General features: G+C 38.2%; 1 pseudogene; it reads right to left on the reverse strand.

Annotated features, from left to right (window-relative positions):
• Positions 1-28,795: 28,795 nt before the first annotated feature.
• LOC128563297 (glyceraldehyde-3-phosphate dehydrogenase-like) lies at positions 28,796-50,080 on the reverse strand (annotated as a pseudogene).
• Between the last annotated feature and the right edge of the window lie 22,009 nt (positions 50,081-72,089).

Raw genomic sequence — 72,089 nt, forward strand, 5'->3', positions numbered from 1 at the left:
TTTAATTATAATTTCCCATTGCTGCCCATTTCAATAATTAGAAATTCATTTTTGTTAGTGTTTCTATTGCTATTATTTGGTTTTCCACCCAATTTTATCCCATAAAATTTTCTGTTTGCTTCATCTTTTGGTTTGATTTATAGCATTTTTGTCTTTCCTCTCTACTTGGTGGAGTTTTCCACCCAATTTTATCCCGTAAAGTGTTCTGTTTGCTTGATCTTTTGGTTTGATTTATAGCATTTTTGTCTTTCCTCTCTACTTGGTGGAGGTGGGGTACTGTGTCTGATCAGGTTAGCAAAGAGCTGCTGACCTCAAGGGAACCACCCAACTGGGCACACCCAAAAGGTGGTTTTTTTTATGGTTGTATCAAAGTATCCTACTGTACACCTATATTGCTCTGTCTCCCTCTTTCTGTGCCTCTCTTCTTTTTGTCAATATTCGTTTTACCCACCCCCTCTCCTTTCTCTATTTTTCTTTTTTTTCCTTATCACTCGGTCCTCCTTTCTTTCATTCCTTTTTTGCTCTTCAACCTTCTCACCCTTCTGGTCCTGTAACCCTTAGTCCACAGGCATGACAACTTAAAGAGCAAGAGGAAGTGAAAGGAAAATTAGGGCAAGGAAACAGATAAAAGAAATCACCCATGAGGAAGAATCAGCAGAAAACTCCAGGCAACAAGAAGAACCAGTCCCAAACAACCCCGCCAAGGGACCATGAGGTAGCTACTGCAGAGGATTCCACCTATAAAGAAATGTTAGGAATGACAGAAAGGGAATTTAGAATACACATGTTGAAAACAATGAAAGAAATGGTGGAAACAATGAGGGAAACTGCTAATAAAGTGGAAAATAACCAAAAGGAAATTCAAAAACAGAATCAAATAAGAGATGAACGATATGAAGAATATAAAAAGGATATAGCAGAGCTGAAGGAACTGAAACAGTCAATTAGGAAACTTAAAGATGCAATGGAAAGTATCAGCAACAGGTTAGACCATGCAGAAGAAAGAATTTCAGAGTTAGAAAACAAAGTTTTTGAGATAACTCAGATAGTAAAAGAGGCAGAAAAGAAGAGAGAAAAAGCAGAACGTTCACTGTCAGAATTATGGGACTTTATGAAGCATTCCAACATACGAGTTATAGGAATTCCAGAAGGGGAAGAAGAATGCCCCAGAGGAATGGAAACCATACTAGAGAATATAATAAAAGAAAATTTCCCAAATATCACCAAAGATTCTGACACACTGCTTTCAGAGGGCTATCGGACCCCAGGTCGCCTCAACTCTAACCGAGCTTCTCCAAGACACATTGTGATGAACCTGTCCAAAGTCAAGACAAAAGAAAACATTCTGCAAGCTGCCAGGAGTAAGCACCAGTTGACCTACAGGGGCAAATCCATCAGAGTGACCGCAGACTTCTCTAATGAAACTTTCCAAGCAAGAAGACAATGGTCATCTACCTTTAATCTACTTAAACAGAACAATTTTCAGCCCAGAATTCTGTATCCTGCTAAGCTAAGCTTCAAAATTGAGGGAGAAATCAAATCATTTATGGATATACAAACATTGAGGAAATTCGCCACAACAAGACCAGCTCTACAGGAAATACTTCAACCTGTTCTGCACACTGACCACCACAATGGATCAGCAGCAAAGTAAGAACTCAGAAATTAAAGGACAGAACCTACCCTCCACACTGATGCAAAAGATAAAACAAAGCAATGGACTCTCACAAAATAAAACGAATAGAATACTACCACACTTATCAATTATCTCAATAAATGTTAATGGCTTGAACTCCCCACTGAAGAGACATAGATTGGTTGACTGGATTAAAAAACACAAGCCATCCTTTTGCTGTCTGCAAGAAACACACCTGGCTTCAAAAGACAAATTAAAGCTCCGAGTCAAGGGTTGGAAGACAATTTTTCAGGCAAATGGAATTCAGAAGAAAAGAGGAGTTGCAATCTTATTTTCAGATACGTGTGGACTTAAAGCAACTAAAGTCAAAAAAGACAAAGATGGTCACTTTATATTAGTCAAGGGAAAAACACAACAAGAAGACATTTCAATTCTAAATATTCATGCACCCAATTTAAAAGCTCCCAGATTCTTGAAACAGACCTTACTCAGTCTGAGCAATATGATATCTGATAATACCATAATAACAGGGGACCTTAACACTCCTCTTACAAGCTGGACAGATCCTCTAAACAGAAATTAAACAAGGATATAAGAGATTTAAATGAGACCCTAGAACAACTGTGCTTGATAGACGCATATAGAACACTCCATCCCAAAGATAAAGAATATACATTCTTCTCATCACTCCATGGAACATTCTCCAAAATTGATCATATCCTGGGACACAAAACAAATATCAACAGAATCAAAAGAATTGAAATTTTACCTTGTATCTTCTCAGACCATAAGGCACTAAAGGTGGAACTCAACTCTAACAAAAATGCTCAACCCCACCCAAAGGCATGGAAATTAAACAATCTTCTGTTGAATAACAGATGGGTGCAGGAAGAAATAAAACAGGAAATCATTAACTTCCTTGAGCATAACAACAATGAAGACACAAGCTACCAAAACCTGTGGGATACTGCAAAAGCAGTTTTGAGAGGAAAATTCATCGCTTTAGATGCCTACATTTGAAAAACAGAAAGAGAGCACATCAACAATCTCACAAGAGATCTTATGGAATTGGAAAAAGAAGAACAATCTAAGCCTAAACTCAGTAGAAGAAAAGAAATCTCCAAAATCAAATCAGAGATCAATGAAATTGAAAACAAAAGAATCATTCAGAAAATTAATGAAACAAGGAGTTGGTTTTTTGAAAAAATAAATAAAATAGATAACCCATTGGCCAGACTAACGAGGAATAGAAAAATAAAATCTCTAGTAACCTCAATCAGAAATGATAAAGGGGAAATAACAACTGATCCCACAGAGATACAAGAGATCATCTCTGAATACTACCAGAAACTCTATGCCCAGAAATTTGACAATGTGAAGGAAATGGATCAATATTTGGAATCACACCCTCTCCCTAGACTCAGCCAGGAAGAAATAGAGCTCCTGAACAGACCAATTTCAAGCACTGAGATCAAAGAAACAATAAAAAATCTTCCAACCAAAAAATGCCCTGGTCCAGATGGCTTCACTCCAGAATTCTATCAAACCTTCAAGGAAGAGCTTATTTCTGTACCGCAGAAATTATTCCAAAAAACTGAGGAAGAAGGAATCTTCCCCAACACATTCTATGAAGCAAACATCACCCTGATACCAAAACCAGGAAAAGACCCAAACAAAAAGGAGAATTTCAGATCAATCTCACTCATGAATATAGATGCAAAAATTCTCAACAAAATCCTAGCCAATAGATTACAGCTTATCATCAAAAAAGTCATTCATCATGATCAAGTAGGCTTCATCCCAGGGATGCAAGGCTGGTTTAACATATGCAAGTCTATAAGCGTTATCCACCATATTAACAGAGGCAAAAATAAAGATCACATGATCCTCTCAATAGATGCAGAAAAAGCATTTGATAAAATCCAGCATCCTTTTCTAACTAGAACACTGAAGAGTATAGGCATAGGTGGCACATTTCTAAAACTGATTGAAGCTATCTATGACAAACCCACAGCCAATATTTTACTGAATGGAGTAAAACTGAAAGCTTTTCCTCTTAGAACTGGAACCAGACAAGGTTGTCCTCTGTCACCTTTACTATTCAACATAGTGCTGGAAGTTCTAGGCAATACAATCAGGCAAGACAAGGAAATAAAGGGAATCCAAATGGGAGCAGAGGAGGTCAAACTCTCCCTCTTTGCCGATGACATGATCTTATACTTAGAGAATCCCAAAGACTCAACCACAAGACTCCTAGAAGTCATCAAAAAATACAGTAATGTTTCAGGATATAAAATCAATGTCCACAAGTCAGCAGCCTTTGTATACACCAATAACAGTCAAGAGGAGAAGCTAATTAAGGACACAACTCCCTTCACCATAGTTTCAAAGAAAATGAAATACCTAGGAATATACCTAACAAAGGAGGTGAAGGACCTCTATAAAGAAAACTATGAAATCCTCAGAAAGGAAATAGCAGAGGATATTAACAAATGGAAGAACATACCATGCTCATGGATGGGAAGAATGAACATTATTAAAATGTCTATACTTCCCAAAGCAATCTACCTATTCAATGCCATTCCTATCAAAATACCAACATCATACTTTCAAGATTTGGAAAAAATGATTCTGCGTTTTGTATGGAACTGGAAAAAAACCCGTATAGCTAAGGCAGTTCTCTGTGACAAAAATAAAGCTGGGGGCATCAGCATACCAGATTTTAGTCTGTACTACAAAGCCATAGTGCTCAAGACAGCATGGTACTGGCACAAAAACAGAGACATAGACACTTGGAATCGAATTGAAAACCAAGAAATGAAACTGACATTTTACAACCACCTAATCTTTGATAAACCAAACAAGAACATACCTTGGGGGAAAGACTCCGTATTCAATAAATGGTGTTGGGAGAACTGGATGACTACACGTAAAATACTGAAACTGGACCCAAACCTTTCCCCACTCACAAAAATTGATTCAAGATGGATAAAGGACTTAAATTTAAGGCATGAAACAATAAAAATCCTCCAAGAAAGTATAGGAAAAACACTAGAAGATATTGGCCTGGGGAAAGACTTCATGAAGAAGACTGCCATGGCAATTGCAACAACAACAAAAATAAACAAATGGGACTTCATTAAACTGAAAAGCTTCTGTACAGCTAAGGAGACAATAACCAAAGCAAAGAGACAACCTACACAATGGGAAAGGATATTTGCATATTTTCAATCAGACAAAAGCTTGATAACTAGGATCTATAGAGAACTCAAATTAATCCACATGAAAAAAGCCAACAATCCCTTATATCAATGGGCAAGAGACATGAATGGAACTTTCTCTAAAGACCACAGATGAATGGCTAACAAACACATGAAAAAATGTTCATCATCTCTATATATTAGAGAAATGCAAATCAAAACAACCCTGAGATATCATCTAACCCCAGTGAGAATGGCCCACATCACAAAATCTCAAAACTGCAGATGCTGGCGTGGATGTGGAGAGAAGGGAACACTTTTACACTGTTGGTGGGACTGCAAACTAGTACAACCTTTCTGGAAGGAAGTATGGAGAAACCTCAAAGCACTCAAGCTAGACCTCCCATTTGATCCTGCAATCCCATTACTGGGCATCTACCCAGAAGGAAAGAAATCCTTTTATCATAAGGACACTTGTACTAGACTGTTTATTGCAGCTCAATTTACAATCACCAAAATATGGAAACAGCCTAAATGCCCACCAACCCAGGAATGGATTAACAAGCTGTGGTATATGTATACCATGGAATACTATTCAGCCATTAAAAAAATGGAGACTTTACATCCTTCGTATTAACCTGGATGGAAGTGGAAGACATTATTCTTAGTAAAACATCACAAGAATGGAGAAGCATGAATCCTATGTACTCAATTTTGATATGAGGACAATTAATGACAATCATGGTTATGGGGGGGGAACAGAAAGAGGGAAGGAGGGAGGGGGGTGTGGCCTTGGTGTGTGTCACACTTTATGGGGGCAAGACATGATTGCAAGAGGGACTTTACCTAACAATTGCAATCAGTGTAACGTGGCTTATTGTACCCTCAATGTATCCCCAACAATAAAAAATATATATATATAGTTTTTGTCCTGTTTTTAAATTGTGGAAAATTATTTATACTTATACAATGTTATGCACTGGTTTTTTTCCCCTGTATTATCATAATAGTAATCCATCATGCGGAATATAGCAGTAGTTCAATTGTTTTCTTTGCTGTATAAATATACCAGAGCTTATTATCCATTCCATTTTGCATGATTTTGGTATTATTCTCTTCTATCAGAGTTTAAGCAGGGGATAAGTAGGACAAAAATGATGATTTAGGAAGAGTAATCAAGTGTCACTATGTTGGATAAATTAGGAAGAATGAACAGGCAACAAACATTTTTATTGTGCCAGCCACAGTACAAGGCACTCTCATCAGAGTCCACAGCAGCTGGAGAAACAGTATCTTTGGGCCCTATTAGGAGTTTAGACTTGAGTTTACTTTTCTCAACAATACAGCACAGAGGTGAAGATTTGAGGTGTGTAGTCACATTCTAGGACTGGTTCTATCATTTTTTTTTATTTTAGATTAATATGAGGGTACAAACAATTCAGTTATGATGTTTGCATTTGTTAGATAGAGGTCTTCTTGTAGCTGTGTCCCCTACCTAAGAAGTGTGACATATACCCTTACTTTGTGCCCATTAAGTGGGAGCACACCAATCCTCCTCTTCCTCTTCCTCCCCACAACTTGAATTAAAACAAGCTTTTCTTCTATGTAGGTGTTTATTAGATCATCTACTGGCTTCATACTAGTATTGAATACATTGGATACTTGCTTTTCCGTTCTTATGATACTTCACTAACAAGAAGGTATTCCTCCTCCATCCAGGTTAATACAAAATATGTAAAGTCTCCATCTTTTTATGGCTGCATAGTATTCCATGGTATAGCTATATCACACCTTTCTAATCTATTCCTGGGTTGATGGGAATTTAGGTCATCACTTTCTTTTGGTGCTTAATGTCTCACTATTGATTGAGGCTTATGGCACTGACCTCCTGCAATTGTGACAATTAGATGAGACCCATGAGATAGCGTTTTCTGCAGTTAGCTAACTATCCACAAATAGTTAGCTGTTTTTGTGAGGAACTGACATTTAGAAAAGTTGAGCATTTTTATTTGATTTCTACTGTAGCTCCTTTATCCCATTCCCCTGCTCAATGAAGATCACTGGAATGCCTACTCTTTAAACATCTAGAGAACTGAACGTTGTGCAGAAAAGCACCGAAGCACAGAATAAAGCTGCTAGATACAGTTCTTACAAAAGACCATGTAATGTCAAATTCTGTACCTACATCATTATGACTCCCTATCAATAAGAATGTTCACGATTCCCAGCTGTCTTATTCTGTTCAGGCTGCTATAAAAAAATCCTGTAAACTAGGTAATTTATAAAAAACAGAAATTTATTTTTAGTTCTGGAGGTTGGGAAGTCCAAGATCAAGGTGCTGGAAGAATTCTTGTCTGGTGAGGACTCACTTTCTGGTTCACACATGGTGCCTTCTTGCCGTGCCCTCACATTATGAAAGGGGCTTCCTCACTTTCTGGGGTCTTTTTTAGAAGGGCACTAATCCCATTCACAAGGCCAGACCCCTTATGACTTAATCATATCCCAAAGATGCCACCTTTTAATATTATCATACCAGGGTTTAGGTTTCAATATAGGCATAACTCTTTATGAGCTCTTTACTTCATTGCAATCATCGCACTTTCACAAACTGTAATTTTGTGGCAACCCTGTGCCAAGCAAATCTACCAGTGCCACTTTCCAACAACATGTGCTCGCTGTGTGTCTCTGTGTCACATGTTGGTAATTCTTAATACATTTCAATTTTTTATTATTACCCTGTTAGAGTGATCTGTTATCAGTGATCTTTGATGTTACCATTGTAACAGTTTTAGGGCTCCACGAATTGTACCCTTAATGGATACAGTTAACTTAATGGATAAATGACACGTGTGTTCTGACTGCTCCACCTTGTCACTCCCCTATTCTCTCTCCCTCTCATTGGGCCTCCTTATTCTCTGGGACACCACAATATTAGGCTAATTATAAAACCTACAATGGCCTTTAAATATTCAAGTGAAAGAAACACCTGCATGTCTCTCTGCACAGGCAAAATATGATCTGTGGAAGACTAAGATGACTTTTAGCATTTTTAACAATGAAGTATTTCTAATTAAGGTATTTAGACATAATTTCATTGCACACATAGTAGTCCATGGTATAATCAAACACAACTTTTATATGCACTGGGAAGTCAAAAAGTTTGTGTGACCATTTTATTGTGATGTTTGCTTTATTTCAGTAGTCTGGAACTGAACCTGAAATACCCCCAAGGTATGCATGCATATTAATTTTGGGGGGAGGGAATAAATATTCAGATGGTAGTACCTCATTATGTATTTTTCAAACTAATCAGCATATGACACAGGATTTATACCTTCCCATGTCTTTTAAAACCCAGAGCAAGCAGGTGTTTGGCTAAAGGCATGAATTATTTTTTTTGTCACTTTCTTCTCCAAGATGGCAACATGGCAACAAATTACCATCCAGTAAGATCAGTGAAAACTCTTTGAATCATAAATCAATGCTCCACATGTGTTTTGCCATCATTGGACTCTGCCCAAATAGATAAATTAGTCCCAAGGCCACAAAGATGACAGCCAGTTAGAAAAAAACACAGGAATTGCCATTGCAAAATATAAATACATTTTGTTGGTTATCAATAGAAAAATTTTTGACAGGTATAGAACCTGGCCCACTTCTAATCTAGTCAACAAATTTTTCTTCTTAGTATGACTGTATTTACTTATGGTAAAGATATTCAATTATCTTCTAAATAATAATGGAACAGAATTCTCTGGAAATAGCTCTGATGCTCAATATTGCCTATAAACTTAGCTATGAACCTGGTGAATCTCTTTGAGGGAAACACCTGTGGAGTTCTAAGCCAGACTGAAATTGATGCCAACTTTGTTATGACAACCTCCACCTGCTGCAAGATAATTATTCATAATCCAGAGCTCTTGATACATTTTCTGTAACTCAGTTACAGTCACAGTTTCTGTAACTCAGTTACAATTTTCAGTCTTGAGAAAATTTAGCATTCTAGTCTTTACCCTTTCAAATCTAAATAAGGTAATACATCTAACTAGTTTACCTGGTTTACATTGAGAGAATGAGACTTTCAGAAAATATGGTCTATCATCCACAACAAGAAATGAATGTGGGAGTCCTAGGTCAATCTTTCCCAGGTGCAATATCAAAGGAAGGGAGAATGAAAAAATAAAGTAAATTCTTTAAATTGGGACTGATTTCTAAATCATAGCAGATGGTAAACTAAGGAGAAGCAATGACTCACCATATCTATTTAGAGAAAGCCAGTGAACAGACTGTTACCCATCCTCTTACACATATAAGTTTTGTTTGTGAACTGTCCTGAGAAATCTCTCAAAGTCATTAAAATGTCCCATTGTAAATATGGCTTAGTCCTGTTGGGGCTCAGAAACCAATATCCCAATAGATGGCTTTTGACATGCTGAGCTAATGAAGCCCAGGCCTCTCTGACCTTCCCCCAACCATCTCTCCCAAAGCACAGGATGAAGTTGTTCTCTGAAGTTTCCATCTCTGCCTAAAGCTTGGACTTACCAAAGGAGAAGACAGTTACCTCTGCATCCATCCCTAAGTTTTCTTTAACTGAACCCATATCACAGGAGGGAAGACTAAAGTCTGTCAATAAACCTAGACAGACTTTTGACACAAACAATTGTCCGCTCTGTGGGCCAACAGACTTTGCCCCAGATCACTGTGTGTTCTTAATGCCCATTGAATTCTCTCTAGTAATAACTGTTCCTCACAGAGTTCATCTTCACTCCTTTTGCATAATGTACTTTGCTAGGATCTAAGCCCCCATGCTTTCTGTCGCTTCAAAATGGCATATCAATTAGGGTTTGGGTCATCATGCTGAGGGCTCCCATGAGCACGTGTTAAGTAAACTTGTGTGCCTTTCTCCATTCAATCTGCCTTTTGGGAAGTGATTTGTCAGCAAACTTTCAAAGGGACAAAGTCAAAAAGTGCAGGAAATCACTGTTGACCAGTCTTTGTACACCTACCAAAGTAGAGCCTAGAAAGGAAGAAATTCCCACAGGAATCATGTTTCAGCTGTACCTGTTTGCTCATGGTGTCAGTTGCCTACAGTGCCTTCATTCAGCCCACATCAGTCAACACACAAGCTCACCTCTCAGTTTCAATCACAACTCTATGCACACCAAGTATTTAATGAGATATGTAATGTTATGCTGCAGATCATATACTTCCTCTTAGACCTCTCCGTACTCCGTGTCTTATGCTAATGCATATATTTCACATCCCAGTTAACCCTGTCCAATGCCCAATCTCTCTTCTCAATCCTCATGCATTTGTAATAAAGAACAGCTCCTCTGTCTCAAGCTACTTCAAACCTGTATGCCACAACACACCAATACATTTAGCATTCTGTAATAGTTAGAACACCCACACTTTTTTGAAATATTCTAGATTACCAGGGTTTTCTTTTTTAATATTTCACTTGAATATATTGAAATGTACAATGGATTTCTTTTTGTTTGTTTTTCAGATTAATGGGCTGGTGCAAATGCTTAGCTTCCATAGTTTGCATTTGTAAGATTAAAGTCTGATTAGTAGACGTGTCCTATACCTAGATAGCATGCCGTATACCTGTGCAACATACCCTTTAGGTGGGAATTTACCCAACCCCTTTCCCCCTCTGGACTCTCCTCTGATGAAATTTCCTTGAGTTTTTCTCCCATATGAGCATGTAGCTGTTAATCTACTAGTTCCAACGTGATACTGGGTACATGTGGTGTTTACTTTTCCATTATTGTGATGCTTCACTTAGAATGGCATCAAATTCCATCCAGGTTGTTGCAAATGATACATAATCTCCATCTTTTTATGGCTGAATAATATTCCCTGCCATACATATACCAAAATTTATTAGTCTGTTCATGTGTTGTAGGGCAATTGCGTTTTTTGGACATCTTTGTGATTGTGAATTGTGCTGCTATAATCATTCAAGTGCAAGTATCTTTATAATAGAAAACCTTTTTTCCCTTTGTAAATACCTAGTAATGGGATTACAGGATCAAATGGTAAGTATACTTTTTGTTCCTTTAGGAGTCTCCACACTGCTTTCCACAGAGCTTGCACAAGTTTGCAGTCCTTGCAACAGTCTAAAAGTGTTCCTTTCCCTCTGCATTTATGCAAGCATCTGTTGCTTTGGAACTTTATGATGTGAGCCATTCTCTCTAGGATTAGTTGATATCTCAATGTAGTTTTTTTTAATTGACTTTGTTTATTTTTTTTTATTGTTAAATCATAGCTGTGTAATTTGTGCAATCAAAGGGTACAATGTGCTGATTTCATATAGAATCTGAAATATTGATTTGCATTTCTCTGATGATTAGTGATGATGAGTATTTTTTCATGTGTTTGCTTGCCATTAGTCTATCTGCATAGGAAAAGTTCTGGTTCCTACCCCTTCCCAAATTTTTAAGGGATTGTTTGACTTTTTCTTGTTGATTTGCTCGAGTTCTTTGTAGATTCTGGTTATCAGCCCTTTGTCATATGGGTAGCATACAAATATCTTTTCCTATTCTGTAGTTTGTTTTTTGCTTTGTTGATTGTGTCCTTAACTGTGCAGAAGCTCTTTAACTTGATCATGTCTCATTTATTTATTTTTGTGGTTGCTATGATTGCCAGTGGGGTATTCTTCATAAATTCTTTGCATAGGCCAATAAGGTTAAGACTTTCTTCTTGGGTTGTTGTAGTTTCCATCCAGGTTGTTGGAAAAGATACATAATCTCCATAGCTTAGATTTAAATATTTTATCCCATATGAGTTAATTTTTGTAGATTGTGGAGGTTTGTGTCTAGTTTCAGTCTTCTACATGTGACTAACCAGTCCTCCCAGAACCATTTATTAAATACAGACTCTATTCTAAACCATGCTTTTGTTTGGTTTATCAAAGATCAGATGGTAATATGTGGCTGGGTTCATCTCTAGGTTCTCTATTCTATTCCATAGATTTATATTTCTGTTTTTGTGCCATTATCATGCTGTTTTGATCACTGTAGCATAACCTGAAGACTGGTAATGTAATGCCTCCAGATTTGTTTTTATTGCTTAGAATTGCATTGGCTATTTGGATTTTTTCCTGGTTCCAAGTGAAATGAAGTACTATTTTTTCAAGTTCTTCAAAGTGTGACATTGATGTTTTGATGAGGATTGCATTAAATCTAGAGATAACTGTGAATAGTATGGGCATTTTAATAATGTTATTTTTCCCAGCCATTAGCATGGTATATTCTTCCATTTGTTAACATCTTCTGTTATTTCTTTCCTCAGGGTTTCATAGTTTTCTCCATGGAAATTGTTCATGTTCCTTGTTAAGTATTTCATTTTCTTGGAAGCTACTGTGAAGGGTATTGTGTCTTTAATTTGGCACTCAGCTTAACTGTCATGGGTGTATATGAAGGCTACTGATTTGTGGACATTGATTTTATATCCTAAGACTTTACTGTATTTCTTGATCACTTATTGGAGCCTTGTGGTTGAGTCCCTGGGGTCTACTTTCCCTTTAATTCCCTTCATATTTTCCATCCATAATTTGAAATCCATTTCTGTCATTTCAACAATTTCTTTAATGTTGGAATTATCTGTAATAGCTCCATTGTGATCCCTTGAAGGAACTGATCTGTTTTGGTTCTTCATGTTGCCAGGATTCTTTTGCTATTTTCTCTTCTTATGTGATTTCTTCTTCTTCTTCTTTTTTTCTTTCCTTCCTTTCTTATCTCTTTTTCCTCCTTCCCCTTTTTTCTTGAACTCTAGGCTATAGGTTTAAGATTGCCTATGTACGAAAATCATCTTGGAGAAGGCTCAGTAAAATTGCTTCCTCAGCCATCAGGTCTGTAGACGGAAGCTGTTTCTTCATGGTGGACACAGGCCCCAAACCATCCCAAAGCTTTGGCTGCACCTTCTCAGGTCGGTCCTGAGGTCCTGCCACCCACTGCATGATACTTAGCTTGGCTCCTTCTGGTGAGCTAGGTAGGTACTTTGATGCCTTCCACTCACTATATGATGCTCAGCTTCATCTGCAGAGAATTGGGAGGTAGAAGTGGCCAGGCAGAACACGGCAGAACATGGAGGACTCAGCATTGGTGTGGGGGGAAGGGCCCCACGATGCCTGCACATTAACTCCTCTTAGCCTCCAGGTGAGAAAAAATACTAGGGCCTATTTTAACATAATAAATAATGAATCTTAAAATAAGTGGGCATGTTTCTGCAGCAGCTTTGTTGGAACTTTAGGCAGCTACGGAAGCTGAACTGCTGAACTCCCAAAAGCTGAATAATGTGTCAGCACGGAGACTATGAGCAAAGTGTCACTTTCCCAGCTCCCTAAGTCCTCCAACGTAATTTCCTTCCTTGTCTCCAAATTGTCTTCCAGCTGCATTTCTATTTCATGAATATTACTTGCTGATGATTTGAAGCAGTTTGAAGCCACAGTCTGTGATCAATGAAATGTACGGCTTTGCTTTCGAGTTCAGCAAGTCTTGCCATCACAGCAGACAACTGTTTTTTTAAAATTCTGTCTGTCCAGATAAGGATTTCAACAATTCTTTCCTCCTTTAACCTTCTTTGTTTTCTCTTCCAGCTGTTCAAGCAATGCCATCGTACTATATCTGGCCTCAGCTGTCTCTGAGTCACTGTATTTCTTTGTCCTCTCTGTGAGGTGATAAGTATTCTTCTCTCTCTCAGCTTTGAGGACTCAATTTTTTAAAATTAAATCTATAGTACTTCCAGACAACACTCTGGAGTGGGCTCAAAATCCAAAAGAGGGATCAAAGGATGATGGTCATGAGGTACCCAACCTTGTGCCAAGTGCAGAGTGCCAAAAAAAGAGGACATATATCAGGGCAGGCAGAGAATGAATACAGTGGGTGTGATCTTTCCACTGACTCCACCATCCCTCCGTAGTCCGGCAGCCCCTCCTCACTTCCATAGTCACCTCCCTTGGTCCAGCAAGCACCTGAAGGCCAGCAAGCATGAAGTGTCTCTCATGCTTAGGCCCAGTCACAGACATACACGCCGCTTCTGGGAGTTTTTTACAATGGATTTCTTCATTACATTTAGCAAGATTCTTAGCCATACTGGAAAAATCTGTTTCAAAAGGCCAGTTCACATTTTTAACCCTCCTGGGTAGAAGCTAAAGATTTCACATATGTATTTCCAATGACAAAATCTTTAAAACCTATCATCAATTTCTATTTATACATCATGGTAGAGAGGAAGGTGAGATAAAATTAAAACAAAGTTATATTCTTTCAGGTATCAGAACCTAGCTAGAAAAGAATACAAGAACAGGATGAGGCAAATGGTCTGGGGACTAATCTGATTAAAACAAACATAACTTGGTTTATATAAAGCTTGTGCGTAAGAAAGAGCTACTTTACATGCACAAAATAGAGTATAAGAAAATCTTTACCCAGATAGCTCCCAGAGTATATATTTTCTGCTCATTTTCAGACAATAGAAAAGGTACTAAATTCTTCAGAGCTATCATAACCACAAACAAAGTTACACAAAAGGATGAAAGCTCATGTATTGCGTATAGTCACCACGTTTCTGTAATCTACCATGTTAAGCTAGAACTCTCCCAGTTTTTCTGTGACTTAATAATTTTATAGAATACCTGTCAATTTGGGCTTTGTCTAATGTTTCCACCTCATCTAATTTAGGTTATGGATTTCCAGCAGAAGTATCATGATACATCCCTGTCCTATTACAGGCAATGTTATCTTTGAGGTTAACTAAGGTGGCATCTGCCATGTTTTTCCAGTTTTGTTATTCTTCCCAATCAATTTGTGGGTAGATACTTTGCAACTATGTAATATCTTATTCCTCATCAGATTTTCAACCATTAATTTTGGCAGTCATTGACAATTTTTTAACCAATTAAATTATCACTATGATAATTAATAATGGTAAATATTATTATGATGGTTATTATGAAGGCAACTCATGAATTCTTACTTTATCCTCTGTTGGATTTGTTATCCTATACTGCATGGCTAATTATTCCAAAATTTAGTGGCACAAAACAGTAATAATCATTTATTGTCCCTTACCCACTTGTGGGTCTTGAATCCAAAATCTGGGGGCTCTAGCTCGGGTCTCTGAGAATAAGGTGTCAGCCAGTCTTCTGAAACAGGAGGGTCCACATCCAAGGTAGCTACTCACATAGTGGAGAAGTTGGTGCTGCCTGTTCTATGGTGGGCTCTCCATGATGCTATTTGAGTGCCCTCACAGCATGGACTCTGCTCTCTCCATGGCACCCCCAATAAGCCATCAAGAGATTCATTGCAATGCCTTTATGGCCTAATCTTGCAGGTCACTCCCTGCTGCCTCCACTGCATTCTATTGGTAATGCAGTCCTGATCCAATATGGGAGCACCACACAAGGATGTGAATCCGAGGAGGGGAGGCTCATTGTAGGCCATCTCAGAGGCTGACTGCAAATGGATTATTATTTTTTACTATCATTATTTATTCTGACTCACTTTTTCCCAGATCTGGCTAGTGGGTGATCCTAAATACTTCAGACACTTTCCCATTATTCTTTGAGAACTTCCTTAATTTCAGGTACAACAAGATACTCCAGGCTCATCTTATACTTTCTTTGCTCCAGCCTTTAAATCAACCATGTCTCTAAGGATTTCTTTTAGTAAAGAGTGGATTCGAGGAAACAATATCTAGGCTTTACATGTGCTCATTTCTGCCAAAGTATCATTGCTTCTATGCTCTCTCAGTAGAAAGAGCTAGTGAAGAAGATGTATATATAAACATATATATCTATCTCTATACCTCTAACCATGAGTTTATGTTGATACCCCCAGTCAATCTAACACCGCAAGAAAAACTGGGTTTCATTTTCATCAATGTACTTATTCATTAGCTTAATCCCAGAAATTACTAAAAGCAAGTTCAAAATTGTTAACACACACCACTAGGGGATTAATATTTGTGTATAGCTTTCTTTATTTAATTTGAGGATATATAGACAAAATACTGGGTTGGGAATTACTTGGCTTTTTTTTCCCCTTCAGTGTGACTACATTAGTCATCTAAAATACAATTACATTTATTTGTGCCTGTTTATGTTATATCTTAGTTTCTCCCCTAACTTTGATGCTTTCATTTAATTTTTTATTGTGTAAAAAAATATTAACATAGTGTCAAAGGTAAGAACTATATAAAGAGTCCATTATCCCTATATCACTTCTAATTCATCCTGCCTCCCCTGGAGGAAACCACATTACTTTTTTGTTGTTGTTTGTTCATTACTTTTTCTTTATTCTTCCCATGTTTTTTTATTTTTTATTTATTTATTTTTATTAAATCATAGCTGTGTACATTAATGCGATCATGGGGCACCATGCACTGGTTTTATAGACTGTTTGACACATTTTCATCACCTTAACATAGCCTTCCTGGCATTTTCTTAGTTAGTGTGTTAAGACATTTATGTTCTACATTTACTAAGTTTCACATGTACACTTGTAAGATGCACTGCAGGTATAACCCCACCAATCACCCTCCCTCCATCCATCCTCCCCCCACACTCCCCTCCCTCTCCCCCTTCCCCCTATTCTTAGGTTATAACTGGGTTATAGCTTTCATATGAAAGCCATAAATTAGTTTCATAGTAGGGCTGAGTACATTGGATACTTTTTCTTCCATTCTTGAGATACTTTACTAAGAAGAATATGTTCCAGCTCCATCCATGTAAACATGAAAGAGGTAAAGTCTCCATCTTTCTTTAAGGCTGCATAGTATTCCATGGTGTACATATACCACAATTTATTAATCCATTAGTGGATTGATGGGCACTTGGGCTTTTTCCATAACTTACCAATTATGAATTGGGCTGCAATAAACATTCTGGTACAAATATCTTTGTTACAATGTGATTTTTGGTCTTCTGGGTATATACCTAGTAGAGGAATTACAGGATTGAATGGCAGATGTATTTTTAGATCTCTAAGTGTTCTCCAAACATCTTTCCAAAAGGAATGTATTAATTTGCATTCCCACCAGCAGTGTAGAAGTGTTCCCTTTTCTCCACATCCACACCAACATCCCTGGTCTTGGGATTTTGTGATATGGGCTAATCTTACTGGAGTTAGATGATATCTCAAAGTAGTTTTGATTTGCATTTCTCTGATGATTGAGGATGATGAGCATTTTTTTCATATGTCTGTAGGCCGTGCGCCTGTCTTCTTCAGAGAAGTTTCTCTTCAAATCCCTTGCCCAGCCTGTGATGGGATCCCTTGTTCTTTTGTTGCTAATGCGTTAGAGTTCTCTGTGGATTCTGGTTATTAAACCTTTGTCGGAGACATAACCTGCAAATATCTTCTCCCATTCTGAGGGCTATTTGCTTGCTTTACTTACTGTGTTCTTGGCTGTGCAGAAGCTTTTCAGTTTTTTTTTTTTTTTATTAAATCATAAGCTGTGTACATTAGTATGATCATGGGGCACCATCAGGTCCCAGTAGTGTATTGTTGAAGCTGCTTCAATTGCCCAGGGGGGTCCTTCTCATACAATACTCACCCAGACCGATTTCTTCAAGGGATTTCCCTGCACTCTGTTCTAGTATTTTTGTAGTTTCATGTCTTAAGTTTAAATCTTTAATCCAGTGAGAGTCTATCTTAGTTAATGGTGAAAAGTGTGGGTCCAGTTTCAGTCTTCTGCAGGTTGCCAGCCAGTTTACCCAGCACCATTTGTTAAATAGGGAATCTTTTCCCCACTGAATGTGTTTAATTGGCTTGTCAAAGATCAAATAATGGTAAGTAGCTGGGTTAATCTCTTGGTTCTCTATTCTGTTCCATACATCTACCTCTCTGTTTTTGTGCCAGTACCATGCTGTTTTGATCACTATCGATTTATAGTATAGTCTGAGGTCTGGTAGCATGATTCCTTCTGCTTTGTTTTTATTTCTGAGTAATGTCTTGGCTATTTGAGGTTTTTTCTGACTCCATATAAAATGAAGTATTATTTTTTCAAGATCTTTAAAGTATGACAGTGGAGCTTTAATAGGGATTGCATTAAAATTGTATAATGCTTTGTGTAGTGTGGACATTTTAACAATGTTGATCCTCCTAGCCATGAGCATGATGTGTTTTTTCATTTGTTAAAATTTTCAGCTATTTCTTTTCTTAGAGTTTCATAGTTCTCTTTATAGAAATCTTTCACATCCTTTGTTAGATAAACTCCCAAATATTTCATCTTCAGATGGCTTCACGACAGAATTCAACCAAACCTTTAAAGAGGAACTAGTACCTATATTACTCAACCTGTTCCAAAATACAGAAAAAGAAGGAAGGCTACCCAACACATTCTATGAAGCAAACATCACCCTGATCCCCAAACCAGGAAAAGACCCAACAAGAAATGAAAATTATAGACCAATATCACTAATGAATATAGGTGCAAAAATATTCAACAAGATCCTAACAAACAGAATCCAGCAACACATCAAGCAAATTATACATCATGACCAAGTTAGTTTTATACCAGGGTCTCAAGGCTGGTTCAATATATGTAAAACTATAAGTATAATTCAGCACATAAACAAATTAAAAAACAAAGACCATATGATTCTCTCAACCGATGCAGAAAAAGCTTTTGATAATACCCAGCATCCCTTCATGATCAGAACACTTCAAAAAATTGGTATAGAAGGGACATTTCTTAAACTGATAGAGGCCATCTATAGTAAACCCACAGCCAATATCATATTGAATGGAGTTAAATTGAAATCGTTTCCACTCAAATCAGGAGCCAGACAAGGCTGCTCATTGTCTCCACTGCTCTGTAACATTGTAATGGAAGTTTTAGCCATCGCAATTAGGGAAGAAAAGGCGATCAAGGGTATCCATATAGGGTCAGAAGAGATCAAACTGTCGCTCTTCACAGATGATATGATTGTATATCTGGAAAACACCAGGGATTCTATTACAAAACTCTTAGAAGTGATCAAGGAATACAGAAGCGTCTCAGGTTACAAAATCAACATTCATAAATCTGTAGCCTTTATATATACCAACAATAGTCAAGCTGAAAAAACAGTTAAGGACTCTATTCCATTCACAGTAGTGCCAAAGAAGATGAAATATTTGGGAGTTTATCTTCCCATGTTTCTCTTTGCAAAAATAAGTATATCTACAATTTTTTTTCTCCTTTTATTTCACAAAAGTTGATATCTGCACAATCCTGAGATTGACTATCTTCCTAAATTTTGCACCCTACCTTGTTTTATCATCATCCCAACCCTGACAAAAAATAATTAGCCAAGAAAGACAAACTGACTGATGCCTGTTTGGAGATGGATATACCAGCTCTCCAGAATCAGCCAGGAGTGGATGCTACAGTATTTTAACCACTTTAGGAAGGGCTTGAAAAACACTAGAGCAGGGAGATCTCCTACCAAGAATGTGTACTTCATCTGAATTTCCACTTTGCCTAGAGGAAAAAATGGCCAGAAGAGAAGATCTAGAACAATTCATACACAAATACTAACAGTTTTTCCATATGGTCAGAATTAGAAAGCATAAGATTGGAGAATGACGGATAAGGAAAGCTTTGTGCAATGTGGAAGAATCTGTTGAATTGAGAAGAGTGTACATGGATACTCAGATTTCATATGAATAATCACAAAAAGACACTGGCTTTCAGAGGGTTCAATAAATAATCAAGTCCTGATAGTGGCAGGGATAGAGAATGTGCATAGGCTCAACCACACAGGTTCCCTCATTCAAGCTGATCTGAATGCTCCCCTTGTTGACTGTCCAGCTGGCCAAGAGAAGAGACTAATACTAAATCTCTAATGTGATACCTGCTACATGGAGGCGGGCTGGTTACAATGGACTCTTCTACCCTACAGGAAACAATAACGTGTTTTCACTGGAATAGGTATTTACTTGGAGATAGGTTTGTCATTTTGCCTATTATACTTCTAGCACTATCAAATATGGTACAGTATTTACCATCCCATTTTTCTCATACAGCATTGCTTATAACAAAGCAGCTTATTTTACAGAAGATAAAAGTAGCAGTGACCACTACAGTCAGAGAATTCATTGCTTTTTCCACTTACTTGATAGAATTGCCTTATTAAAAACTCATCTATGGAGCTAATTCTTTGCCAAGTGTATGTGTCATCCAACGTGATTTGGTTTATGCAAAAAATAATTGCCGTCATTTGATTCTGTTTCTCCCATAATCCAAATATATGAGTCCAGGAATAAAAGCATGAGAATTGAAAGAGCTTGTCTAGTTAGTATACTTAGTAAATTATTCACAAAATGTTTGCTTCCCATTTTCATGTCTTTTACTATTATATATTCTCACAGGACCCAACAATTGTTTCCCAATTGGAAATAGGAACTGCCACTTGGTCATTTGGGTCTCAGTCTGCTGTGGAATGAACATATGAAGAAGGAAGTCACTGTGCTGGCTAATAATAGTGATCCCAATGAGCAAGAGGAAATTTGTTGCTGCAACATGTTGGGGAAGAAAGGGAGGAGTAATTCTGAAGTTCAAAGGATTTTCTGAAGTACTTCCTGAGATTTGCATGTCAATTAGTAAAATTAATAGAAAATGATAACAATTCAATAAGGTAGACTCACTGAATACTTAGATCCTTCAGAAATTAAAGTCCAGGATATTTAGGTAAAAAATCCCAACACCTAAATTGCTGAGTGAGTGTAAGAAGGACACAGTTATGACTATCTACTGCAGCCTTTTGAACATGTTACAGAAACAATTATAGCAGCCATGTACATTTTCTTCCTTGCTTATCATGATAGCCAGGTGCAAAGATGACCCTCAATGATTTAAGCCTTTTGGTATTACAATCTTTGGGTAATATTTTACCATATGAAGCCAGGATTGATCTATGTGACCAGTAGAATATGGCAGAAACGGTCATTTGCCAATTATAAGGCTAGATACTAAAAAGACACCACACAGCCTTTGTCTTTACATCTTCATGGTGCCTCTGCATGCCCCCCCCCCACACCCTCATTTAACTTGCTCTGGCAGAAGTTACCAGATCATAAACAGTCCCAAGGAGAAGTCTACGTTGCAAGGAACTAAACAACATGTGTGCAAGCTCAGAAATGAATCCTCCAGCCCCAGTCAAGCCTTCAGATGACTGCAGCACTGGCCAACACCTTAACTATAATATCATGAAGGGCCTGAGCCTGAATCACTCAAGTAAGGTAAGTCTTGATTCTTTAATTCTCAGAAACTGGTGAGAGATAATAAGTGTTTGCTGTTTTAAGCTCCTACTGCTTGGGGATAACTCTATTGTTACATGGAAATAGATAAATAATGCACTTGTTATCTTCACATTTAAAAATATTAGCTAATCCCTTCTTTCCATTACAGCGTTATATTAGGGGTGCTGCGATGCTTTACTTTATGATTTGGACTCTGGGGTACAGAACAATCAGGTGAGATAGTGGCTACATTAAAAGGAAATTACCACAGTCTAAAGATGGGTAAAGCAATTGATGATCTTCACGATATGTGATATAACTTGATATAACTTGCTTTTAGGAGAGAGCAAGACTACCTTCATTTGTACGAAGTATAATTGCATCACATTAGGTGAAAGCATAAAGAGGTTATTATTGGTGCCTGGAAGCTTAAATGTGGTTGAAAGGGAGAGTTGAATACTGAATAGTCAAATGGGTAGGCTGTGCTGGTTGGTTTTTTTTTTCTGTTGGGTCTCAGCCCACACACATTTCTCTTCTTTGCTCTGTATTGCTGGGTTTGGGAATTGAAAACTACATTTCCCAGATGCCCTTGCCAGATGGCTTCCTATCTGTTCTGCCAATGGGAGACATTGGAAGGATTTTAGCAGGTAGAACCCTAATGGTGCTGGTTCTGACAGTGGTGATAGTTGCTGGCAGTGCAAGAAGAGGGAGGTGAACCACTGTGGTGCTTCCAGCAGTCCAGGACTCCAGCTACTGCCTTGGTAACCCCTCTCTAATTCCAAACCTGGCAACAAGAACAGCTTTTCAGTACATTCCCAGTACCGGCAGCATCGGAGCAACCCCCAGCGCAGTAAGCAGGGGCAACACACAGGTTCCAGGCAGGGACCTTCACCCTCCTAAGCACTTCATAAATCATTCACGTATTATATCACATCTATTTTAAATACTTAAATTGCTTCATGTTTTCTGATAGGAATAAGACTAATATATACATTCATACTTGATGGAGATGCATTCTGGGTAACAGCAAGCTTAAATAATCCTGAAAAATGACCTTTTTATCTCTAAGTATTTCAGAAATGCACAAAACTATTGCATTTTATTTGCAAACATTCTATAGATAACTATGCATGTGACCAAAGTTTGTTAACATTTGGAAACTAGTAGAGTGCTGACAGATATTTCTAGCAAGAACCAATGCAAAATAATCCATAATCCAGACACTGGTAATATGAAACATCCTTAACTCAGTACTTAAATATTTAGCTACACAGGAAAATTTGCCAATGTTGTAATGCATTTATCCTCAGTGTAAGTGCTTGCTGATTTAACTGAAAACTGGTATCCTCAGGGCAAGTTATGTATTAACACTAGTGTTTTGCGGCCCTTTTCAAATCTTGTGTTCATTCCTTTTTTCCCTTCATTTCTATGGTTCTTAACATGCTTCCAATGGAGTACCTTGGGAATGAAAGTATCAATGTAAAGACACTTACTAAATGATAATTGATCCATATTAATTGCCCATCTACCTGATCTGGCCCCTGCCTACCTCCCCAACTGCATTCTTACCATGTTCTGTGGTGCTGCAGCCACACTAGCTGCTTTGCTAGTCTTTAGTCACTCCAAATCTGTTCCCATCTCAGGAACATTCATTCCCTCTGCCTGGAATGCTCTTCCTCCATATGTTCTTCTGCCCCACTCCCCAGCACATCATTATAGCCTTTGCTCAAACAGCTTTTTCCGCTACCTCCATCCCAGTAGTCCAGACTACAGACTCACCTGTCCCCTTTCCATTGGGCCTGCTTTACTTTTCCTCCTGGCACTTGTGTCTCCCTGAAATCCTATTCTGAATATAAAAGTTTATTTTTTACCATCCTTCACTGAGTATAAATTCCATAGGTCCAAGAAACTCATCTTTGTTCACTGCCTTATATCTTGTGCTTAGAACAGTGGGTCCTTGGCACTTACTGAGCCACAGTAAACATTTATTAAATCAAAGTGTTAGTTCATACATTTTCACTATCATACTTATTCCATATTTTTACCTGTGACAATTATGAGATGAAACATGCATTATCAGCATTATTCTTTAAGCAATATGGAGTGTGAAGGTTCTTTTTTATATAATTTGACTGGGCCATGAGATGCCCAGATACTTGATCAAACATTATCCTGGGTGCTTTTCTGAGAGTCTCTTTGGATGACTTTAATGTTTATATCAATAAACTGATAAAGCATCTTGTCCTCCTTAATGTGGGAGGAACTCATCCAATCAGTTGAAGGCCTTAATAGAACAAGAATCTGATATTCTTCTGAATAAATGGAAATTCCTTCTGCCTGACTGCCTTTGACCTGGGAAGTTGGCTTTTTTCCACCTTCAGACTTGAACTGAAATATTGGCCCTTCCTTCATCTCAGTCCTTCAGACTGAAACTTACAATATGGGCTGTCCCGCTTCTTGGGACTTTGGCCATAGACTAGAACACAAAGTTATTTTTCCTAGGTCTCCAGGTTGCTGACTTATCTTGGGACTTTTCAGCTTCTGGAATTGTGTGCGTCAATTCCTTATAATAAATTGGTCTCTCTCTCTCATGTGTATACACACGCACACACAAACACACACATACACACACATCCTCTATCGATTCTGTTTCTCTGGAGCCCCCTGACACATGTTATTTAATTTTTTTGCAGATAACACATAGATAAAGTGTTGACTATGTCAACAGACTACTCATAGGTAAGTGCCATTGGTCAGAATTTCCCTCAGGAGATTATTTATGGATGGTGTGGCTCTAGTTACCACTATTATTAGACACACACCTTAAGGAGCCCGTGAATCTTGCCTCATTACTTTCATTCAAATGTGTATACAAAGGCCAACATGCTCAAGTGAAACTGAATGGCATTTCACTACTAAACACATTATAGCTCAGCACAAAGCCTGTGCTGGGGATATCCTAAATGATACACACTGTGTATCACCCCATCTTTGGACTATTTTCTAAAAATGAGTTAATTTTACTTTGTTGAGTTAGTTTAAACAAAGAATATATTTGTCTCTTAATTTTGAGTTTTTAAAATCCAGTTCTCTTTTTCCCCACTTGTAGATTTCCAGACATTCTATGCATTTTAAATTTTAAACCATTTTTGATAATGTTTATTTTAATGAAGTTCTAGTTATAGAATACTAAGAAACTGACACTTGAAATATCTGGATCAATTTTTTTTCTTTTTTTTTTTTAATTAAATCATAGCTGTATACATTAATGCAATCATGAGGGACTTGAAGAGAAACTTCTCTGAAGAAGACAGGCGCATGGCCTACAGACATATGAAAAAATGCTCATCATCTTTAATCATCAGAGAAATGCAAATCAAAACTACTTTGAGATATCATCTAACTCCAGTGAGATTAGCCCATGTCACAAAATCCCAAGACCAGAGATGTTGGCGTGGATGTGGAGAAAAGGGAACACTTCTACACTGCTGGTGGGAATGCAAATTAATACATTCCTCTGGATCAATTTTGTATTTCACATTGTTTTCTTATACCAAAGATGAGTCTAGAATGTGTCTTCTCTTCTCTATGCTAATTACATGTTAATTAGAGTACAAGGGAGTAAGTTACAACTCAATCTTCTTTAGTGGCCTTATATTTTGTTTGCATGATTTTATTGATCATAAGTCAGAATTTAAAGGAGGAAGACAGAAGCCTTTAGACATGCGTCAGTTAAAAGTTCTTTTTTGTTCTGCTTTCACCACTTTCCTTTGGCATGGCCATCTTCCTTATATCTTCCTCTAGAAATAAGAGAGACTGACCACAGCCTCTTTATATGTTCAGTACAGAATAGGTGCTCCACATGGTTTTTATTTATTCTTTTTATTAAATCATAATTGTATACATTAATGCATTTATGGGGTACAATGTGCTGATTTTATATACAATTTGGAATGCTTACATCAAACTGGTTAACCAGTTTGTTAACAATGGTTTTTAATGGTAGTAATTACTTAGCAATAAAACAATTTAGGTTTGTCAGTGCTCTCTAAAGATGTAATCAACCATTGCTATGGCTTTGACTTGCCTGTTAAAATTTATTCTGTTTTAAATACTGATTCTCCTTGTGTGCCCGTAGGTTATGGTGGGTTTGATTTGTGTTTTCCTGAGAAGGCATACAAACCTCCCCCTCTGAATGTTCCCCAGATACCTCGATACTTGTATTTTTACACTAGGACTTGAGAGAGGGATGAAGCTTACTTGCCAGTGTGTGGGCTTTTATCCACATGACTCCCCTGCAGAGACATATAAAGCAGATTCTTGTGTTTTCTGGCTGTTTTTGAGATAAGTTTAAGCTTCCCCCCACTCTTTCTCAATTTGATTGGCTACTTGCATTAACCTTGAACTAGCATTCTACACAATATACAATTTCCAAGATCTCTTGCATGCTCTGGTCTCCATCCATACTTCATTATGTGAAAGTATGAACCAGTGGGAGCCTGTGATCCTTCCTACAGTTGGTGGCATAGAACCGTCAGCTTGAGCAGGTGGGATTTTTCTGTCTTTTCAGTTTAAGAAAACACAATATTTAGCAATTTGAAGAAATTGTTAGGTTGAAAGATAATTTTTATCCTTGTGAAATTTCTGATCATTATCATAAGAATCCTAAGCTAGGTACCATAACAAATTAAAGATCAAGGAGCAGAAATAGGGCAGGGACCCTTTTAAATGAGATGATACAATTACAGAAAAATAAAACCACATAGACAGCCAGGATAATTATATCAAATACTGACACAATTGTTACCAGGTTTAGTGAAGTCACACTGAAATGATGCCATGATATTTAAAAGTTATCTGGTCAATTTAGATGAACAGTCATAATCCAGATAAAATGTTCACTTCAGTATTTTAATTTTCAAGCTATAGTTTATCAATAAAAGCACTAGAAGTTTCATCACTAACAATTTTAATATGGATAGGAAATGATCAGCTATTCCATTATGAAAAACAATTCTAAAATTATAAGGTAAATATATTATTTTTAATATATTATTTTTACGTTTTTTTTCACTGAAGATCAATTTGATTTGCTTTTATTTATTTATTTATTTTTTTATTGTTAAATCATAGCTGTGTACATTTGTGCAATCAAGGGGTACAATGTGCTGGTTTCATATACAATCTGAAATATTCTCATCAAACTGTTCAACGTAGCCTTCATGGCGTTCTCTTAGTTATGTACAATGTTTTTTAAGAGACAAGGTCTCTCTGTCACCCAGGTGGAGCATAGCGACATCATCAGAGGAGTTTCCATCTGATCACTGCAGACTCAAACTCTGGGCTTAAAGGATCCTCCTACCTTAGCCTCCCAAGTAGCTGGGACTACAGGTCCTCACCATCACACTCAGCTAGTTTTTCTTATTTTTTGTAGAGATGGGGGACAGTGGGGCAGGGGAGTGTTGCTATGTTACCACTGGCCTCAAACTCCTGGCCTCTAGCTATTTTTCCACCTTGGTCTCCCAAAGTTCTGAGATTACAGGCATGAGTCAGCATACCCAGCCAAGACACAGGTTTTAATGTAATTTCAAAAGTTTCCCCCAAAGGTAGTTTATGATGTGGAAACAACCCAAGTGCCCACCACAACATGAATGAATTAATAAAATGTGGTGTCTGAGTATACTCAGCCATAAAAAATGGTGATCTAGTATCTTCTGTGACAGCCTGGATGGAATTGGAAACCATTCTTCTAAGTAAAACATCACAAGAATGGAAAAACACATGTACTCAATACCAAATTGGAACTGATCGATCAGCACGTAAGTGCACATATAGAAGTAAATCTCAATGAAAACCAAGCTGAAGTGCAGGGGAGAGGAAGGGATGGGTAAATTCACACCTATCAGCTGCAGTGCACACTATCTATGTGAAAGGCACAATTGAAACTTTTGACTAAATCTTTACAAAAACAAAGCATGTAAACAAAACAAAACTTGTATACCCACTAATATTCTGGATTTTTAGAAAAGGTGTGTTTTCAAAATAAGTCAAGTATATCATGAGCAAAATAAACTCATCCTAAAAAGAATGATAACAGCAGACTACTTAGTAAATTTGCTTCCTCTGTATGGTCACAGAAGTTCTCTCTCATATCCCATCCCCAGGGGACAAGGCTTCAGGAGACTCTTATGTCTGATCTAATGGAAAGAGGCATCTAAACTGGGAAGTATTTTGAAGGGTTTATAGGATGGGACCTGAGACTGTCTCTTTGACAAGAGATTGGTGGAAAGGGATTAGCCTCTCTTTAGAACTCAAATATACATGTCTAATTATGCTGGGCAACACTCCCAGAAATGCACTGACTATATAAACCTTATTCTCATTAATAAATTTTGACCTCGTCTCTTACAGCCCGTCTTCATATATGTACTTTTGCTCAATGCTATTTTATTGTAACACCAAGGGGGAAAAAAACCATCAATTTCTAGCTGAACTATAGCAGCTGTCTGTCTGGAATTCGTTCATTCTTCCCATGGCTACCCTGGTTTTCTCTGGAGCCTCCAGTTTCCTCTCACATCCCAAAGATGTGCCCATGTGTGAACTGTCCCAGTGTGAGTGAGTGTGAGTGTAGGTGTGAGCGTGCCCTGAGATGGAATGGCCTCCTCTCCAGGGCTGGTTTTCACCTTGCACTCTGAACTTCTAGGATAAGCTCTGGCCACTTGCAACCCTGACCTGGAAGTGGGTCGATGATTGTCTTCCTTGTTCATATTAATCTTTCTTAAGCATATGGGTAGCTACATTTATTCAAATATTAGTATCTAAATAAAGAGTTTTGGTCTTTATTTAGAAGTTTTGTGATGTTTTGTGACTAGAAACATACTGTAAGAACTTACAGTGTATTTACTAGCAGCTATCGTATGGTGTCTTATATGTTGTTTCACTTAAAGTCACAGCATCCAAGAATCTATTGACATAATTAGGTGAGGATTTACCTAATTTACGTAGGTGGTGACTGCTATAGAATTTATATGCATTTATGAGCATTTATATGTTTCTTTTTTTTTGAAGCAGAGTCTCACTATGTTGCCCTTGGTAAAACCTCCAACTTTTGGGCTTAAGCGATTTTCTTGCCTCAACCTCTCAAGTAGCTGGGACTACAGGTGCCTGCTACAATGCCCAGCTATGAGGATTTATGTGTTTAATATTTTAAGAATCAAGCTCAAGTTTTTATAGCACACTGGCTAGTTCAAACTTTAACAATTTTTGGTGGTTTGTGATTACAAAAATTTGATTATGATTATAATGTCATTCCTTTAGGGGAATGGGCTTCCATTTAATGAAATACCAACTTTGCCCATGAGGTGGCAACAATGGTTCAAAAATCAAAGGAGTTTTGCAAACAGTGCCTTGGCATGTTGATGATCTCCCTTAAAGTACAAGCGAATAACCAAATATGTAAACAGATAACCACAGAATCACAATAATCTAGTTATATAACTAGTGACATGAGGTATGTAATTTCATGAGACAATATAGTATGTAGAAATGATTAAATTTTGAAAAAATAATTGTCTTATGATTCATTGTCAATACTGATTTCTTAAGTATCAGTAAGAAATAACTGATAAGGCTAAGAAACCAACACAAGTAGATTAACTTCCATCACACATACAAATGAGATACAAAAGAAGTCAAGGCATTTCTTTTCTCTAGACTAATTTTTAAAATTAATAATTTTTGTTGGCAGTGAAGTTGAAAGAGACAACCTGCTGCTCAGTGCAGCCCAAAATGCCCTTGAGGGGACTTCTGATACCTGCTTCCCCACCTTCTTGATGTCATTGTAGTTGGTAGGCTTCTCCCGAAGGCAGGTCAGGTCCACAACTGACACATTGGTGGTGGAGACACAGAAGGCCATGCCACTGAGCTTCCCATTCAGCTCGAGGATGACTTTGCCCATAGACTTGGCTGCACCAATCAAGGCAGGGATGACATTCTGGAGAGCCTTGCAGCCACCATGCCCCATCTTCCCAGAGGGGCCATCCACAATCTTCTGGGTGGCAGTGACAGCATGGACTGTGGTTATGTGTCCCTCCATGATGCCAAAGTTGTCATGAATAGCCTTGGCCAAGGGGGCTAAGCAGTTGGTGGTGCAAGAGGCATTGCTGACAATGGTGAGGTTGTTTTTGCACTTCTTGTGGTTCACACCCATTACCAAAAAAGGGGGCATGAACAGAAGGGGCAGAGATGATGACCTTTTTGGAACCCCCCTCTAGGTGAGCCCCAGCTTTCTCTATAGTAGGGAAGATGCCAGCAGACTCTACAACATAGTCAGCACCTACCTCACCCCGTTTGATTTTGGTGGGATCTAGCTCCTAGAAGATGGTTAAGGAATGCCCATTGATGACAAGCTTCCCGTTCTCAGCCTTGGCTGTGCCATGGAAATTGCCATGAGTGGAATCATGTAGTTGACGTCAGTGAAGGGGTCATTGATAGAGACAGTATCCACTTTGCCAAAATTTAAAGCATCCCTGGTGCCAGGCCCAGGAGGGACAAAGCCATTTATTCTGGCTTTGCTTTCACCGTGGCGTCTCTGGGACTTGGCTAGCACTGCCTGAGAAGATGTGGCTGTCTGTTGAACAGGAGGACCAGAGAGCCTAAACTTAACAATTTGATTTGAACTATTTTATAGAAGTACTTATGTCTTAATCATCTTATTACCCTATGTACCCAAGGCATTGGGTGGTACCTACAGCTATTCAGTATACATTTATTTTAAAAAACTCTTAAGTTGTGGATATGCAAATGTTATAGGAATATCAAATTACATAAAATTTCCTTCCAATCATCCCTGGCTTTCCATCTCTGCAATTTTTGAAGAGGAATGCCAACAACTGAATTGAGGATTTACTTGCTAGGTGCTGAAAGTTTAAATACAACTGAGACCAGGCTCCTGCTGGGGTGGGGGTGGGGGTGTAGGAGAAAGGAAGGGATGGGTAAAGTCACACCTCTCAGGTGCAGGGCACACTATCTGTGTGAAGGGCACCATTGAAACTTTGACTCAATCTTTACAAAAACAATGCATGTAAACAAATGTACCCCTTGATATTCTGATTTTTTTAAAAAAAGGTGTGTTTTCAAAATAAGTTAAGTATATCATGGGCAAAATAAAGTCACCCTTGGGGCAAATCACACCTTGATGGAGTGGAGGCTTGTAAAAAAATTATCATAGAAGACTCTGGAAATATTTACAGATATGCACATATGCCTGGTGCTGTTAGAGAAAAGGGGATAATAAATTCTAACAAGTAACAGATCTTGTCTTCAAAAACAAGTACCAGTGAGGTGTTTTATAACCTGTGTGCTTAAAAGTCAAGCTATGGAAATTTCTTATAACTCAGCAACATAAAATATCAGTACTATAACACTCACCAGAGAAAAAAATTGACTCAGAAGTCATCTAGTTCCTGTTAAAATTCAGGCTAATAGAAGTGAGATTCAATGAGGAGAGTCAAAGGGTGGATAAGATATTATTTACTTGTTTACAAATTGGACCAGGTTTAGGCCAGGTATTGCTGCCTCCTCTAAATCTTGGTCAAGAGCTGCTTGAGAGGAATGCCCCTCATGGCCAAATGCCATTTAGAAGAGCCCCGCAGAGCCCTTGGTGTCCTTCTGCAAATAATCCCTCTCGAGGCTTCTGCTGAAGAGCTTTAGAGAAGATGGGCATCTTGGCATCTTTGTGTACCCAGAACAGTCGGCAGCTGTCACCTGCCCTGACAGTGTTGGCACAGGATCCAGTGGAGGGAGAGTTAACAGCACTGCCCTCTTTGCCTCTTCCCTAAGCCATTTCAGCTCTCTCACACACCACATCTTAGTGGCTTGACTTTTGTGAATACAATTTTCTGTCTTATTTTCTTGATTTAGTTCTGTTAGTAAACTCTAGAACACTCTCTCCCAGTCAAACCCCAGAGCTAGGCCTGTCAGATGAAAGTAAGAGGGACTTGCAGGCATTTAAACAAATACTGCCTTTCAGACACAAGCTCTTTTTCTTTGTTCTAAGTACTGCAAAATAAGGTCCAGGCTGTTGGATTTTTTTTTCCCCGCATAGTTAAGTATAACCTAGCTAAAAATAGTGCTGCTCTTCAATATCTGTAACCTAGGATTCTCATCCAAGCAAAAACATTTTGACTTACAGCACACCATTATGATAAACATCACTTAGGCAGATTGAGTCACAGATACCAAGTATATCAGTACTTAGTTTAAAATGTGTATCCCTCCTAAGGAAAAATATATTTTCACTGGCCAGTAAAATTTTCTCTTCCCCTTAATGACTTTTCTCTCTCCAATGTAAGTCCTTATTAGGAAAAGTGAAACTTATAAGAGCTGTCTCTCTTCTTCTTCTTAGACATGTCTCTCTTCTTAAACATAATATCTCCATTTTCCTGAGGAGAACACAAACTTGGGGGATTAAGTAACGTTTCAAAGGTCACATAGCTAGAGAAGTATCAAGGCTGGAATTTGAGCTGCAGTCAATCTGATTTGAAAGCTCTACTTCTAGATTGTAAAATTTAATCTGTTCATCCTACATGAATTTGGGATAGTCAACTCTTCCTCTAGCACTGGCTTTAGAGGAAAGAATTAGAATGATGAGATGACTTTCTATAACATACAAGATCATGTACAACCAACATTACATCAACACTGGTACTGGTGAACATGTGGTTTAATTATATGGGTCTATGTATCTTGATGTAAGTGAGACTCACACTTAAATAGTAACACTGAGAATGAATTAGTACATAGACTATAGATTCTGGTTTGTACACCATATCTTCTTTACTCTCATTGAACATGTTGAAATAAAACCACTGCCATCATTCTTAATGATGAATTTATGGAATGTCCTATAGTTCCCAGCGTTTTTAGAACCCTGGTGTTCTAGTCTTACTGTAGACCAATGAGTTTCAGCTTCTGCTTGGCTCTAGCAAGATCCAGCAGGTGGATGCTAAATACCCACCTTCTCTTATCTTTTAAGTTACTTCCCAATCAGCAACTTGAACAACAGCCTGTGTTCTTCATATAAGATTCTAGACTTTTCCTGGTTCAACAATTTCTCTGTCTTGGCCTATAGGCTTTGACATTTCTATTTCACTTAGAATTTGCTGTGCCTTGAAGTCATAGCTTTTGGTATGCAAGAAAGTAATCCTTACCTCCAAGTTCTGACTCAAGTTATAATTCTAACTATTTGCTTTTGCCCTGGCTCTCTTCTGGTGTATTGATTTTGTTGCCAAATTAGTCCTTCATAGGAACGAAGCTAAAAATAGGTTCTTCTGTCCATTCTAAGTTTTTCCTAAATCCTCTGATTTTCTTGCTATGTATGTCTGCATAAATTTAACTTTATAAGCAATCCTTTTTCAGATCTAAGTTTTATTGGGGCTCAAAATATGTTATTAGTAGAATGGTTTCTGCAATTAGGTAATAAACACCTGTATTCCAATAGGGCTATTCATTATTTCACATAGCAGGAAGTCCAGAGACAAAGCGGGCTTCAAGTTTGGTTGACTCAGTGTTGTCTTCAAGGATCCAGGATCAATCCATTTCTTCTCAGTCATTCTCAGCTTTGGTTCTATCTTCAGCCTGGCAACAATATGGTCATGACAGTTCTAGTTTTCTCATTCTGACACAATATCTAGAAGAGGAGAGACCAGCTTTACTTGAGGTCTCCCTTGGAGTGAAGGAAATGTTTTCTGGAAGTCCCTGCAGATATTCTATCATGTCTCATTGGTCATATGTCCATGCTCAAACTGCTCATGGACAAGGGGAGTGAACCTGCAATGATTGGCTCAGGCCAGTCACCTTTGTAGGACAATTGTTAGGGGGCCAGACACACTAATCATATGTAGTGAATTTCTTCCAAATACATCATAGACAGTGATAATGCTAGGATACGCTTTGGTTGTGTACATAATGTCATATTAGTCTGTTGAAAACAAAGAAATATTTTACATAATCTAATATGTTCCAAATTATTGGGTACAGAACTACACAATAGTTTGAAGTTCCTCTTATATTTACAGCTCTTACTGCATACTGGAGCTTTCTGGTACAATGCCAAGAAATTTAGCCAAAACTAATGTTTGAAAGAGTTGTATCATCTACTTCATCCTTCTAGGACAAAGAATGCATCTTTTCAATATACTTGGAGTTTATGATAGGATGTTAAGTGATGTTTTTCACTACTGCCAAATTTTAGCAGAGGGCCCAGGGTCTGAAAAAGGAAAGTCATGGGAATTAATCTGGCTATGCAGGACATGCTAATAGACTGCAATACTGATTTGCCATTACCATAATGCCTAAAAGAAGGATGTTGAAAGCACCAGTAGACTTCTTTGATGAGGGTGTCACTGAGTGAATATTCTCTTCCACTGCTATGGGTGAATGGAAGTTGGGTGTTACTCCAGGTGAGGGGAGCTATAAGAGTACCAGCCAGGGAGTTTAGCATACATCACTCAGCATTTGGAGGAAGTAGAGGCTGGTGCCTGATGCACTCCTGAAAAGGTCTAACAGGAAGGGGCTGACCAACCACTCCTATGGCAGAGCCAGGGACATTACTGCAATAAGAGGGAGCCACTTTCCCACCAAGAGCAAAGATGAGGTGTGTATTTCCCATGATGACCAAAGCCCACAGGAGGGAGATGATCTTGAGTCCTTTTAAAAGTGTCTGAGCAAGAAGAAAACGAGAGAAGTAGGATGTGAAAGCAAAAGAGAATGGGCAGCAATAATAAAAATTTCTGAGATGTCAAGTGACCACTGGACTGGCATCACTGGCACCTTTGGTGGTGAAGAAGAGCCAGGTTGCAGCAGTAGGTTATATTTGCATGGTGATTAGTTCTAGGTTTGGTGGAAAGGCAATGAAGAATTTCCAACTATATTTAATTATTTATTGCTTCATAACAAATCGTCCCTCCCTCCCTCCCAAATTCAGCAGTTTGAACAGTACATACTCATTATTTTAGAGTATCTGTGGGTCAGTAATTTAGGTGCAGCTTATCTGGGTCGTCTGCTTTAGGGCTTCTCAGAAGGCAAAAACCAAGGTATTAGTCAAGAGTAGAGTCTCATCTGAGCACTTGACTGGGAAGAAGCTGCCTCCAGGGACATCTGGTTATTGGTAGAATTAATTCCTACAAGACTGTTGAACCAGCTATTGGCAAGAACGTACCTAATGTTCCTTATTGTATGGGCCTCTCAAACATGGTGATATACTAGTTTTATATCACTGCATAACAAATTGCCACTAATTTAGAAATTTGACACAATATCAGTTTATTTTCTCATAATTCTAAGTAACAGAGTCCAGAAGGGCTTAACTGGATTCTTTGCTTAGGGTTTCAAAAGGCTGAAGTCAAGGCATGAGTCATACTGGGCTCTTACCTAGAAGATTTAGTGGAAAATCCACTTATAAGTTCATTCTAGTTGTTGCAAGCATCCAGCTCCTTGTGATTGTAGGACTGAGGTCGCTCCTTCCTTGCTGGCTGTCATGTGGGGGCTTGTCTTTGTTCCCGGAAGCTGCTGACATTCTTCTTCCTGCGGGCCTCTCCATCTACAAAGCCCATGATGGAGTTTTGAATCCTTCTCATGCTTCAAATCTCTTTACTTCCCCTTTTGTCACCAAAGAAAACTTTATTTATTTATTTATTTTTATTGTTGGGGATTCATTGAGGGTACAATAAGCCAGGTTACACTGATTGCATTTGTAGGTAAAGTCCCTCTTGCAATCATGTCTTGCCCCCAGAAGGTGTGGGCACACACCAAGGCCCCACCCCCCTCCCTCCTTCCCTTTATTTTGAAAAACTTATGTTGCTTGGATTAGACCCACTCAAATAATCTCCCTATCTTAAAGGTCAACTGTGCCATAAGGAATAACATAATCATGAGAGTGGTAACTGACTCAGTTTATGGGTTGAGTAGATTAGAGTGCACCATCTTTGGGGAGCCAGTTAAGAAATTTCACCAACCACAAGCAGTTTGGTTCATCAAAATGTGGTTGTTGAATAACCCATGCAGCCCCCCAGCAATACCCAAGTCACAACAGTGTGAAACCTAATCATGGAAGAGATGCTCATTACCTTTCCATATTCTATTTGGAGAAGTAAATCACAAACCCAGGCTATGCTCATGAGGTGGGTTTGCACAAAAGCAGGTCAAGCACAAAAGCAGGAGGTGGTGATCACTGGGGCCAATTTTATCATGGTCTCCCAACCATAACTTCCAATTTTTTCTATTTCCTCTATGGAGTAAGAGGGTAATAATTACTATGGTCAGAAGTTTAAGAAGAGTGGAGAGTGTTCAAATAGAGTGGAGAATAAAGAGACACAGAATCTAGGGAAAAACAGGGATTTCTGGGCAGTAGGTGATGATGCCTTGAGATAAGAAGTTAGGAACTTACTTCACGATTCCCAAAATACTTTTAGTTTTCAAAAATCTCAGTCTAATTTGTGTGAATCTAGAAGGTTTCTAGATTCATGAATGGTCTGAGAGACTTTGATTAACTACAGCAAACATGCCATTCTTTGTAAGACTCTGATGAGCAGCCATGATCCCAAGGAGACTGTCAACCCAAAGTCACACACATTCACACTCATATGCATGTTTATTTTAGGAGACAATAACCAACAAGTTAGTCAACATGGTAGTATAATCAAAATGTGAAATTATTGGACCAGGCATGGTGGTTCATGCCTGTAATCCCAGCACTCTGGGAGGCCACGGTGGTGAATTGCTTGAGCTTAGGAGTTGGGGACCAACCTAAGCATGAGCAAGACTCATCTTTACTAAAAATAGAAAACCTAACCTGGTGTCATGTTGGGTGCTGGTAGTCCCAGCTACTGGGGAGGCTGCAGTCAGAGGATTTCCTGAGCTCAGAAGTTTGAGGTTGCTGTGAGCTTATGATGATGTTGCAGCACTCTAGCCTGGGGCAACAGAGACTCTGTTTCAAAAAAAAAAAAAAAGGTGAAATTATTGTTAAGAGATGCTAAGCAAAATTGGATAAATGTTTAGTGTTAAAAAAATATTAGCTAACATTGAGTTGATAACTATGGTACCTGATTTCAAAGTTTTCTTTAGGATTCTCTACCCTTGCACATTTTGAACAATTGCAAATAGAATGAAATTACTAAAAGAAAATAGCATTCGATAAGCAGATGAAAAATATATAATTTTATAATGTTTAAGGTATATTGTTGGACTATAGAATATTGTTGGGACCTCAGACAAGTTATTTAACCTCTCTATCTCGTTTTTTCCAACTCAAAAATTGGAACAATAGTTGAATTTTTCAGTGTTATTACTAGTGTTAAATGAGACAACCAACGCAATTAATACAGAGTAAGAAATATATAATATTTTTTGTTGTAATGTATTTTTCTATTTTATTTAATTTTCTCTAAGAAGAATTATTAATCTAAGCATTACCATTCTAACCTATATTATTATAAAACCTAATCAATGCCAAAAGTCTATTCTGAAACCCTACAGAAACTCAAAGCAAAATTTGGACTTTTTCTTCTCATTGGGAGGGGAGCCTAAAAACAAATGCAACTTTATTTTCAATAAGACACTTTATTTTAATTTTCTGTTTGTTAAAAAAAATGATTTATAACCATTACTGTGTTCTAATATTGGCAAAAGTATCCTATTATTTCTCTAATGGCATTGACCTATAAATTTTTATACTTCAAAAGCCTTAGTAAATAAATATTAATCAGAGAATCTCATAAAAAACCCCTGAATGAAAATGCACTTATGAGTTCAACCAGGAAAGAAACACACATAATCAAACTGCTACTTGATTTTAATATTGTAGAACAAAGAAGGTAAACAGCTAATTTCATGACAAATGGGGATTTACTCATTGCCAAAATACAATGGATCATTTGTTGCAGGCTTAAAAAAAAGTAAGATGTTAATGAAATTTTTAATTATATTGGCCTTTCCAATAGTGTCCCTTTTTATTCACATGAAACTTGAATTTTGCAATTTAATTGAACTGGAATTTGAAAAGTAATGAAGTATATTTCAACAGTTTTAGATAAATTAGTCCACTAATGATAATCAAGGAATATGTGCATATGGATGTTACTGCCATTTTTACATCACAAGTCGTATTTGCTGCCTCATTTAAACTACTTTAAATAGCATACATACAAAATTAAAGGCTGCAGTGATCATTTAAAATTTCTAATCATTGGGGCGGCGCCTGTGGCTCAGTGAGTAGGGCGTGGGCCCCATATACCGAGGGTGGCGGGTTCAAACCTGGCCCCGGCTAAACTGCAATCAAAAAATAGCCGGGCGTTGTGGCGGGTGCCTGTAGTCCCAGCTACTCGGGAGGCTGAGGCAGGAGAATCGCTTAAGCCCAGGAGTTGGAGGTTGCTGTGAGCTGTGTGAGGCCACGGCACTCTACCGAGGGCAATAAAGTGAAACTCTGTCTCTACAAAAAAAAAAAAAAAAAAAATTTCTAATCATTTTTGACAGCTTTATCCTACTTGGTAAGAAAAACTTGCTGTTATTCAATTCTCTCAATGTAATTTATTTGAGCCAATTAGAATCATTAGATATAAGATTTAACTATCAATGCTAAGACCAAGAGCAAAATATACATGCACAGCCCTTAGCTGTGTTGTATATATGTATGTATGTATGTATGTATATATATATAGAGAGAGACAAAGAATAAATTCTACTCATTCATTAATTCCATAAGCAAACAAAACTGAGCTCCATATCATGGTGTCAGACATTTATCTACGTCCTATAAATAAAATATTTTTAAAAGACATAGTTTCTGAACTCAAAATGCTCACAGATCAGTCAGAGAATAATTTAGAGAGTTATAATTTCCTGTTGTAAGTGTCTCAATCAATAGAGATTTCATAGGATCATGTGGGAAGATCAACTTCTATTCTCTTATCCCAATCCACAGACCACTTCCAGGTGGGTAACACTGACCATATGGAGGCAAAAAGAATATGAGTGACTTTGTACCTAGGCATAGATGCTTCTAGAAAATCTAGTCAATCCATGTGTCCTCCTGACAATGGGCTTCTGGTTTTCAACATATTTGAATAGCAACACATTTTTTTCAGGTATCTAGTTTGCTGTAGGAATAACCAGTTTCACTGACATGGTATCACTTAATTTTTTTTCAAGCAGTTTCATAGTTATACTTAGATGAAAAAGTATATAAAACATAAAACATCCGGGAAGAATTCACATTAACTCAACAATTGCTTTTTTTGTGTTCTCTCAGTCTTTAAGTATCTTTGAATCTAAACTCTGTATCCTGTAGATAGCATATTTATCAGACGGCATATAAGCAAGCAAGGAATCCTCTCAGGTTTTGTTTATCTGGGAATGTATTTTACCTTCAGTTTTGAAGAATAACATTGCTGGCTATACCATTTTTAGTTGCCAATTTTATTTGTTTAGTTTACTTTGAACATTGTGAATATGCCACCCCACTGCCTTCTGTTCTCCATTAATTCTTATAGGTGTCAGCTGTTAATCTTTTTGAGGTTCTCTTGTGTAAGATGAGTTATTTTTCCCTTAAAGCTTTAAGATTTCTTCTTTTGACATTTTTATTTTTAGCATGATATATATAAATGTGGTTCTCTTTGCATTGGTTCCAGTTGTACTTTTTTTTGATGTATAGATTAATGGTTTTCGATGTATTTGGAGAATTTCTAGTAATCATTTTTTTCTAATTTTTTGCCTCTTCCATTTCTTTCTAGAACTCTGATTATGTGCATATTTTTGTGCTTAAAGGGAATTCACATTTCTATGAGACTTTGTTCATTTCTCTTCATTCCTTTTCCCATTTGTTCTTTATATTGCATAGTCTCTATTGATTTATCTTCAAGTTCACTCATTCTTTTTTCCACCAGTTCAAATCTACTATCGAGCCCATCTAGTATGTTTTTTAATTTTATTGTATTTTTCAACTTCAGAATTTCCATTTGATTATTTTTATCTTTTTATTGATATTGTCTATTTGCTGAGACAATGCCACCATATGCTTCTTTACACATGGTTTGTGTTAGTTCTTTAAATATATGTGCAATGGTTTCTTTGACATCTTTATAAGTTCAACATCTGGGCTCATTCGAAAGAAATTTCTACTGTCTCTTTTTTTATTGAGTATAGGTCATTTTTCATGCTTCTTTGAACTTCTTTTAATGTTTTATTGAAAAACCGGCATTTTGTCAAATTGGAATTAAATATGAAATGTGCAATTGAATCAAAAATGAATATCTCAAATAAGAAAGAGTATAATTAATCTAAGTGTATGCCTAAACTAGACATAGTTTTGCCATCTTAGTGATAGTTTGTTTATGTTAGTAATGAAGAAGCCTGGAGTGAGTGGCAATGAAATTGTGAAAAGCATTTTCCTCAGTTTGTTGAAAATTGAATATTTTTCCTTGAAAGAAGTTGTCCAAAGCCCAGAAGAAGTGGCAGTCAGTTGGTGCAAGGTTTGGTGGATACGGTGGATGACAAAGAGTTTCCAAGTCCAGATTCTATAGTTTAAGTAACATTATTTGTGCGACATGTGGCTGAGCACTGTCTTGCAAGAGAATTGGCCTATCTCTATTGACCAATATCAGCTGCTTAATCAAAAGCATCTTTATCATTTCATCCAACTAATTGCAGTAGACATTCACTGTAATTGACTGATCAGGTTTTATGAAATTATAGTGGATAATACAAGCGCTAGGCCACCAAACAGACACCATTAGATTTTTAATGAATATTGAGTTTTGGACTATGTTTTGACACTTAATCTTTATCCAGCCATTCTACTGATTGCCTGAAATTATAAAAAAGAATGACTTTTTCATCATACATAACAATACAGTGTGTAAATGGTTCACCTTTATGTCATGACAGAAAAGAAAGACATTCTTCCAGATGATTTATCTTGTGATTCTCCTTTAATTCATATGGAAACCATCAATCCAGCTTCTTTACTTTGCAGACTAGTTGCAAATGGTTCAATACTGTTGGAATAGTAATGTCAGACTATGCTGCTAGTTCACACATAGGTTGAGATGGATTCACTCAGGTTCCCCACATGGCTCATTTTCAAGATTAAAACCACCAGAACAGAACTTCTCAAACCATCCACATTCCGTGCATTCATTAGCCACATCCTTTCCAAATACTTTGTTGATATTTCAAGCTGTCTGTGATGCATTGTTTCCACTACAGAACTCATATTCAAAAATAACACAAAATTTTTACTGATCCGTGATTTCACATAAATTGGTCTAAAAAAATCTGAAAAATAATCACAAGCTAAAACATGCATTGAAAGAATGAGGATGTACTTTCATGAAGAAAAAAGGCGTGTCAAAGTGAAACATCACACATATTTTCAAGTGTTTTCTCTGCACTCTCTTCTAGTATTTTTTTAGTTTCATGTCTTAAGTTTAAATCTTATCCAGTGAGAATCAATTTTTGTTAGTGGTGAAAGATGAGGGTCCAGTTTCAGCCTTCTACAGGTTGCTAGCCACTTCTCCCAGCATCATTTGTTAAATGATGTATATTTTTATTAGGCTTATCAAAGATCAAGTGACAACATGTGACTGAGTTCATCTCTAGATTCTCTATTCTGTTCCATTATCTACATCTCTATTTTTGTGCCAGTACCGTGCTGTTTTGATCACTATAGATTTGTAGTATAACCTGAAGTCTGATAATGTGATGCCTCCTGATTTTTTTTTTTTTATTTCTGAGTAATGTATTATCTATGCAAGGTATTTTCCAATTCCATATAAAATGAAGTACTATATTTTTCAAGTTTTTTACAGTATGACAGTGGTGCTTTGGTAAGGATTGATTAAATCTGTTAATCAACATTTTAACAACGTTGATTTTTTTCCCAGGCATGAACATGGTATGTTTTTCCATTTGTTAACATCTTCAGTTATTTCTTTTCTCAGGGTTTCCTAATTCTCCTTATAGAGATCTTTCACATGCTTTGTTTGATAAATTCCCAGGTATTTCATCTTCTTTGGCACTTCTTTAAAAGGACTAGAATCCTTAACTATATTTATGGTTTGACTATTGTTGGTATATATAAAGCTACTAATTTGTAAGTATTGATTTTGTATCCTGAGACACTGCTGTATTCCCTCATCACTTCTAAGAGCTTTGTTGAGTCCCTGGGATTTTCCACATATAAGAAAATGTCATCTGTGATGAGTGAGAATTTGACCTCCTCTGTTCACATTTGAATACTATTGATCCCCTTCTCTTGCCTGATTGCGATGGCTAGGACTTCCATTATTATGTTGAATAGCAGTGGTGACAATGGACATCTTTGTCTAGTTCCAGATCTGAGCGGAAATGTTTTCAATTTTCCTCCATTCAATATGATATTGGCTGTGGGTTGCTATAGATGGCCTCTATCAGTTTAAGAAATGTCCCATCTAAGCCTGTTTTCTTATGTGTTCTAATTATGAAAGGATGCTGGATATTATCAAAAGCTTTTTCTGCATCAGTTGATAGAATCATATGATCTTTGTTTTTTTATTTATGTGATGTATTATATTTATAGATTTACATATGTTGAACTAACCTTGTAACCCTGGGATAAAACCAACTTGATCATTGTGTACATATTTTTTATGTGTTATTGAATTCCATTTGCTAGGATCTTATTGAATATTTTTGCACCAATATTCGTTAATGATATTGATCTATCATTTTCTTTCTTTGTTGGGTCCTTTTCTGGTTTGGGCATCAAGGTGATATTTGCTTCATAAAATGTGTTAGGGAGGATTCCTTCTTTTTCTATGTTTTGGAAAACGTTATGTAATATACATACTAGTTCCCTTTGAAGGTTTGGTAGACTTCTGATGTGAAGCCATGTGGTCCTGGACTTTTCTTTTTTTGGAGATTTTGTATAGTTGATGCTATTCAGTGCTTGATATAGATCTATTGGAAATTTCTAATTCTTTCTGGTTGAATCTAGGAAGGTAGCATGCTTCCAGGTATGGTCCATTTCCTCCAGATTTTCTTATTTATTTATTTATTTATTATTAAATCATAGCTGTGAACATTAATGCAATCACGGGGCACCATACACTGGTTTTATATACTATTTGACATATTTTCATCACACTGTTTAACATAGCCTTCCTGGCATTTTCTTAGTTATTGTGTTAAGACATTTATATTCTACATTTAGTAAGTTTCACATGTACCATTGTAAGATGCACCATAGGTGTGGTCCCACCAATTACCCCCCTCAGCCCATCCTCCTCCCTCCCCTCCCTTTCCCCCTTCCCATATTCTTAGGGTATAATTGGGTTATAGCTTTCATATGAAAGCTATAAATTAGTTTCGTAGTAGGGCTGAGTACATTGGATACTTTTTCTTCCATTCTTGAGATACTTTACTAAGAAGAATATGTTCCAGCTCCATCCATGTAAACATGAAAGAAGTAAAGTCTGGGACCTGATCAAACTAAAAAGCTTCTGCACAACCAAGAACACAGTAAGTAAAGCAAGCAGACAGCCCTCAGAATGGGAGAAGATATTTGCAGGTTATGTCTCCAACAAAGGTTTAATAACCAGAATCCACAGAGAACTCAAACATATTTAGCAAGAAAAGTACAAGTGATCCTCCAGATTTTCATATTTCTGAGAATAGAGATTTTTGGAGTAATCATTGAGGACATTTTTTTTAATTTCTGTGTTATCTGTTATTTTTCCTTTATCACTTGTGATCGACATTATTAGAAATTTTATTTTTTGTTGATTTTCTGGATGAGTCTTTGTTTTTAATTTTATTTAATGCTGCTCTATTTTGGTTATTTCTTTTCTTCTGCTGGCTTTGGGGTTGGATTGTTCTTCCTTTTCCAGTTGCTTGAGAAGAACCTTTAGGTTGCTCACTTTCTCTCTTTCTGTTTCCTTGATGAAGGCTTCTAATGCTAATTTCCCTCTTAGCACTGCCTTTGCAGTATCATTACCCAGGGATTCTACTGTATTCTAAATATCCTCAAATAACTTTTTCATTTCCTTGAGCTCTGTTGTATCTTTTCTCATTATGTTTATATCCTTAGTGACTTTATCTTTGAATTCATTAATTTCTCGAGACAATTTTTAAACTACTGTTTGGATTTCTATTTCCATCTTTTCTTCCATTTTAGTCATCTTATTTGCCATCCAGATTCTCAATTTTATTTCAGACAATTCGGCCATTTGTCTATGAATGGCATCTTCTGTTGTCATTCCCTGGGAAAATTGATCTACTCTGATTATTCATGTTGCCAGAGTTCATCCTCTGGTTCTGCCCATGAGTATTTTCCATAATTTGAATTAAAACTGGTAGGGTGAGATTGGATTGGGGGCCCTAGGAAGTGAAGTTAACCATCCCTTCACCAATGAGCTGAGGTTTATGATTGTGGCTTTTCTCCTATAGCCTTACAAAGGTCCCTTTCAGAGCTTCAGCCAGAGACTCTGAGGACTTGCTTGGTGTAATAGCATAAACTGGCTCTGTCATGAAGTCAGCTAGCCTCTACTCAATCCTAATGAGTCACAGTATTAGTCTCAAATCTCAGCTGGGGAGAGACAAAAGCAACTGCAGCACCTCGCCCCCCACCAGGAACAGGTGGAGGAATAGAATCAGTCCTTTTCCACTACAAAACCACGGCTCCACCTCAGAGGGTCCCCAAGTGGACAGCCCAAGTCAAGAATTCTAATCAGATTATCCCAGGTGGTACAATCACTGCTCAACAGGTAATGCTCAAAGGGTCTCCTGTGGTCCAATAGAAGAATTCCATAGGCAGTTCCATCCTGAAAACCCAAGGGGGTGGAGCCTGGGCCACTCTGGTGAGCCACTGAGTCAGATAAGATTGCCCACTGTGTACCATGGTGGCACATCCCTCTCTCCCAAGTCCCTCTCTCCCCATACCCTCTGATTCCACTAGAGTCACTATACCTGTGCTGCTGTCCAGGAGCTCACACAATGCTCAGGCCTCTCAGGGAATTGCCATTCACTCTAGATTCCGCAGGGGGCCAACCTTCAGACCACCAGGTGAGTAGGGAAGGGTGGAGTATGAGTCCAGAATTGCAGGGAAAATGTTTGTTCAATTTTAAGCGAGGAAGGAGGATGCCCAAGCTTACAAGTGGGACCTCCCTGGAGAATGAGGCTAGTGTTTAGCAGCTCTCTCCCCTGGGGTAAAACAAAAGGTCTTTTTCCCTCCTCACTTGCAGAGAGCCCACAGTGAGCCTCCTTCTTGGGAGGTGGGGTCTCTCATCCTCTTGACAATGGGCTTTGTACCTGGAAATTTTTCTTGGATCCATTTTCCTGGAGTCATGGTTTGCCTCAGTAGAGATGATGTACACTTGTTTATGTTCTTTCTTAGCTCAGCTCCCCACTTTCAGCGTCACTGAGTCCCCTTCTGTCCAGTATGTCTCCCTCTGAACAGGCGCCTCTGGCAAAAGCTGCCTCTAGTTAGCCATTTTCCTTCCTTTCTCCCATATCTATTCTGTTTCCCTCTTCCAGATTTTAAAGGGAATCTTTCTAGTATTCCATTACTAGAGAAGCCAGTAACATACAATAGGTTACAAATGCAAGCTCTGGCATCAAGTAGGTTTGAATTTAGGCTCTTTCACTTAAAAATTATATGATGGGCAGATTACTTAACAGATTTCTACATCCTCGTTTTTTCATCTGTAAAATGAAGATAATGTTTGTATCAAAAAATGTGAAAATTAAATGTGCCTATAGATGTGTATGTGGCCATAGATTTACGTATGTGCATGTGTGTATATGCATACATATAAGTGATCTTCAAATTTTTGAAAGAAAATGTGTATTATTAAAAAAATTATGCATGGGGTGGCACCTGTGGCTCAAAGGAGAAGGGCACTCCATATACCAGAGGTGGCAGGTTCAAACCCAGCCCTGGCCAAAAACTGCAAAAAAAAAAAAAAAAACAACTGTGCATGGATTTCAAAATTTCTTGCACCAAAAATAAACTCATTTTAACTTGCTTTAACATGTATAAATAAGATCTATCCTTATATTATCATTTCTTCTAGGTTCTGACTGCCTTACACTCCTACTATGGCATAACATGATAATTTCTGTTTCTTCCCTACTTAAAGGAAGCAATGGATTTCCCACAGTCTTGTATCAAGCTCTTGTATCATTGCTTTTTTCCTCTATGAGGCAAGGACACCTTCAAAATGTGGTTATCTACTTCCAAAAATCTTGGCAAGTCTGTTAAAAAAAAAGAGAGAAAACTGCTCTGTCCAGAGAAAAAAAAACGGTCCCTGAGATTAACCCTGTACACTTCTAAGGAATTTAGGATACCTCATTTATTCTTCCTGTACCTCCATTTAATAATATTGACTTACCTGACTGCAATGTCATGAAGATTAAGTAATGTTGAATTGAAAAACACTTGGGAACTATAAGGATAAATGTAAAGGTTAAAAAGGGATGATCCTTCTTGACCAGAGAGGGAAGTTCATGTCTTGATTAATTCACAGTGCTATGCAGCCACATTCATTCTCAAAGGATTTTTCTTAGAAGAAACAGACAGTGCATCACATTTGAAGCAACAGAAAGTCACTTTACAAGGTGATACTGATATATCTTTTGCTGATTCCTAATTATCTACATTTTAGTCACTATGTTAACACTATGAAACAATGTTTCCACTCTTACACGTTACTTTTTTTTTTTTTTTTTTTTACGGTATTTCTCGTAGAGGAAGAACTGTCAGAATTTACCATGGTCCTAATAATATTAGAGCTTCTAAAGCCACAGACAGGCTCTATGTGTAAAGTAACCAAGATGTCTCCTGTGTTTGAAATCAATGGCTATTATAACATTTATGGAGGAGATGGGTCGTTGTAATTCATTTCAAATCCTAATTTACATGGCTTAAAATTGTTTGCCTTCAAGAGTATACAGATGGGCCATCAAGATCCTGCCCAGATAGTGGAAGATATACATATTCTTTTGTTCTTTCGTTTTATGGTAAGTTTCTTGACTCTTCATTCTGTGCCCTTTTTGAATGCTGTTATTGCATTACAACTCCAAGGTTAATCTTTATTTACTTACTTATTGTATTTGCTAATTTATGCAATTGTATTATCAGTGGATTTCTTTCAAGGACTTTGGACTCAGGACATTAAGGAGAAAAATGGTAGCTCTAGCTGATATTCGGATATTCCAATCACCAGACCAGAAATGGCTGTGATGCTTACTCTTTGGAATGTAACGCAGTACAACACTGAACTTGGCACACAATGGTAAGGGTGGGATGGATTTGTGGAATCTGAGAGGCTTGGTTACTTTCCTCCTCTTTTTTTTTTTTTTTTTTTTTTTTTTTTGACAGAGTCTCACTCTGCTGTCTGGAGTAGAGTGCAATGGAGTCATCACAGCTCACTGGAACTTCAAACTCCTAACCTTAAGAGATTTCCTATCCTCAGCCTTCCAGTTAGTTGGAATATGCACCACCACTATGGATATGCACCGCCATGCCTGGCTAGCATAATTTTTATTTTTTATAGAGATGGTGTCTCACTATGTTGCTCAGGCTGATCTCAGTCCCCTGGCTTCTGGTGATTCTCCCTCCTGGGCCTCCCAAAGGGCTGAGATTATTGACATGAGTCACTATGTCAGGCCCAACCTAGTTAGTCTCATTTTTGGTTACCCCTTTGTTTGAATTTGCCTGTTTCCTGTTGACCTAAAGGAAGTCAGGGCCCATTGATCCATGAATGGATTCACAAACTGTGGTATATGTACACCATGGAATATGATGCAGCCTTAAAGAAAGATGGAGACTTTACCTCTTTTATGTTTACATGGATGGAGCTGGAACATATTCTTCTTAGTAAAGTATCTCAAGAATGGAAGAAAAAGTATCCAATGTACTCAGGCCTCCTATGAAACTAATTTATGGCTTTCATATGAAAGCTATAACCCAGTTATAACCTAAGAATATGGGGAAGGGGGAGAGGGATGGGAAGGAGGGGGGAGGATGGGCAGAGGGAGGGTGATTGGTGGGATTACACCTGCGGTGCATCTTATAAGGGTACATGTGAAACTTAGTAAATGTAGAATGTAAATGTCTTAACACACTAACTAAGAAAATGCCAGGAAGGCTATGTTAGCCAGTGTGATGAAAATGTGTCAAACGGTCTATAAAACCAGTGTATGGTGCCCCATGATCGCATTAATGTACACAGCTATGATTTAATATTAATAAAAAAAAATAAAGGAAGTCTCTAGATTCCTGTGCCATTTCTGGGATTCTCACTTACAGAATGTTGTTTAAGTCCTAAGGGAGATAAGTGGCTTTGCCTCCTGTGCCCTACCTGTTGGAGATGAGCAAATGTGATCAGGACTCAGGGCCTCTTCTGGAAGCAATCTGGCTAGAGATGGGAGATCATCCTTGTATCTTGGAGTCATGAATGTTAAGCTCTGCACCTTACATCTTTCCTACACCTACACATGAGAAGATGCTGTGACATTGTGCTCTGCTATTCGCTTCACTGAAAATGCCCTATTCCTTCCTTATACTTTCCAAACTTCACTAACAGAGAATTTGAGGCATCTTTCAGATCTATGCTCAATCTGAGATTATTGTAAATAATCCCTGAGTCAATTATTTTAATAGAAAGTGGCTATACTTTCTGCTCAGGAATACCCATCTACACTACTTTGGTTCCAAATTCATAAATAGAGTCTCTACCTCTGTAAATGCACAGTCAAAACTTAAAATGAGAAATCCTACCCTTACCAAACACTCACTAGAACAATTCTCAAAATTTAGTGTACTTAAGAATTTCTAGTGGTACTTGTTCAAAGAATGTACAGCTCCTGACTTTGTCCAGGAAATACTGATAGCAGATGAATATTATATGTACATTACACGTTGTATGCGTGGTTCTACTCCATGGTGGCTGCCATTAGTTAATTCTCTCCTCTTATGGAGATGCCCATCTGCCATTAAGAGGTGGAGTCTATTATCTCTCCTGTTTGGGTCAGGCTACCCTGTGACTGCTTTTTGATCAACAGAATATAGAAACTTTTACACTATGATTTTGAGCTGTCCTCTTCCCCCTGGTTTTCATGGAATTCACATTCTGGGAGAAGTTACCTGCTACTGAGAAATCTAACAACCCTGAGATAGCCAAGGCCAAGCTGACTACCATGGAAAGGCTGGAGAGAAATGCTCATTCAGCCCCAGCTGGTCCAGCCATCCCAGCTCAAGACCCATATATGTAAGTGAAGAAGCTTCAAATAACTCCATCCTCAGTTCTCTTCAAACTGCAACTGTATGAGGGACCACAAGTGACAACCCCCTAGCTGAGTCTCATTGGCCTCTAAAATCATAGGATATTCACAATAACATGAATCATTTCTTAAAGATGCTAAACTTTGGGAGTATACAGCAAGTAGATTTTCATGCATATCCCATGTACCACACTTTGAGAAATACTGTCTTAGAGATCAAAGATACTAAAGCATTTTATGTATTTAGGCTGTGGACAGACCTTTAGTCTGTCTTCTGTGCTTTATTGACCGAAACACTTTCAGTTTCCTAATATCTCTGTGGTATGTTCCAACCATTATCTAATACCTTATCATGCTCTAATTATTGGCTTGGCCTTCACAGGAGACAGAATTTAGCAGCATGAAACCTCCATGGTTAGCAGCTTATCTGACTGTTTAATATGAGCCCAGTTCTGGATTCTATTCTGGAAAATAAAGCAGGTAATGGTTTATGCTCAGTTCAGACACCTCTGCCATATATTTCCCTTCCCTTACCAAGAAAGATGCCAATTTTAAAAGATATACCATGTCCAGTGATGGCAAGCTGGCAAGCTAACTCAATGTCTCCTTCATGTAATGTTTCTCATGGAACTTTCTTTGGAATCATCAGTCTATTAAGCTCTGGCTATTAACACATACACTTTGCTACTTTTCTGAAATATCTAGTCTGAAATAGTACATGTCACTAAATTCTAGAAAACCAATGTCAGAGTTGTTTCCTATCCTTCCTCTTGTTTATACTAGTATTCTAAGAACAAGTAGAGAATCGCTCAGATCTTAGGCTCTCCAGCTTAGCTGCCATGGCAAACATCCTCTCTGTTTCAGTTATAGAGTAATGGTTTACTTAGAAATGCAAATGGGTCCTTCTTCAGAATTAATAACATTCCACGATGAGCTACTGTTTTGTAGCCAAGGTAATGGCCTCCCCACATTCTCTTAAGGAGTCATCTTTGTCTTGTGCATAGCCCCATCAATAAAAACCAGCAAACAAAACACAGAGCCTACATGTCCAGGCATTTTAATTGATTGATAAGACTCTTAAATATTGTTTAAACCTACAGTATTTTTGTTTTTGTTTTATTTATTTTGTTTTGGTCCTTTCAATTTTTCCATGATCTGGATTTTTCTGATTATATCCCCATGGGCTTTTAAAAACTGTTTTTATGCTTCTTATATGTTCTGCAAAGTGCTAGCTAAACCTATAGATCTGATCAGATACAAGTTCGATTGCTTTGTCTCCATTGTTTCCTTTTCCAAAATCTAGGTCAAGTATAGCAAAGCTCACTAACAGTTTGTGTATTAGCTGTCTATTACTGCATAATAAATTAACACGATTTTAGTGGCTTAAAACAAATCACATTTAATATCGCACAATATTTGTGGGTCAGGAATCCAAGTGTGACTTTACTGGGTCATCTGCATAGGGGTCTTGCAAGGGTGCAACTGCTGCATTGGGTGGGGCTGCAGACTCTTTTGAGGCCCAAGTTGAATGAGATGAGTCTGCTTCCCACCTCACTCAGGTTAAGCTGATCACAGTTCTTTGCCATCCAGGCACCTTCCAACATGGCAGCTTCCTTCATCAAAGCCAGCAAGGGGAGAGACGAATCCTGAAAAACAGGTAATCTTAGGTTCATAAGCATACACATCACCAGATACATGCTGTCATTTTTTCATATTCTATTAATGAGAAGCAAGGTGGAGAGGACTATCTAGGGGAATGAAAATCAAAAGATATGGGGCCTATCCTATAACCTGGTCCACCACAGTTAGAGAACACTAGAGTGGAATACAGCGCAATGCAGAATGGTGACTTTCAACTTGATGCGCACTAAATATACCACTGAGAGCCTTTCCCTTCCCTTCCATTACTTTGGAAAGTCTTGCCACTAGGTGTTTTTACCAGCCATTTCTGTCTCCTTTGCCTTCGCTTGTACCTTTATAGCTTGACTTTGTGCTGTCCACCTTCTGGACATCATCTCTGCTTTCTGGACTGTTCTGAAAGGTTTGCTTTTCTTAAGCAAAGAATTTAGTTCTTTTTGATCCATTCATTCATCTTCCTAGCCATTCCCTAAGGCCTATTTTCTCCCAACAAAATGGCTTAGCAAATGCTTTGCTAAGACATAATGAAAAACAGAAACCTGTATTTTCCAGTCTTTATTTACATGACAAACATCCCATAGCTAATCTGCCTCCCCTACTATTCTGCACTTTGAGAAGATGAGCAATGAAGAGTGTCAGGAATAGGTAATTGCTGCACAAGGCCTTACCCATGCTTGTCTAGATTAGGGTCTGCACATGTTTCTGTCTCCTAGTTAAAGTTCTTAAAAATCCTGTAAGGTTTCTTATGTAAGGGTGAGAATTAGGCTCATTAAACCAAAGGTACTTTGTTCAGCACAACTATAGGCTTCTACATCTTTCAGTCTATCTTTCAGCCTATCTGCTCTAATCACACAGTTGCCTTATAGAATAAAATGAAAGAATAAGAATAACAAATTTGAATTCTTGGTCCTAGGGGTGGGGGAACTGTTTCCCAGGAGATATCTCTAATGCAGTGGATTTTCCAACTTCAGTGACCATCAGAATCACCTAGAGAGCTCAGATTACTAGGTGCCACCCCCAGATTTTTATTCTGTAAGTTTGTAGTGTTCCCAAAGAATCTGCATTTCTAATGTTGCCAGGTGGTACTGATGATTCTGCTTTGAGGGCCATACTTTGGGAATCACCAGTCTATCATATTGTCCCCAAATACCTCACAACACAGCAAAATGGGTAGATCCAAGTAGTGAACCATGCCTGTGAATGCTGAGGCCACACAACCTTAGCAATGACTACACCAAGAAGAGAAGACCAAAGTCTGCATAGTCGAAAACTCAGTACCACTGCTACTGAGTTCCCAGTGCTACCCTAATTTGCTAGAGAGAACCGTAAAACTGCAAGATCTGAAAGAAAAACAGAAAGGATATGGCTTTGAAGAGGATCTGAAGCCATGAAGAGCTGAGGTGATAATGAGTAGAAGAAAAGTTCACGGGACTCAGTATGGGACTGTGAGAGAAGCTGAATGTGACATTATAATCAATCAGTCATTAGCAGTAAACATTTCTAATTAGAGGGCAATTGTTAAGATGTCTTCTGGAACTTCCACACATTTTACTCAGACTCATCTATTACTACCACTGAAGAATAACCTGTTCTTGATGTCTGGAGAAAATGATTTGTAATAACGTGGTACTGAGTATTTTGTTTTGTTTTGATTGTTTGGGTTTATTTGGTGGTTGTTTTATAAATGAGTATACCATTTAAGTCATTTATAAGAAAAATAGAAAGTAAATCCTAATTTTTAATTAAAAATAAATAATATTCATTAAATAAATCCCACATGGAAAATAAATAACTGATTTTAATATAAAGTAAATTTTCATGCCAAATGTGTCCCCCAAATAATTAATTTTACTAGTACCTTGCACTGCTAAACTCATTTTTTACAGAGACAAAAATATCCTCTGTAAAGCATTCTGTTTGGAGATAAGCAAATACCTATGGTTTTATAAAAGCTCAAATATAAAAACAAAACTAAAATTCAAAATGTGTCACAGCAACATAATTTTAGGTGTAGTATAAAAAATAAAGTATTTGACTACTGAATCATACAGTGAATTTACTCCCCAATGTTTCTAGCTGTTACTTAGTTCATGAACAGTAGGAACAGCCAATGAGTCATTTCTGTGTGTAATTGCAGAAAAGCAGTGAATAAGGAAGGTGAGAGTCGATTGTCCCCAATGGGTATCTTAAATCCAGGCCTCTTAGCAATCGTTATCTACCCTGGAGAAGAATTCACAGATGATGCTGAGAAAGTCATCTAGGAACACATGGCCTTAACTTCTTTCTCTGTTGACATTTGCTGTCATCTTATAAAAGATCTACCTATCTTATAAAGATAGATATTTGATCTATAACTATTAAAAAAACAAGAATAGGTTTTTATCCTCTCCCTGTGCAGGTGATTTCAGAATCTGTTAGGTTGAAGTTGCCCTACTTGACAATTTTTGGCCTACAAAAACAATCTCACATAACACAACCCAGTAATTTATTGGGAACAGTGTTACATATTATAATGCATATAGTTCTAAATTCATTTAATTTCTTTGGATTTAAATTCCTTCAGGAGAGTCATTTGTAAGTTGCATTATAACTTTTTAAAATAAACAAATTAATTCATGATTTTTAGAATCCAGATAACTGAACTAGACATACTTAGAATAGCAGTGTATTCTTGTAGGGGCATGGAATATAGGTTACCAGAGTACTTTTCCTTCTTCAATTATGAAAAGATTATTTAAAATAATTGTTACACGAGCAATAAATTACAGAAGGAACTTGAAACATTATAAATTTCACACAGGGATGAAAAACTAAAATCCTATAAAAAGTTTATATTGTACTTTATAATAATCTTTAAAACTACAGGGCAGATTCAATTTTAACACCTTGGCTCAGTAAACACATAAGAGAAAGGTTGGCAGTTAATTTGGGGAACAGAAGTCATATTTACTGATTCATTTATGTATCTATTTATTAGCTTAATATTTATTGAGTGACTACCTAATAATGACCTGCCCTGCTGTATAAACTGGGTTTACACTTACGTAAAAGACAAAAATGTTCCCTACTCTCACTGAATTTACATTCTATTCCAACCATACTTCCATTGGAGAGAATGAGAATGGTTCAGTTACCCATACAAATGCCTGCCAAATGATCCATTGGCTGTGTGTACTGAATTAGCTATGGTTTATTTTATGTATCTGACTTATTTTTAGTTTAGTTTTATTTTTTCCTTTATCCTATAAATATCTTTTATCTAATTTTCTTGCCTAATTGCAATGGTTAGAACCCCTAGTAAAATGTTGAATAGATGCGGCAAAAGCAGACTTCTTTCTTCTTCCTTCTTTCTTCTTCTTCTTTTGGGACAGCTACCACGCAGTGGTGCCCTCATAGCTCACTACATGCAACCTCAAACTCCCGGGCTCAAGTGACCCTCCTGCCTCAGCCTCCCAAGCACCTGGGACTACAGGTGGGCAACAACATACCTGGCTAATTTTTCTATTTTTTGTAGAGATGGGGGTCTTGCTCTTGCTCAGGCTGATCTCAAATTCCTGGCCTTAAGCAATCCCTCTGCCTTAGCCTCCCGGAGTTACAAGAATAGTTACAAGAAGCAAAGTGAACTTGATAATAATATACTTTTATAAAGCCTTAATTCTGTAATTTGCCATACCTTGTTATTTTGGAACTTACATTTCTTAATAATAATGATGATATATTATTTGCAACACAACTCTACAAGTCATATATCCTGCCTCTCACATGTCTTAAAAGAAGTCTAATTTTTTTCCATCCTATAGCTAAAAGAAATAGATTCTCTGATTTAATGATTCTCAACCAGGTATGATTTTTCACACCTCCCTGCCCCCGCAGCCCCACCACACACGAGACACTGCTAACCACAGCCGCAACGCCCAGTGCAGCAAACCCTGCCCCATCCTGCCCCTCTTACTCCAAACAAAAAGTTTTCCTGCCCAAGTTATCAATAGTGCTGAGGTTGAGAAACCCTCTCTCACTAATATAAGAGATTGTTCTCTTCACATATTATTTTTTATCTAGTTCTACACCTGTCTTTTAAAAGTATAACTCCATTGGTTTATCCAATTATTCATTTCTTTACATCTCTCCAAAGTCACTGTGGGGAATATAAAGATACATAAAATAGGGTTGTTGATCTTCAATTCACACTTGACTTCAAGAACCTCCTTTACATACAAGGGGTTATTTGGCTTTCTGAGGAGGACGAGTGATCCACTAAACACCTCTTGGATGATGAGACCAGGGTGTCTTGTACGCATTCTGCTCATCTTTCCAGTGCCCTCCATCTCAAGTTAAACGTCATTTTGCACAGAAGTCTGGTTCTAAATTCTTTGCAAGAGAAAAATGCAGTTCTATTGTTCGAATTGCATTAAAGGCAGAGCCACGTGGGGGTGAGAAGGACAGGAAAATACGACCCTTTGTAATCATAATGTGGGGAAAATGTGTGGCTTAATAACAGGCTGCAAAATAGATCTCTTAATCTAAAACAACAAAATCTCCTGAATAGGAGTGAGCTGATACCTCAGACAATGAACAAATAAGGCCCTATTATTCGCATTGTATTTCCTGGGGTAGATCTAGCAAGTAACCCTTTCTTGTCCACAGGGCGTCACACGTACACTTGGACAATACACAATTCTTTATCGTTTGAATCAGAAATGGCCCTGAGTCAAACCAGGAAGAAAAGACTTAAGAATTGTGAGAAACATCCCTGTCTGAACAGTCAAGTACAGGTTTGTTTTGACTGAGTTTAATTTAAAAAATATAGAGACACAGAAAACCTAAGTATGAACAAAGAATATAGCTGTGTTTTTCCGTCATCAGTCACTACAGCCTATATACCACGTGTGTGTATAGAAACATATATATGGACACGTGTGTGCAGGCATGTATGGATGTGGAGGGTTGTGTGTGTATGTGTGTGTGTGTGTGTGGGGGGGTGTTCTGTATCCATGAACTAAACCAACCACATGTGGAAATTATTCGGGGGAAAAAGTGGTTGTGTCTGTACTCAACCTGTACAGACTTACTTCTTGTCATTTTTCCCTAAACAATAATGGAATAACAACTACTTCTGTGACATTTACATTGTTTTGTGTATTGTAAATAATCTAGAGATGATTTAAAGTATACAGGAGGATGTGCAAATACTACACCCTTTTATTTTTATTTTTATTTTTGTAGAGACAGAGTCTCACTTTATGGCCCTCAGTAGAGTGCCGTGGCGTCACACGGCTCACAGCAACCTCTTAACTCTTGGGCTTACGTGATTCTCTTGCCTCAGCCTCCAGAGCAGCTGGGACTACAGGCGCCCGCCACAACGCCCGGCTATTTTTTTTTTTGTTGCAGTTTGGCCGGGGCTGGGTTTGAACCCGCCACCCTCGGCATATGGGGCCGGCGCCTTACTCACTGAGCCACAGGCGCCGCCCACTACACCCTTTTATAATCCAGCATCCATGGATTTTCGTATCAGCGGCAGTCTTGAAACCCACCCACCCACCCCCGAAACCACAGGCTAACTGTGTGTGTGTGTGTGTGTGTGTTCTGTATTATTCAGAAACAGCCATTCATCATGAAGCCGTATCCTGCCTGTCTTTTCTTTAAAGAGCTGATTAAGTAGCTCAGGATAGAGCAGGGTGCTACTTGCTCTTAGCCTCAATTTTCCTGATGATTCACCTAGAATATGGCTATCTATCTGGAAAAAGCTAAAATTAACAGAACAATTTGGAAAACCCAGTGAGCTAACGATGCACGGTGCAGACCAAGAGAAAGGAGGAAGATCAGCGATTCGGGGGATTCTTAATGGAATGCTAAACCTTTCGTGTTCAGGCTCCCTCCATTTATGGATGAGGCACTGTGCTCACAGATACTTTCAAAGTGCTTTTTTGGACAACTCGGTACTTCAAGTCAGGGAAGGCAAAGAGCAGTTGTGGTGTTTCGGGAGCAAATCAAAACTAGCATCGACTTCCGGCTGTGGATTTCTGGTGTTCAGAGCATCAGCAGTGACTCTGGAGCAGGGGCAGCGTTGGTCGTCTCTCCACTTACCCGGGAGCCTGCTCCAGGTCTGAACAAGCTTCTCGCCTTGATCAGTCCCAACGTCTAAAGGAGGTTTTGAGAATCTGTTAGCGCGGGATGGCAGGACTACCAAAGGACTACCAAAAACAATCCAGCGATTCCTCTGACAGCAGTTTACATCCTGAAACGTCCCTGGAGCAGCCCCCACACTTGCTCATGAGAGTCCTCTGGCTGGTAACTAAGCTGGAGTGGGTGTCAGCATCTCCGGAGCTCTCCATCCCTCAACACCTCTCCACTTCAGATCAAAGCTCTTGGGTTGTCGTGACCATTTATACATCTGGAACATATACGGTGGCTTTCCTAAAAGATAATCATAAGAATGGGCCCCCAATTTTCCCAAGGTCACTCCACTGCTTCCTAATTTCTCCGAGAAAAGTGGAGGGGGGATGGGCATTTCATGAAAGATTTTGTTTCTAACTTGAGTCTTGTTTTTGTTGGGACAAATTCTCCCTTTAATTCATGACCATCAACCCTCAAATGTGCCCTGCAGCCAGCGGGATCAAGAAGAGGAATTTCTAGAGAGGTATGTGAGAAGCTGCAGGGGCATCTACTGGGGAGCAGGGCTACAAGTCAGGAAGGGGCTGGACACAGAGGAAGGCAGACAGAGCAGGCTGCATCCATCTGTCCCCACATCTCAGAGCAACAGCCCACCGAGGGTAGTGGCCTTTGTCTTCCTCTTCTCCTGAACTTTAACCCAGAACCAGAGACGCAAAGTCTAGAAAAGGTAACTTCTGGCTTGGCAGTGAGCAGTAACACACTCTGGCAAGAGAAAATGACAGCCAAGTTAGATAAGGATAAAATTAATCGCTGGGTCTTGCAATAATGCCCATGGCAAGAGCAAATTTGGTGGCATAATTATGTAGTAAGTAGAGCAAGAGATTATCTGAAGTACAAGAATTTTTCAGAATTCTTACTGCAGAGAGGAGCAAAGAAATGTAGCGGAGAAGCTGGGCAGTAAGGGAGGCCAAGAGAGGATGTTGTTTTAGTTAGAAGAATAACAACACATTTGTGTGCTTATTGGGGATGAGCCAGTGCGGTGTGCATTCAACGGTGAAATGATGTGGGAGCAATGGGTTTGGATAGAAGAGAAGAGAGAAAAACAAGCACACTGGAGATGCTGGCTTGGGGAAGGAGCCTAGAATCCCAGCACTACTTGTGGTGTCACAAGCCATTGTCTTCTGCTGCCTAGATGACTACAATAGCTTCTACTCATCTCCCTGCCTTTCATCCCCCTATAAATCACTCTCACATGGCACTCGGAGTGATATTTTCAAGACACATACCAGGTCCCCCCAGTGTTTAAACCCTGCAGTGGACTCCTGTTCGTTCAGACTAAAGTTAAAGTCTTTGGAAGAGCACATGAGGTCCCATTAGGTGATCTGATCCTCCATTATGTCTATAATCTTCTCTCTCTCTCACACACACACACACACACACACACACACACACGATCTGATTCTCCATTATGTCTATAATCTTCTCTCTCTCTCTCTCTCTCTCTCACACACACACACACACACACACACACACACACACACACACACACACACACACACACACACACAATGTCTATGTCCTTCCTTGGAAGCCCAACACCCTCCTGCCACAGGGCCTTTGCTCTGCCCATGCCTCTGTCTGGCACACCCCTGCCTTATTGAGCTCCCTCTCCTCCCTCAAGCTTTTTTTTCACAACTTACCTTCTCAATGTGGCCCAGCCTGACCACTCATTTAAAATTTCAACCTAGCCACGCCTTCTCATTCCTCTTATGTGTTCTGTTTGTTTTTCTCCCACAAATATTTACTATCCTCTTAAGATGATGTAATTGCCTATGGTAGTCCCTTTTATCTGCAGTTTCATTTTCCATGATTTCAGTTACCCATGGTCAACCCTGGTCTAAAGATATTAAGTGGAAAATTCCATAACTACATAAGGGTTTTTTTTGCAGTTTTTGGCTGGGGCTGGGTTTGAACCCACCACCTCCGCTATATGGAGCCAGCGCCTTACTCCTTTGAGCCACAGGCACCACCCCTAAATAAGTTTTAAATTGCTCAATGTTGGGAGTAGCGTGAAGAAATCTTTCTATATCTCCCAGGGACAGGAACCACTCCTTGGTCCAGCATATCCAAGCCTCATTCAGGCTGCATTCATCACTTAGTAGCCCTCATGGTTGTCAGGTAACAGATCACAAGAAGAGCACAGTGCAAGGTATTTTGAGAGCATATTCACATAACTTTTATTCCAGCATGCACATAATTATTCCATGTATTTTATGATTAGTTACACTGTTAATCTCTTACTGTGCTTCATTTATAAATTGAATGCTATCATAGGTATATGTACATATAGGAAAAAACATAGTATGTATAAAGTTCGGTACTGTCTGTGTTTTTAGGGATCCACTGGGAGTCTTGGAAAATATTCCCTGTGGGCAAAGAGGAAAAAGGACCATTGCATTTTCCTGTGTTTCTAGTGAGAAGCAGAACGTGAACTCTGAGAGTTTTATTTGTTGGTGTATGTCGAGCTCCTTAGACAAGTGCCCAGCCCATGATAGTCAGTTCATCAATATTTATTGGATGAAGTAACATATTTAGTTATTAGTAAAACCCTCATGACCTCTCTAAAGAGTTATGCATGAGAAGTCAGAGATTGCCAAATATAATATATTGTCTGTAAACCTGAGGTGTGTCTGCTAAAATGCAACAAATTTACTTGAAAGCTGAAGGATCTGAGTGATATTTTTATCTAGCCCATTTACATTCAATGCTGAGTTAGTGCTTTTAGCCATCACAACGTACATTTTCCTTCCTCAATTAATGATGGAAGTTGTGATTGTCTTAATTCAGTAATATTTAGGGGGAAATAAACAATTTCCAAACTACTTTGCTTTGTCCCTACAAAGGTTGCCTGCTTATTAAAGAGGCGTTGGCTGCTGTTCTGCTATGAGGCTGGTAGCTGACCAGGCCTGCTGTCCTAGGTGGGACTGACAGAATTTCTACTGCAGTGAGTTTGTTTTTGATTCCTCCCTGAGAGGACTCCTCTTTTTCTTGGAGTCCCATGTCAAAATAAGGTGTTCAGTCTTCAAATACACACCTCAGAGGCTCTCCTGACTGGCCACTGTCAATTCAATTCCTGGAGGCTGAGCTCAGGATAGCAGCATTGTATATTGAAAGATAAATGTTTCACCTATTTTAAAATGTGATTAAGATTCCTTCATTGGTTAAAATGTTTTCCACTTTTTGTGACCCTCAGACCAATGGACAATTTAATCTTAGCAGTTCAGAATGGGAGAGCGTGAAGAGGTACCAAGCGGCACATGTGCACACAGGCAGAGGTGGGTGTCTGAGAAGGCAGTCCACCTGTTCACAAGTTCACTTCAACCACCCTCTAGAAATCCTCCCAGGCTCCAAACTGACCAGCATTCAAGGCCAATGCTTCTTTTACTTGGAAGAGTCAAAACTAGGCAATACTTTCCCAGTTTCATAGCAGGTCTATTGTTACCATCAGAGGAAATAGAGAACAGAGGAACACAATACTTCTTTTTTTAAGAGATCAAACTAGCACAAGTACTCATGTTTCTGGAGCCTCTTTCCACCATTCTGTGATACAGGCAGTCTTTCATTTAAAGTAATGAAATTGTAAGCATTTTAGGTAAGGCTGTACAATCTGATGATTAGTCTAAAACAAATACTAACCCATTCTCTGAAGCAATTATCAGAATGGTTTCTTTCTGATTTTTATTGGTCTACTTCACTCAGTGCCCACTAGAACCATCTTTATTTCTTTTAAATACTGCCCATTTACTCATTGATTCATTGAGCAAATGTTTACTGAGCATCTACTATGTGACATAAACTGTGCTAGACATCAGGGCTAGAGATTAGTACAGTTCTCTGAAGGCACACACCATCTCCTAAGAAAACAATTACCTTAACAGATAATGATAATATAATGTGTAAGCACCATGTTAGAGATAGCTATCCAAGACCCTGTGCCTAGAAAGAGTGTTTTAAGCAAGACAATTTCTTCTGCATATGAAAACAAATCAGAAATTTGTGTCATACTGCTTTGTGCAAAACTGTTTACCATCAGATGCAGTGTACACAGCCATGCCATAGTCATCTCAGACACAGAAAAATTTAATGTTAAAAGTCTAAAAATGCGTCTAAGCATGACCCACGTGGCATAGAACTATTTCATTCTCCTAGCCACACTTTTAAAAATAGCATTTTACGCAATGTGCTTTAATATTTTTTACCTTTTAATGACCAAGTTCTAGTCTATTTTATATCTCTAGTTCTCAATCTTTCTTTATTCCTCTTCCTGACTGGTATTCTCTCTCTTTCTCTGTGTGTGTATATGTGTGTATATATATATATATATATATAGTATATATGTGTGTTCTATATATGTATATTTTATATATATATTTCACATATATAGAATGATATTTAAAACATCTTAATTTTAAAACCACAAAATTAAGCTAACCAATAATTTTGAATGATGAGGGAATTCTGAGGAGAATACTTGGACTATGCAAAGAACACATTTCAGATAAAATGGTGTTGCTCTATAAATCACATTCTCCTTGAGAGGTATTTACTGTTGAATGTTTGCTTTGCAGGTTGCATAACTCGGATGGTTTGAATCTGTATGTAAACCCATGAGCTCGTACCTCACTCTAGGCATTTCCCTTTGTGCAGAGAAAATTTTGTGCCAAAGTCAGGACCACACCAGGATGGCCGGTTAAAAGTTCTACCATCTTCTAGGCTTGTAAATGCTTCTCCTTCTATCTGAACTATCTCCTGCCTCCATATCCCTGACATAGTGTGATTGCGGTCACCTTGCAAGACTCAGCAAAATGGTTACCTTCCTGTAAATCTCTGTATGCCCTCCACTCAGGAAAGCATGCCCTCTGCCTCACTCCCTGCATGGCACTTTATGTGGTGTCTTCAGTCATAGCTCTTGGACCTCTATGGAGAAAGCCAGGCGCAGAGGGTGAATAATGTTGGGGTAACTATTAGGGACTTCCCAGAAGAAAGATGCTTCTGACATGAATTAACTAACTTCTGTAACACTATATTGCATGGCATTGATGTCGTTTATGTCAGGCTTCCTGTATCATACTGTGAGTCATACCAGATACAGGGAACCCTTCTATTCATCTTGTCCTTGAATCCCAGATTCGTCCATAATAGGTGTTTATGAATAGAAATGTGTTACACAAATAAATTAATAAATCAGTGGACGGATGGATGAAAGGTTAGGTACATTTCTTGCCCCTCTTGCCCCTCAAAACCTATACTATTTCTCCAGAGATGCAAAGCTTTTTTGCATTTACAAGTTTATATAAATATCTCATAGTTAATCATACATGAGAATAGGAAAAATGTTGTGGATGTATTAATGACAACCTGTCACCACAGTAAGAAAAAAAGAACCAAAAGCCTAGGGGATAAGTTAGGTCACTTTTGTGGAAAAGAACACTTCCACTTAGGCGCATGCACAGGGCAGATTGTGTATGTATGTAGGTGTGTGTTTGTATTTCAGAACTTGATCAGAGAACAGACAGAACTGGATCTATGATTTGTGAGGTCCAGTGAAAAAGGAAAATGCAGAATCCTGTGTTCAAAAATTATTAAGAATTTCAAGATGGCGATGCGAGAGTGTTAAACCAATCCCAGACTCATTCTGTGTTCAGGTCCCTGTGTTAACAGAACAGCTCATAAGCCACCTAATTATTTCTTTTTCTACCATCTTTTCTACCATCTACTATCTCAGCCAGCCCAACCTAATTATTTCTTTTTCTACTAATCTTTGGGTAAAAAAAAAACTTTTTTTTTTTTTTTTGGCCGGGGCTGGGTTTGAACCCACCATCTCTGGCATATGGGACCGGCTTCCTACTCCTTGAGCCACAGGCACCACCCGAAAAAAACTTTTGATTGCTTACAATTGTAACATAACATATAATTACAAATATATATAACTATGATATAACTACGATATATATCATACAATATATATATATATATACGATATAACCATCATATGATATATAATTATTGACTAGAAGCTATAAAGTGTCAAGAATTACATTCCATGGATATATTCTACTTTGTCACTGTTAGGCATATTATTCATCTCCCCAAACACCAATGGTTTTGTGTTGTCATCCATCAAGATTGTTTACATAGGGTCCTTGCTGAAAAAAAAATATATCTTTTTTTTAATCTTAGTAAAATAAAAGTTTTATCAAAGCTCCTGCTTAGTGGCAGAAGGGGGTAAGAGGGAGAGAGAAATGTGCCATAAAATGTGTGCTTATGATGTATATATGAATAAAAATGGTAGTGTTTGGGAGCTGCATTCTAAAACCTCCTCCCAACTAAGACAAAATATTGAATTTCCTAACAAGTTCCCAACAATGAGGTAAACATACCCCAATTCCATCTTTCAAGGCACATCCACGAAGCAGTGGAAAATGACACTTTCTACCAGCTGGTTGATCCGTTTCAGGTCAGAGTGCTCACACCAGCTCCTGTGCTCTGGCCCCACTCAGCACTCCAATTCTTCAGCTTCTGCAGCAGTGACCAGGGAACATGGCGAGTTTCCTATGTGCCTTTCAGCTACCACATTCTATCTTTGATATTCTTTACATCAACTCAATTGTTCCACCCTGTGAGGCTTAATCTGATTGTAGTCTGAGTTCTATCAAAGGGTTATAAAAAATTAGCTGTATTTTAACAGTTTGATGAGAATATTTCAGACTGTATTTGAAACCAGCACATTATACCCCTTGATTGCACAAATGTACACAGCTATGATTTAACAATCAAAAAAATATTGGCTGTATTTTGGTAACACTTCTCATTTACTGGAAACTTGCTTTAATATCCTTCTTTAATTCAGTGATTATCCATCTGGTACCTATTACCTCATTTTCCTCAATTCCTATGATAAAACAGGCACTATATTAAACACCTGTACATATTATCTTAAAGCCAGAAATAAATATTTGGCAGATAAAGCAGAATCTTATTATTATAAAGAACTCAGAATCTTATTATTATAAAGAACTAGAAAAATTTTAAGTCCTTTAAATGGCTTATTAAAAAAAACAGAAATATTTAAATGTATCCTACAAATTCTGAAAAAAGTTTACCTAAATATAACTTAATAATTGTTATTTTAAGGACAAAACTATTATAAATTTATTCACATCCAGTAGAAAGGAGTCAAAGTAAACAGAAGAACAATTTATGGAACTACAATGACAACCTGAAAACTTCAACTTGAACTTTACCTAAAAAATGCAAACTATGTAACCTAGTCATTTGTACCCTCATATAAATTTGAAATTTATATAAAAAAATGCATCAGTATCTTAATGTAATTTTCAGACTTAATAATTACTTTTTATGGTTGTTGGAAATATAAAAATGATATGAAGTTGCTATTGTGCAAAACTCTTTTCCTTATATGGTACCCCAGGAAAGTTAGGGAGCTGAGATCTGAGATACAGCTTTTCTTCACTTGCTTCTGGGTAAATATGCCGTGGTGTGTTGATCTCTGGGCTTAAATCATTCTTCATTTATTTCATTCATTTCATCTCTTCTCAACTGATTAGCAGGTGGAACTGATATAAAGTCATCAAATAAATATTTCTTACATAAGTGGGACTGATTTACTGGGACTTAGTACAACCAGGTCTCCTAAGGGCTCTTATAGCTAAATGTTCTTCGGAAGCACCGTCATTGATGTTGATTATCCCACTTCACACTGGAATCTGTAGCGCCTAAGAATTTTGGTCTAATTTTATTTAAATTGTGCCTGTTTTTCTTATGAGCTATTTGGAATAAACCAACTAAGACTAACACAGAATATGTAACTATGGAATGTGTCCACTTTTCTTTCCATTTCCCAAGGTCAACTCCAAGTAGCAAGTGACACATTCGAGGGCTCGGTTCCCAAAGAGACAGGCTGAGGCATCTAGACAAGGTAGGGTAAGTGATCTCTAAGTTAAATGCAGTTTCTTTTAGAAGATAAAAGCACAACTGCTTCTTGCAAGAAGAAGGAGTGAGTGGAATACAGATATATGGTCAAAAGGAGCCAGTAGAAATGGTAAATTTAGATTTGATAAATGTCTTTAAGAGGTTCCATGTGTGTGCTATTTACAAGATGAGCCACATTAAAATATGCTGAAAATAAGGGGAAATGACAGAGACAAAAAGGATAAGAAGGGAAAAATGGAAAAGTATCAGAATGCTAGACTAGGTCTTAATGATTGAGTGAGATTATGTGGTACTATCTCTAAATTCACAGATATATCAAGAAGCATTACCTCAAAGAGACAGAAGGCCCAATCCAAACTGGCTAAACCACAGTGGAAGTTACTGGCTTTCTTGACTGGAAGTCCAGAGGTGGAGTGGGCTTCAGGATTGATTAAGTAAGCAATTTCAGTTCCATGGGCCTGCAATCTTTGTATTTTTCCTTTCCTGTTGCTGTGGGATTTATCACTGGGCAGAGAATAAGATGGTGGCAGTTGCTCTAGACTGCCTCTCTATACTAGACAACTTCCCCGTAAAGAGAAAGAGGGTTGCTTCTTGTTGTTCTTCAGTAGGAGTAAAAAAACAAACTCCCTAGAAGCCTCATCTTTATTCTCACTGGCCCATATAGGGTCCCATGTTCATTCACAATTCAATCATTGGTCCTTCTCTGCCATACAACAGGACCCATCTCTAAAGCTGGGGTTTGATTAGCTTGAGGTCCCTTCAGGCCTGTCTGAGAACTCTGCCAACACTCTAAGCCTAGCCTACATAAAAGGTAAATTTCATCTTCCCTTACATGAAATACAGTTATATTTCAGAACATTTGAGTACCATATTTTGTAGCGAAGCTATATCTATTTTAAGAGAAAAACAACAAGAATTTTTCTTAAAAAAATAAATATTTCTTTCTCTTGTAATGTACTTCTTTTTTTATTATTATGGAAATGATATTGCTCCCTTTAGAGAACTCTGAGTACTCAGAAAAGCATAAAGAAGAAAATAAAAGTTATGTGTAATTTCTCACCACCATTAACGTTCTGAAAAGCTCGTGCTACTGTTTTCTATGCATATTTGTTTATCACACACTCTACTGATTGCTAATGGCAGAGACCCATTTTGAGCTGATTTAAACAAAAATGAGAATTTGTGGAAAGCACAGTGCAATTATTACATGGAGCACAAAGGCAACCGAACAGGACATGAGATTAATACTGGAAAGGAGAAGGCAAGCAGAAATATAGGAAATAGTGGCTCCATCCTTCTCCCTTTTTTGCAGCCTACTTTTCTTTGCTTTGGAAGACAAATAGTCAAGTATGGCCCTCCCATAGATCTCAACTCTATACCATCTTCTTTCTCCATTAAGAATAAGCCCATGTTTCTGGGAGAGTCTATTTCTTTTCCCAAGTTTGGGCCAAGATTTTTTGGTCTAATCAACTCGGGCAAGGAAATAGTTACATGACATAACGTGGCTACTGAAGGTCCAGCCTTCAATGTGGATAGTAGGTCATTTATCAGAGAAAAAGAACCACTATTCTCTGGACAGACACCGCGGAAATTTCCTCCACCTCTTTCTTGTTCTCCTCCTCCTTGTTCTCCTATTAAGTTACAATTATTGCACTACCGCTACCATTGCTACCACACAGACACAAAACACATCCACAGAAACTTGTCAATGTCATTGAGGTCATCCTGAACACAAATTTTATAACCTGCCTTTTTGTAGAGACAGAGTTTTGCTTTATGGTCCTTGGTAGAGTGCCATGGCATCATACAGCTCACAGCAACCTCCAACTCCTGGGCTTAAGCGATTCTCTTGCCTCAGCCTCCCGAGTAGCTGGGACTACAGGCGCCCGCCACAACGCCCGGCTATTTTTTGGTTGCAGTTCAGCCGGGGCCGGGTTTGAACCCGTCACCCTCCGTATATGGGGCCGGCGTCTTACCGACTGAGCCACAGGTGCCGCCCTATAACCTGCCTTTTAAAAAAATTTTCAGGCATTTCAAAATAAACATTTTGCCTATGTGATTATAAATGGTTCCAAAATACCATTGTCAGTGGCTGTATAATATCCATTTCCTAGTTGTGCAACAGTTAAAAAATAAATGTTTAAATTGCTCTTAATTTCTTGTTTTTATAAATAATACTTGAATATTTTTGTCTTCATATTGGATTACTCTCATAGATTGGAGCCTTTTTTCCTAATTACAGAAGACTTTTATTCATAAACTATGCAAACCAGAAGCCAATGGATTAACATCTTTAATGAAGGAAAAAGCAAAGTCATCTCATCACTCTATAGTTTCATGCTGGATAAGTAATTTGTGGGTGAGTGTATGGAAGGCTGTTGTAGGGAGACATGAAAGGAAAACTATAAAAATGCAATTTAGTATTTATTGACAAACCTCACAGCTTTTTCTTTAGAATGCTATGGGGGCACACACATTTCTGTTACATAGTTTGCTTTTGTATATTTTAAGTCAAAGTTATAAGTGTGCCCTTCACCCAGAAAGCATGCAGTGTACACATTAGGTGTGAACTTACCCGTCCTCTTTTCCCCCCTCCCACCTAGTTGAATTCCATTCGGGTTTGCTTCTAGAATCTACAAAGAAGTCAAACAAGTCAGCAAGAAAAGATCAAAAAACACCATTAAAAAAGTGGACAAAAGACATAAACAGAAACTTTTCCAATGAAGCTAGATGAATGACTAAGAAACACATGGAAAAAATTCTCAACATCTCCAATCATCAGGGAAATGTAAATCAAAACCACACTAAGGTATCACCTAATTCCAGTGAGAATATCAAAAAGTCCCCAAGCAACAGATGCTAATGTGGATGTGGAGAAAAAGGAAAATGCATATACTGTTGCTGGGACTGCAAAGTAGTACAGCCTGTATGGAAAGCAGTATGAAGATTCCTCAAGGAACTAAAAGTAGGCGTACCACTTGATCCAGCAATCCCACGACTGGACCCGAAGGAAAAAAGGCATTTTATGAAAGAGAAATTGCACTCTAATATTTGTAGCAACACAATTCACTAAATTAATGTACAGATGTGGAAACAACCCAAGTGACCATTCTCATGGGACTGGATTAATAAAATGTGGTGTATGTGGGGTCCTACTCAGTCATAAAAAATGATGATCCAGTACCTTTTGTAACAATCTGGATGAAACTGGAGACTATTCTTCTGGGTGAAGTATTGTAAGAGCGGAAAAGCAAACACCATGTACTCAGTACTAAACTGGAACTAGTCAATCAACATTTAAGTACACATACAGAATCTTCATAGAGGAAATATTGGAGGGGCAAAAGGATGGAGGGAGATTATATGCCTGGAAGGACCAGGCAGGCAAAGAAGTGAAGCAAGTTGGGGTATGAGGTGAGGTCAGTTGGAAAGACTTATTAAAACCCTTGATGCACACTGCCAGATTGTTTTCTAGAAAGGTCATAGTATATTATATTTCCTGCATCAGTGTCCAGAACTTCTGATTTTGTAGAGTGAATTTTTGATAATGTGGCATCTAATTATCTAGAGATAGTCCATCCAGTGAACTATGTCATTGTATCAGAACAATTTTACATGTACTGTAGAATTAATTTTAACCATTTTATTAGAGTTCCCAGACACTGCTTGCTTTCTACATCTTTCTAGCAGTTAGACATTCTGTGTTCCAGTCTTTCTGTCCTGAAAGTGTGGGGCTACCAGGTACTGCAGGCCGCTTGGGTGTTATCCTTCTGGCCTCAGAGCAGGGCATGAGTGAAGAGATGGCTCTTCTGTTTGGACATGTGTATTTGGGAAATGACTATCAGAAACCAAGTTCTTAGTGAATGCCAGGTCAAATTGAGAGGAAATTCTTGGAGGAGAATCCAAAGAGGTGGAGATGAAAGGGAGGGTTGCAAATGTCTGCAAGGACCAGGGTGATAAAGAAGTGAAGCAAGTGGACCCACTCGCATCCTGTTTAAGGTCTCTGTTCCTCGGGCTCAGCTATTGCTACTGAGGGATTGAGCTTGGAGTTCTGGGATTCGAATCTTTGTAGGAAACCAGAAATGTGGATTTCTATAGATCTAATTTTTAAATGTTGTTTCAACTTCCTAGAAAAACTCTGTGTTTGTCTTTCTGTGACTTATTTCACTAAGCATAATGCCTTCCAGGTTCATCCATGTTTTCACCTATGGTAGGATTCCCTTCTTTTGTACGGCTGAATAATACTCCACTGCAGGTACACGCCACATTTTCTTAATCCATTCATCTGTGGATAGACTTTTGGGTTGTTCCCACTTCTTTGTTATTGTGTACAATTCTGCACTGGACGTGGGAGTTTCTCATTTCAGTTTTCTTGGAAATATATCCAGGAGTAGAACCACTGGATCAGCAAAATGTAAAAACAAAACATAAAAATCTGTGTGTTAGACAAATAAGTCCATAGTCTAAATGTGGACATGAGTTTGCAATCTCTGATTTAGGGTAACAGGAAAGCTGAAGTGATCTCCTGTGGTGATCCTTGAGGAGGTTTTCATGGCTACGGACATAATCCAGCTGGAGACATTTAAATGTTTCCAGGAGAAGAGATAATTGACAATCTGATAAATATGAAGCTGGTCAAAAAAGAAGTTCCAGGTGAGGAATGCTTTCCTCTGTAGGTAGCAAGACCCCCTGGAGATCCTCCATTTTATAAAACAGAAGATAACTTTTACCTTGACTGCAGCTATACCTCCAGAAATGGTGAGTATGTCACATTCTTCTGCAAAGGGAACATTCTCTGTGAAGGAATAAGCATCTGAAATGATGTGTTCAGGTAACAGATCATTAGCCCCAGCAAGCCTGGATTCCATGACCATTTTATAATGTCTAACTTCAGCGTGTAGATGAGTTCCAGATAAGACATCAATTTGTGATGTTCAGGTCTAAAAATAGAGCTACAGCCCAGTCAGTGTTGCCCTTTAGATTCTGTTTCCTTTTCACTCTGCTGTCAGCCAAGTCCCTGGGATCATCATAAATCTGATTATGAAAACAAGGTCTGTGTCTAGAAAGGAAAACTGACTTGGTGTTGGAAATTAGTGGGTTTTTTTGACTGGCTGTCTCTCCTTGGAAACCTTAGCAACCCTATTGCCTTGGCAATGCCACGCATTACAGTGAAGCCTTGGTTCATAGCCCTCCAAGGGCCTTTCATTGTGCATCAGTTGTTCCCTAATAGCAGGGGGAGCAAAGCTCGTCCTGGACTTCCACTTCACAAGCACCAGAGAATGCCTCTGTGTACTTGGTACCCTAGTCAGCTCAGAGACGCTGTAATCTGTCTCTAGCACAATGGGGTTGGAGTGGAGAGAATCATATTGGAAGAGAAACCTATGTTGAAGCACTTCTCAAGATATGGACATACACTTCAAGGCACAACTTCATCACTCCCCTTTGCCAGCAGGATTCAGGAACAGTCAACATACAGGCTTCTCAAATAGACCAGTAATTAGAGATTCACAGGCCAGCTCTTGGTGTGGGAGCTATTGCTTGTTTCTTGCAACATTTCATGCTGTGTGGGTTTGAATACTAAGGGACAGAGTTTAGCCTGCATGCTGAATTAGCCGTGCAGTCCATGTGTTAGCATGCTGAATTAGCTGTGCAATACTTGGTCCAGAATTAGATAAGAAAACATAGTTGCAAAAACTATCTCTTCTCATTGGGATATTAATTCCTTGACATGAGAAATAATGTCTCATTCACTATTGTATCCCAGAGTATCTTATTTGACTTATCTATCCCTCCAGTGTTTGGCGAGCCCCTTATATACAAATAGGTGCCCAATTAATAATATAGAGGACCTCAGAAATATTTCCATTGATTTTGCTGAATTTGTCCTTCTCCAAACTGCTCCTAAATATAGATAGAAATGGCAATTGTCATCAGAGGCAGACCAGCCCCTGTTGTGTAAAGGGTTAGAGCCACACGGGGGGGTGGGGATGGGGTCTTACCTCTAGAATTTCCTTTTTAAAGATGTTATGCAATATAATTCTCTTCTGTCGTGGGGATATTTTAAAATTAATTAGTTTTATATGTAGTATGGGTATAGAAAAACTGCATAAATATATACCAAGCTGTTAACAGGTTGCCTCTAAGAGAACGTGGCATATTTACTTCTTAATTTTATATTTTTGTAAAGCATGGTTTTCTCTGACAGAGAACATGTACTACTTTTTGTAAATAGGAGAAACATACAGACTTTTGAAATAATTGGGTTTAATTTGCTTATGCTTATTTTATATTAATCAAATAATCTCTTCTTTGGTAACATTCGGGAGATGCCTTTAGCATTAGCGGCAAAATTTTTATCCATCAATCTGGGGTATCTCTAGGGTGATTCATTAGCCTTTAGAGGGTTACATATTCTGACTTTCTAGGCCTGCACCATGTTAAGAGTGTTCCAGAATATTCAGTTTCTAGTAACTTGAATATACTGACTGTACCCTAGGAAACTTGGAGAGGAGAAATGTCATAGATTCATAGTGAAGTAGGGTTGCGAGACCTTTGGGGGTGATGTAATCCAACCTTCCTCCCCTTGCTCAATCACCTCCTCTGCATCAACCTCTTTGGGACTCATCCTGAGGGGAGGAGCATAGAGATGCAAGCACTCCCTATGGTTCCGCGGTTTTATTTTGAGAACATCTCTTAGACTGTGAGCTGAAACTTGTCCCTCTGGACTCTTCTTCCATTTGTTCATCCCCTTTCCATCCTCTGGAGCTGCGCAGCTAGACTGTGTGCCTAGCACTGTGGCTCTCTCCACCTGTCTGAACCTGATAAGAGCTGCTTACTAGTTTTGATATAAATGGGATACCAGTAGGTGAAAAGAGAAGACAGAAGGGCCTGGTGTAGAATGAATGGATGGGGCACAAATTGGTCTTGGAAAGGAGTTTTCATTAGTTTCACACAATGTTAAAGACTTATTTCCTTTGCAGGAGCAAGGAAAAATGTAAAGTGACTTTAGACAACAAAAAAATAAAATAAAGAGTTCCTGGTCTTACTGAGGCATTATAATTTCTACAGGAAAAGATCAAAATACTTGCTGGGTAACTTATGTGTTCCACATCCAGATATAGGAGAAAAAGATCTTGGTAGCTTCCACCGAGTCTACTCCCAAATCCAGGGTGTCTTCAAATGTGACTCTGCCCACTTTGGAGACTTTTCTGGTGTTCTAACAACTCTCACTTTCAGGTAGGGCTTACAGTTGAACTGCCTTCCAGTGAGGCTGATTCTGATGAAAGTATAAAATGCTATCATCCAAATTACCTCATGGTGCTGGGTATTCAGTGTCCCTACTGGGCCTGTTAGCTTCTCTCACTCCTATGATGATAGTTGTACAGCTCACCCCAGATAAGCTTCTGATAATAAAAATGACCAGATGATAAAGTGTGTGTGTGGCGGGGTGTGGGGAGCAGGGTAAAGAGAAGGGCCATGGCTCAGAAGCATCACAGCGGGAGATTTCACCCTAACTTGACTTCATTCATTAATCAGCATGCTTGGGGCTAAGTTCAGACAAGAGCAAGTCTCATGCCTTCATCTAAAGACCCTGTTTCTCCATCTGCTATTGGGATATGATGAAGACTGCCAAAAGGTCTTGCCAAGATTCAGATGTTGGGTCTTCCCAGAAGGCCTCAATGTCACCATTCTAACTCCATCCCTTTGATAAGCATATGACCTTTTGACTTTTCCATTTGTTTCATTTCTGACCTTATTAACAGAATAAAAATTACTAATGCCTCCACTACTCAGAAAATGTACAGTCTTTTTGTCATTCTTTCTCTCTGTGTCCCTCTCTCTTTCCATCTGCCTCTCCCTCCCCCCCCATTTCTTTCTTGATTTAGGAACCAATGGAAAAAGTTATAAGAATATTTGTTAAAAAGTGGAACCATAAAATTTTTG

The sequence above is a fragment of the Nycticebus coucang genome, chromosome 13 (assembly GCF_027406575.1).
Source record: "Nycticebus coucang isolate mNycCou1 chromosome 13, mNycCou1.pri, whole genome shotgun sequence".
NCBI classification, from domain to species: Eukaryota; Metazoa; Chordata; class Mammalia; order Primates; family Lorisidae; genus Nycticebus; species Nycticebus coucang.